The sequence below is a fragment of the Garra rufa genome, chromosome 9 (assembly GCF_049309525.1).
Source record: "Garra rufa chromosome 9, GarRuf1.0, whole genome shotgun sequence".
Classification (NCBI taxonomy): domain Eukaryota; kingdom Metazoa; phylum Chordata; class Actinopteri; order Cypriniformes; family Cyprinidae; genus Garra; species Garra rufa.
This window is the reverse complement of record NC_133369.1, coordinates 18,510,378-18,580,444: the sequence shown is the minus strand read 5'-3', so window position 1 is coordinate 18,580,444 and position 70,067 is coordinate 18,510,378. Positions and strand designations below refer to the sequence as shown.

Genomic DNA, 70,067 nt, shown 5'->3' with positions numbered 1-70,067 from the left:
AAGTTGTCCAAATTAAGTTCTTAACAATGCATATTACTAATCAAAAATTACATTTTGATAGGTTTACAGTAGGAATTTTACAAAAAATCTTAATGTAACATGATCTTTACTTAATTTCCTAATGATTTTTGACATAAAAGAAAAATCAATAATTTTGACCCATACAATGTATTTTTGGCTATTGCTACAAATATACCCCAGCGACTTAAGACTGGTTTTGTGGTCCAGGGTCACATATATGTAATATACAGAATTTGATTGTAATGGAACTATTGCTAGGATACTTCTTGCATTTAAAGACTGATATTATTCAAAGATCATACAATCCTCATTAATAGTGACATTAAAACACATTTTAGGCGTAATATTACTCCAAAGCAGGACTCCAAATAAAGGTATATAAAGTTATTGTAATTTTTGCAACAGTATGTCTCAAATGATATGTCAGTAAATATGTTAATAGATTTGAACTATACATATACTTTGTATATAAATAAATGTATTTTAAATATATTACTTTTTTGCTTGGGAGAGCATTTTAGTAATAGCCAAAAAGGACCCAGAAGTGCCGTAAAAGTAGATAATATGATTCACAGACTATATTTCTAGTCTGAAGTTATATGATAGCTTTAATTTAATTTGTTGTTCACAAAATATTAAAATATAAAATATTGTTAACAGTTTCCGACTGGATCATTTGTGAACATTTAGCTCAGTTTTGTGAATTGGATCAGCTGATTCATTGAAAGAATCTGATTCAAAGAATGCATTTTTTCAAAAATAATGACTTGAATTTTGTCTTTTCCTCACACAAAGCTATCATATGGCTTCAGAAGTGTTGTAATCTAGCAGACAAGTCATATGGAACCCATTTTTTATCATACTTTTATAGTGCTTTTTTGTTGTTTTGATGTTTAACAGCTTCAGTTCTCATTCACATTCATTGTACTGAAAAGAGTGGCCAGGATATTCTTTCAAATTTCTCATATTGTGTTCCGGAGAGGAAAGTTAGAGGGGTTTGAGACATTCATTTTTGCCAAACTTTTTTTCTTAAATTATAATGATATATAAAGTGTTTATGTATGTATATATATATATATATATATATATATACATACATATATATACATATACATATATATATATTTCAGCATTTTTGATGAATAGAAAGTTCAAAAGTAAAACATTTCTTTGAAATACAGTAAATGTCTTTACTGTCACTTCTGATCCATTTATATATAGAATTATTATCCATTAGTATGTGTGAGTATATGGCAGGTTAGACTTGGATATTTCAGTGAGAATTAAGTTTCCATCTTTTAAAGAATTCACATAAAAATCCATCTTTTTTATATTTTAAAGTGTGCCTTAAGCATTTTTATCATCCGAACTCGGCACTGAACTGTTCTCTCGTTTTTACTTCCGTCCTTCTGTCTGATTCCCCTGCGCGTGTCTGTCAGATGACACCGGGTGATCGAGTCAATGTCTGCTGAGGCATGTCAGAAATTAGCGCTGCTCGCCAGAAACGCCTGTAGTGCTGTCAGGTGAAATTAGAAAAAATGGAAGCACTCATCCTAGCGACAACTTTACAGTGCGCAGGGAGGGGAGGGCACAGGCACAGGGGTGTTCATTTGAGTCAGTTGGCAGGGGTTTAGTGCCTTTCATCGGAGTGGCGGAAAGGCTGTGTGAAGATAAGATGAGCCGCGCGCCACGTCTTTGACACCGATGGATTAGCAGTGATAATGTGATGATAGTAATTGAGCTCGTAATAATTGCTCAATCACAAAGCTCATCCCAAGGGCCTAGTGGCAATATTACAATTCATGTCCCCACACAAGCATTTATGAAACCAATTACATCATTCAGGGGATTCCGTGTAGTTTTTTTTTTTTTTTTTTTTCCTTTTCTGTGTTAATAGGGGTGATCTATGTGATTGGATGTTATCTGGAGATAAAGACTCTTTCTTTAATCAAAATATTCTCTCTTTTTGAGGGAATGTTTTTGACAAAACTGAATTTCCACATAACTGTTTATCCCAAATTTTCTCATTTGATTTTAATTTGACTGTATTTCGTTGTAGCTCAACTTGTATTCATGCGCTGTTTGAACTGTCTAAAGCATTTTCATCAATAGATAATTAACTAAATTGTTTCAAACATAAATTCTTAACAATTCCTCTTAATTGTGCCAACAGCAAGATGCAGGACTTCCTTGTTCATCTGTCTGATGTGAGAAAAAAGAGAGAGTGCAAGAGTTGACAAGGCGACCTTCTTACTGTCAGAATTTTCTGAGAATCCAACACAAAACCCCAAGTTGCTGAAAAAAGAAAGCGAGGGAGAGAAAGAAAGGAAGAAAAAAAACAGCTGAGGGTGTAAATAATTCATGCAGACAATATGACTTTTTTATGTAAATTTGGTGCATTAACCCTCTATTAGAATGATGGACGACAGATATGGGTGATGTTTCCTTGGTAAGAGCTAATGGATGACCATCATAAATTCACTGCACATTTTATTGTGTTGCCAGGGAAATTGTGCCTGCAGGCAATGTTGTTTACTTTTATGTAGAAAAAAAATCCCGCCTGTCTTCAAAAGGGAGAGAGGAAAGGGAGGGAATAATGGGCTGACGGCCAGTGCCTTGTTATGCACCTTTAGCCACATTTGGACTGAACGTTCTTACACTCTTCCTCATCCTCTTCTACCTCTACTATGATGTCACTACCAAATTGGCTATGAGCATTCATTCATACATGCATGCTGTCTTTCTTTCTCTTTTCTTTTCTTTCTGTTCCCCTTCCTTGTTTTTGCTTTAGAATAGTTCACCCATGAAACAAAATTATTTCTTGTTGTACTTGACTTAAACCTGTATAGCTTTCTACTTCAATGAAACAACTAGGACATAAAGTAGCTGTTTTCTGTATCAAGCTTTAAAGGGGTCATTGGATGCAAAACTCACTTTTACATGTTGTTTGAACATTAATGTGTGCTGGCAGTTTGTGTACACAACCACCCTACAATGATAAAAAAAAAAAATCCACCCATTTTAATATCCCCTTTTTAAAATCAGCTCATTCTCAGTTTCTTGTCGGTGAGCACCTTACCTTAGACCCGCCCTCACCGAGCTGAAACAGTCCGACTCCGATCGCATTGTGTTTACTCAGATGCAGGGGAAGACAAGAATGTCTCAGATTGAGTTATTGAGGTGTTCTGTTGTTGGATGTAATAATGAACATAGCAGTCGTCATTTACTCCCGACATCTGAGCCGCTAAAGACGCAGAGGAGAGCGTTACTTTCATTTTTAAAAAGGAAAGTGCCGATCCCGATCTATATATGCGTCTAGTTTGTTTGAATCGTCCCTGATGCAGCTTCACCCACAGCAGAAGTGAGTATAAGGGTTTTTTATGCATCTTTGCAAACGGCCTTTCTTAATAATGTGCTTGTTGGCAAGTTTCGCCACTAAACTTGGCTAAATGCAGCTAAAGTAAACATTACGGCTCATAATCCCACATCAGAGAGGGGCGGGTTGAGCAGAACTCATTTGTATTTAAAGGGACCGTGCAATAAAATGAGCAGTTGTTTTGCAGAGCTGTTTTGGACAAGGTAAAAGGGTATTTTATTACACTACTATTGAGAATTTTTAACCAAAGTATATTACAGACTTTTTATTAAGACCCTAAAAAATCATATGAACTTGTGGAAAATGGGCATCCGATGACCCCTTTAAAATGACCAAAAAAGCTTTAAAAAGAAGTAGCTTTAAAAGAGCAGCTTTAAATTTTAGAGTTGTAAAAAATACTTTTTTGGTACTTTTCTAAAGCTTTTTGGTCATTTTGAAATGATCAAGAATGATCCAGACTTACTAAATTTGATAATTATCAGTAAATAAAGACTTAAATTTCAATCTTTTTTTTACATAAAGTTATCATATGGCTTCAGAAGATTTGGAATATAGTGCATGAGTCATATTTTATTATATTTAATGCTTTTTTTACTCACTTCTGTTATATAGAAAAGAACCCTTTTGTGTTACATAGAAGATAGACAGATATACAAGCCATATAATAACTAAATGTGAAGAAAGTCATTATTTACTGATAATTATCCATTATCATTCAGAATGAACAATTATTCATTTTGACTGATTATAAAATGAATCATCTGATTCAGTAAAAAGAACTGATTCGAAAGTTTTGTTCACTATTTATAAAAAACAAACAAACAAACAAAAAAGGTTTAATTCAATCAATTAACTTGCCGTTTCTTTGACTATCTAATAATTATCAGTAATTTATGATATTTCATGCTTTTTGCCTTCTGTAATTTTTAAGCTTGTCCTTACTAATTTATAATAAATTGAAATAAAAGGCTTTTGTGTTGCATGGAAGATAGACAGGTGAGTAAATGATATTCATTTTTGGGTAAACTATCCCTTTAAGACCATCTTTGTCTTTTCCTGAGTGTGTTCTGTGAAGGACCACTTGCTTAACTTTCCCTAATGAGCTCTGAGTTTTGTCAGGAAGCCTCTGTGCAGTCTGTGATAGGCAGTCTGTGCATTTCTCTGAGAAAAAGAATGGCAGAAAGCGAGTGAGCACAGAGGTGAAGCAGATGGTTGGGTGCAGCTGTTCGACAATAGACAGACTGGTGAAGCACCTCTGGATGCAACCGAGCATCAGTGCCACATCTGGGCTTTAGTCACACCGTAGTCTTTAATGGAGAACCGAGACGAACGTACCCATTTATATCTAAAGCTCCCAAATACACATCTGTGGAACACAGCAGGAGACAACAACATTGTGACTAGTGTGCTTCAAAGAACTGTTATCCATTGTTTACTGCGAGATTTATTTACTTGCACACAGAGGTCAGATACAAGATGGTTGTGGGTCCTGTCTCTCTCCTCTTCACCCCCGCGGGGCTGCAAATAGGTTGGCTAAATGGTGGAGGCAAAAGCCATGCACACTGCCCTCGATGAGGGCGTCTGCTAAACATATAGATGATAATTACCAGCACAGCTGTCTGGTGCCATGTGTTGTAATAGGTCTCGGCTCACTGCTTGGTCCTCAGAGAGTCGTCACCGTGCGTTCCTAATTTCTCAATTTGTCCACGGCTTTCTGCTCTGTTTTACTCCAGTCAACCTTGCTCTTTCTGTAGATGTCTTTACCCTTATATATTTGTTGTAATCTAGACCAGGGGTTTTGAAGCTGGGGACTGTAAGAAAGTTTTTAAACAGGGGTTTGGGGGAAAAAAGTGTTTTAGGACAATGTTAACTGCTTTGGAACAGTATTTATTATGGAAACCGCTATACAAATCTCCTCAAGTTTATAGACATAGTCAGTATTTTTCAGATAAAGCCTACACTACCAGTCAAAAGTTTTTGAACAGTAAGATTTTTTTATGTTTTTTAAAGAAGTCTCTTCTGCTCACCAAGCCTGCATTTATTTAATTCGAGGTACAGCAAAAAACAGTAAAATGTTAAAATATTTGTACCATTTAAAATAACTGTTTTCTTTTTGAATATATTTCAGAATATAATTTATTCCTGTGATCAAAGTTAAATTTTTTGCATCATAACCCCAGTCTTCAGTGTCACATGATCTTTCAGAAATCCTATAATATGCTGACACTTTTTTTATTATTATCTATATTCAAAACAGTTGAGTACATTTTTTTTTTCAGAATTCTTTGATGAATAGAAAGATTCAAAGATCAGCATTTATCTGAAATAAAAAGCTCTTGTAAAATTATACAATATATCATTCAAAAGTTTGTAGTCAGTATATTTTTGAGAAAAAATATAGAAATTAATACTTTTATTTAGAAAGGATGCTTTAAATTGATCAAAGGTGATGATAAAGACATGTATAATGTTATAACATATATCTGATTTGCTGCTCAACTGTTTTAAAGCAGCAAATCAGAATATGATTTCTGAAGGATCATGTGACCCAAGTAATGATGCTAAAAATTCAGCTCTGAAATCACAGGAATAAATTACATTTTAAAATATATTCAAATAAAAAACAGTTATTTTAAATAGTAAAAGTATTTCAAAATTGTACTGTTTTTGCTGTACTTTGGATCAAATAAGAGACTTCTTTAAAAATGTTACAATTCTTACTGTTCAAAAACGTTTGACTGGTAGTGTATAGGATTCTGAACATTAACCATGTAAAATATTATTGTTTTATTTTTGCATAATATCATGCATTTTCTTACACAGTGTAAACAGGTCTTTATACATATGCTATACTATATGTATTTAGTAATATTTACACTACCTTTCGAACATTTGGGGGGGGTTTCAAAGAAATGAATACTTTTACTTAGCAAAGATCAAAAGTGAAAGACTTTTCCATTGTTAAAAAAAAATCAAATAGATGCTATTTCTTTGAACTTTCTATTCATAAAAAAAATCCCTACAAAAAAAACGGTTTGCACAAAATGTATTGCTATGAATTGCTGCACATCATAGAAATAAATTACATTTTTAAATATATTTCAAAATAGAAACCAGCTACTGTATTTTTGATCAAGTAAAAGCCTTTGTGAGCATAAGAGATTTCATTAAAAGACATTAAAAATGATACTGAACACATATTTTTTAATGAAATACAGTGCATTTATATTTAATAAGTAGTTCCCATGCAAGGGAATCATCATATTGGGAGGTCCTTGGCATTAAAACATTTAAAAAACCCTGATCTAGATGGCTGCTCCTCTTAGCCTTGCCGTGTATTTAATTTATTTCACAGAACATAAAGGGAAGTTAGGTTGTCCATGAAAATCAGTAGGAGTTGTTTATCTGATAACTTGAACACACTCCCACCAGTTATTTTATATTACCGGTATACAGTGTACATACAAAATTCTCTATTGAATAAGTAATATGTTTTGTTTAAAGCTAAGGCAGTTGTCTCCCGGTGTTTGAAACTGTGTGTTTGTCGGCTTGTGGTGGTTCTGGTGGTCTCAGAGGGACCAGGCCCAGGGGCCTCTCTCCATCTGGGGAACTGTTTCCTGGGAAAAACACTAGTCTGGCGAGGTGCCATTCTGCTGTTTCTTGACCACTTTAGGCATGTTTATATACTCTGGCAAACTTATGCTGGTGAGAGAGTTCAGGTGTGCCCAAGAGAGAGCTGGATCTAGAGAGCAGTAGTGGAATCTCTACATCCTCTATTTACTTGCCCTGAAGCATCCACACACAGCGCATGCACAGAACTGTGCCTGTAGTTATCATGAGTATTTCATTTGGACTAATTATCGGGTCCAATTAGAGACTGATGTGCTGTGGTGAAATGTTATCTTTCTGTCAAGAGAGACTGGAGGGGTTGAAGCTTCACGTGGTTAACAGTCAATGTAGGAATACTTCATTAATGGCATAGAAAGCAGCTGATAAACGCTTCCTGGTATAGCCTCCTCAGAATCACTGGAATACCTGTAGACAAATTTTAAAAGTAGCAGCTCCAACGATTCTCATACATGCTTTCTTTTATTGAGCCATTTCTTTGTAGTGAATCGTAAACACAGAACAACCAGTGTAGTCCGATTAATGATCAAATGACTCTTATGAACAAGATGTTTTAGCGAATACATTGCAGTCAGCGTAGTCCAATTCCCAGACGATTGACTCTAATGCCTTGGTTCCTTATTGTATGTATTAGAGTGTGGCGATTAATCGATGCATCGTGATTCGTGAATCGATTCTGAGACTTTCCGAATGCATCACTATTCTCTCTAGAATCGATTCTGAGTTTAGTTTTTAACCACACACTCAAATGCTCACGAAGAAGAACGCTGTGAAGCGTAATGTAATTCAAATAATTGTACCTCAGCTCCGAATGCTTTTATGTAAACACAGCCCACTGTCAATACCCTTGTAAGTCACTTCAACCTTTATGAATGATTATTTTATGTTCAAGTGTGTGTAAAGAATTGGAAGCAAGTAGAGTAGGTTTTTTTTTTTCCATTATAGACGTTTTTCCTGAACACGGAAGTAAGTCCGACTCTTAACTGAAAGAATGCTTTGCATTTCCGGTCTGCATTGTTTCTAGTCAAATTAGGGTATATTCCGAGCTAATAAACTAATGTTAAACCTATTAAAATGTTTTTAAACTTGGCAATGTCGCAATGACCGTCATTTGTCAGTGCCTCACTTTAATGAGTGTGTAGATGACACGAAGCAGCGGATATTAGCTACATTAAAAACAGATGGACGCTATTTGAATGGGTTCCTATGGAAACCGGAACAGAAAAGCATTCGATCTGACGTTAGAATTCGTAATGGCGGCGCTCATCGTTTACTCAGGAAAAAGGTCTATATTGGCGGCACTAAACGTAAACAAAAACGTAAACAATGCCACTGCTGATTATTGCCCTGGTGAAAAAAACAGCTAAAACCAGCCTAGGCTGGTTGGCTGGTTTTAGCTGGTCAACCAGCCTGGTTTTAGCTGGCCATAGCTGGAAGGCAGGCTGGTTTTAGAGGGGTTTTGTCCACTTTTCCAGCCTGGCAAGGCTGGTCAGGCTGGTCTTAGCTGGTCAGGCTGGGAAACCACCAGCTAAAGCCAGCCTGACCAGCCTGACCAGCCTGGGAGACCAGCTAAAACCAGCCACTTCCATCTTAAACCAGCTAAGACCATCCAACCAGCCTAGGCTGGTATTAGCTGGTTTTTTTCAGCAGGGTGCTGCTGAAAATGATCAATTATTGTCGAGTTTTGGGCTCTACTAACCGGTCAGACTGAAGAACCAGCATAAAACAGCAAAGGACCGGCATAAACCAGCTAAGGACCAGCAAGTAATTCAATAATTAAATGAGCAAAAGCCACGGAGCATTATGAGGGGATTCTGGATGGAAGAATGATCTCGCTCTGCTCGCTTTCTTTCCATTATACAGTATGTTATGCCCACATGTGTTTTCTGCTTACTCATGGATATGGCTCAAACACAGATCCAGGACCAGCTGGTTTATGCTGGTCCTTTGCTGGTTTATGCTGGTCCTTGACCAGCAACATGACCAGCATAAACCAGCAAAGGACCAGCATAAACCAGCTAAGGACCAGCATTAACCAGCAAAGGACCAGCATAAACCAGCATAAAAACCTACCTAACCAGCATGTGCTGTTTTTTTTTTTTTTTTTTCAACAGGGAAGGTGTTTGTTGTTGGCCAAACTGAACCAGGATTTTCAGGGCAAGAATCTTGACAACGTTTGTGTTTGTTCTTATAATTTCCGGTCAGGTAGGAGTAATATTAGGCTAAAAATTCCCAGACGATTGACTCTAATGCATTTGTTGTTTATTAATCGATGCATCGCGATTCATGGATCGATTCTGAGACTTTCCGAATGCATCACGGTTCTCTCTAGAATCGATTCTGAGTTTAGTTTTTAACAGCAGATGGCGCTCTAATCTAGTTTTCAACCGCACACTCAAATGCTCACGAAGAAGAGCATAATGTAATTCAAGTAATTGTACCTCAGCTCAGAATGCTTTAATTTAAACACAGCCCACTGTCAACACCCTTGTAAGTCGCTTCAACCTTTATGAATGATTATTTTATGTTCAAGTCTGTGTAAAGTATTGGAAGCATGTAGACTATGGCTGTTTCTAAAGCATGCAGTGTCATTTGCTGTTAAAAACTAAGCTCAGAATCGATTTCAGACAATCCCGATGCATTCGGAAAATCTTAAAATCAATGCCAAATCATTTCTCGATTTGCAATACATTTATTTATCGTCGCGACCCTAGTCTGTATACAAGGTAGCAAAGCACAAGACTAAAGTACTACTACTACTACTAAAGTAACTGTATTTTAATAATACTGATATTATAGTCTATGTAAAACTAATAACTAAATATTTCCGGGTTATGTAAATGCATAAAAACGAATATTCTACCAATGCTTATTGATCCTGTAAGTATTCCAGGCTTATATGTCTTGATATAGGCTAGAGTGTTTTCACAACGCGTCATCAATCAGCCATATTGGCGGCACTAAACGTAAACAATGCCACTGAACTGAATGAAACTAACATATTTTGCTGATTATTGCTGCTGAAAATGATCAATTATTGTCGAGTACTATAGTCTGCCAAAAGTTATAACAAATCAAAGAGAAGAGTGCAAAAAACTGTCTGAGGAACAAAAGGTGTTTGTGGTTGATCAAATTGAACCAGGATTTTCAGGTCAAGAATCTTGACAACATTCGTGTTTGTTCTTATAATTTCTGGTCAGGTAGGAGTAATATTAGGCTAATATCTTAATTAATACTGCTCGTACATATATTTATCACCTATATACTTTAGTTTGTCAAAATATTGCGCCCTTTCCTGCTTACTAAGTCCTTCTCTATATGATTTAGCAGCTTCCACACATTTTGTTCTGTGGTTTAGACAACATAAATTAGCAGTGTATTCAGTAGTACATTAACCATGCAACCCATGCTGTTGTTTACATCCAAGTATTGCCAGTATGGCCGCGCATCCGGGTAATCTGCACATCCTTGTATTTAGTCAGTCGTTTGCCATAATCATGCAAAATAACATAACATTTTTGTTAAAATTTGCTTTGTAATTCAGAAAAGTATAAAAAGTCAATTGGAAATAGTGTAAACTTTATATAGCCGACTGTCTTTAAAGCAGTTCTTCAAATAAATGTTGAAATCATGTTGTATTACTGTATTTACATTACCACTAAATTCAGTCCTGAGTCCTCAGTAATGAGAGTACTTCATCTAAAAAATGCTGCTCCCGCCAGCACACTTGCCAGCCGTTGTCAAACACTGCTCAGCGTGAGCGGTGTTTAATGCCCAGTAATTCTAATATTAATCATCTTACTATTAATTAAACCGGTTAAGTGCTAGTTGTGGTTTTATTAGTAGTGCCATTTGGACGTTGAAGTGACACTCCTAATGGGGCCGCACTTAAAAAAAAAAAAAAGAGGCATAATTGGGTTTGGCAATTCCATTTACTCAGACGGCCACTTGCCCATCCCTCTTCCATCTATAATTCATCTAATTACTGATATTGTGGTGCGAGTCACTCTCAATTTAGGAGACAAACATGATTATTTAATATTAATAATGTCCAAAACATATGCATTTTCTCTCTTCCAGCATTCTCCCTTTCAATTTTTAATGATTTCTTAACACAACGGGTGAGAGCAATTCCAAATAGAACAACAAAAGAGGCCTCTTGTACGTGACCTTTCCGGCCTGTATTAGCAACACGTCAACTAACAATCAAGACAAAAGCCCAGCACAAGCAGATGGCATTGCCTGTGTTATTTATGAACGTTCAAAGTTAAAAGCATCCTAGCCTTTAGCGAAAAGCGGGTGGAATTGCGGGGTCTGGACGTTCAGTGGAATTCACCCCACCGCTCATAATGAGCTCAACGCTCGTTGTGGAGTTAAAGTAGAGGAGATGCTGCGATGCCGTAGATTATGTGGGGCAGTAAAACACAGACAAACTCCCTCGAACATGCGGGAGGTAAATGAAGTCCCAGGGGCGTTATATTCTCCAGCTCCAACTGATACATTTGTTTAATTCTCATCCGACAGACAGCCCGTGCTGGCCCTCACATGTGTGGGGAGTGTGCGAGAGCGATAAAGGAAGGGGGAAGAAAAGAAATGAGAGCGAGGTATGCGAGTATTATTATGAGTATGTGCCGCAGGGTGGATGTCATTGTTTTTTCTCAAGGATACATTTCCGTGGCTGTTGTAAACCCTCGTGGATTAACTTTGTGTGTAGACGCTGCACAAGGCATTACATACTGTATATTGGCTATATGTGCAGTGAGTAATTCAATAACTAAATAAACAAAAGCCACTGAGCGTTATGAGGGGCTTCTGGATGGAAGAAGGATCTCTCTCTGCTCGGTTTCTTTCCATTATACAGTATGTTATGCCCACATGTGTTTTCTGCTTACTCATGGATCTGGCTCAAACACAGATAAAGTAAACCGAGTAGAAAGCAGCTACATGACTCAGTAAACACAGAAAAGCTGCTAAGATTAAGAGTGCCTGACTGTACTGTAAAAACATTTTTTACATGAATATTACCTAATATTTAAAATATTTATTTCATAATTTATTTTAAGTCTAAAATATGTTTTAATGTCACTATCGATGAGGATTGCATGATTTTTTGAATAGTATCGGCCTTTCATTGCAATATATTTAAAGTATACCTAATGTATTCTTGAAATAGTGCATTAATCATAATAATTATAGTATACCAAAAATACTATATATACAATAATTGTTGGGTATTTTCTATTAAGTACGTAAATATGTAAATATATTTGTAGTATACTTACCATGAAATAAATGTATTTCAAATACATTGTAGTATATTTATTTGTCACTTCTTTTGAATTTTCTATTCATCAGAGAGTCTGAAAACAATGTTTCGCATATCCCACGAAAATATTACAAAGCACATCTGTTTTCAACAGCATTTTGCAAATCAGCATATTAGGATGATTTTTGAAGAATCATGTGACACCAAAGACTGGATAGCTGCTGAAAATTCCCCTTTGCCATCACAGAAATAAATTACATTTTAAAATATGTTAAAATAGCAAATTGTTGTTTTAAATTGTCATAATATTTAACAATATGTGACCCTGGACCACAAAACCAGTCTTAAGTCGCTGGGGTATATCTGTAGCAATATCCAAAAATACATTGTATGGGTCAAAATTATTGATTTTTTTTATGCCAAAAATCATTAGTATATTAAGTAAAGATCACGTTCCATTATTATTATTTTTTTTTGTAAAATTCCTACTATAAATATGTTAAAATGTAATTTTTGATTAGTAATATGCATTGTTAAGAACATAATTTGGACAACTTTAAAGGTGATTTTCTTAATATTCAGATTTTTTTGCACCCTCAGATTCCAGATTTTCAAATAGATGTATCTCGACCAAATATTGTCCTATACTAACAAACCATATACCAATAGAAAGCTTATTTATTGAGCTTTCGTATGATGTATACATCTCAGTTTTGTCAAATTTTACCTTATGACTGGTTTTGTGGTCCAGGGTCACATATTACTGTTTTTACTGAATGCATAAATTAGTTGTCATTGCAAAAGCTTTGGCTAGCCTTACGAACATTAACCATGGATTTACTATAGTAAATGTGTAGTAATCAAGCTTTTTAGCGGATTGATTACCATTCCTAATGGTAATTGAGCCTTCCTATGGAGATTGATTGACAGGTGATCCAACCAATCACAACGCCGAATCTGCCATTTTGTCCGGTAAACAAACCAGACAGGAGGAGAGTAGTAGATTACATCGGTGGATTTGAACTTGAAAATGGTATGTGCTGATATCCAAGGTTAAAACAAGATACTTCTTTATATTCATTCATGTTATTTTTTGCTAGTAAAGAAGAAGAAAGGATGGGTTCACGTGATGCTTGAAATGAGGCTCAACCATCAGTGAGTTCGACGCGGTCTGTCACGACACATTAAAGAGACACAAAACGGTATTTATTGTTTGAATGTCTTACAAAATGAAAAAATTTGAAGCCGAGACATTATATTGAGCAGAAGTTTGCTTCTCTGTTGAATTTTCTATTCATTAAATAATCCTGAAAAACAATGCATTGTGGTTCCCACAAAAATATTAAGAAGCACATGTTTTCAACTGTGATAATGACAGGAATGAGCATCAAATCAGCATATTAGAATGATTTATGAAGAATCATGTAACACTGAAGACTGGATGGCTGCTGAAATTTCACAGAAATAAATGACATTTTAAAACGTTTTATTTGAATGCATAAGTGGGTTGTCATTGCAGATGTTTTGGCTACCTTTATTATAGTAAAAGTGTATTAACCATGTTTTTTGGCAGATTGTTCACCATTTAAATAACCTCAGTTTTACAAATACAGTTGAGAAACTGTTGTCAAAACCATGGTTAATTGGTGTTTAACTAAATTTACCATAGGTCTTTTTTCTCCCTTTGAAGGAAGTTTGATTGACAGGCGATCTGATCAATCACAACGGTGAATGTGCCATTGTGTCTGACAAACAAATCAGATGGGAGAAGATCGGTGGACTTGAACTTAAAAAATGGTATGTACAGATGTTTTTTTAGCTGTTGAAACCAGTTACCTTTTGATATTCATTCATATTTACTGCGTGCTGTGACTAGTAAAGAGGAAAAGACGACCGGTTCACATGATGCTTGAACTGAGGCACTACAGCGATCTGTCACAACACATTAAAGAGCACCAAAATGATATTTATTGATTTAATTTCTTACAAAATGACAAAATTTGAGACCTGAGACCAAAAGTAACCTGCTTGAGAGACCCATGGCTTGTCGGACATAGTACATTAACGAAGAGGGGTGGGTCTTTAGCTATAATAAGTCTATATATTACATCAAACTGCATAAGAGCAAACATGTTAAAGAATTTCTCTCAGTTGGAGAAAATTTACACATACAGTTTTTCATGACTCCTTTCTGTTTAGCTCCATTTACGACGGCACACGACTGATTTTGTTTGTGTATGTGTAATGGATGAGAAATATCCATCTTTAAAAACATTTCCTCACTCAGGGCTGTGTGCTGTGGATTGAGGAGGTAGTGAAAGAATCCACTGAGCTGTTTGGTTCAGTAGCTCATAAGACCCTTACTCTCTGCTCTTTTCTTTTCTCATGCCAAGGCTGGGCCGGTGCTCCCAGCAGAACACTTTAAGCCGGTACGGTGTGGTTCAACAGGTGCAGAGCTCTCTCGCCTGATCCGTTGCTGCAGGGCAGAGACAAAACATGTAGCACCTAAAATTAGTCTCTCCGGGAAGATGAGTTAAGGTTCTCCTCTCCATACCTTTACCTGGTAGGTGGATCCGTCCTGGTTTGAAGACTACAGGAGCTGTCATGGCAAATACGCATGTCATTGAGGAAAGACATTAATTGCCTATGTGGGGTGGCGCGACGCATGCTCAGGTGTGTGTAGTCTGGCCGCAGCTGCGCAAATGAGATTTGGATATTCGCCGACGGTGTCTCCTTGCTAGAGATAATTGACCTGCGGGGTCTGCCTCTGAGCTGCCCGCCCCCCTCTCCTCTACAGTCCTTGACAGTCTGGGACCCTCTGATTGGTCGGTAGTCAGCATTAAATGGCAGCCCTCTGACCCAAGCCCCCCATTCCCCCACCCTTTCTCTTTCTCAGCTCCTTCACAAGGACATACAGGAGCTGAGGTGGCCAAACCAGCCATGTTCTTTCACTCTTCTGCATCACCCCCCACACCTATAACACACACACATACACATATGCTTGTACACCTACTGCTTAGTCATTTGTTTATGTTGTCACCCATCCAGGTCTTAATTAGCTGAGAACAACTTGTTCGGACCTGTGTCCGTGTACAAGCTACAGCAGACACCGCTGTTCACACTTTGTGTTGATGTTCGATGAATGAAAATTGAGCTCAATATAGACACTTCCTATGTGAACGTATGATTACTGTGGCACTTGTCACCTTACGGAATTGTAAAAATGCAGATTTCCCAAACATTCTAGCAGTCTGTATTGGTTGGACAAGCAAGTAGGCCCTCCCTAAACTCATGCTATTGGTTTAGCTACTCAATACACACAAAATCTTTTCTTTAACTATGGGCACTTTTAGACTTTTTAAAGACACTTTTTTCATTCTGTCTTTAATTTGTAATGTTTAAAGCCCAGTTCGGACTACACGATTTTAGTAGGGTTGCATCGATTCAATACTCTGGATCGGTATCGACGCCGATCCAAGCTTTTTGAATGGATCGGATATTGGTGATGCGTGACCGATCCAAATTCGATACGTTACCAGAGTTTGATTAAATAAATAGCAGGAAATAATAGTCTACTGTAAAAACTATAATAATTCATACAAGAACACAATTATTTTAAAACATTGCATTAAAAATAAAATACGTTGCGCTGCTTACACAACCACATGTGACGTGAGTGTGAGGTGAGTTCAGAGGGAACTTTTACATGCAAAGTCTACTGTACCTCAGCGCGGTAAACATGTCCCTGATTTGGAAATATTTTACTCTTGATACAGCATCTAGTAGCACTGCAAATTGTAATATTTGCAAAGCCAAAGTTTCAAGAGGTGGAAGTAGTGTTTCAAATTACAACACCACACATTTAATCAAGCATATTCAAAAGCATCACGCAAAAGAACACAAGGACTTCGCGAACCGAGCGACAGCTTTTAATACTTTATTTGTAAATACTTTGTAAATGAGATATTGTTTAATACAGCAGTTAAATAAATAAGAAATTATTAAATGACTTGCATTGTCTGTCTATAACACTATTGCCTGATTTTGCTCATTTCGTCGTCAAAAGTAATCTGAAACAAGTCACAACTGAGCCGCTGCGCATCTCCATTCAAACACAGCAGTGTTTCGTTTATGAATGAACTTGCGTTTTTAAACGAATCTAGTGAAATGATTCAATTTCCCATTCAAACAGAGTCACTTGCTTTATTCCTGAATGAACCATCTGTTTGAATGAATGAAATGATTCAGTAATTAAATCAGTGTCTTGCCGCCATCTGCTGGCAGATCTTTTCAGTTATTTATATCTGTAATATTTCTGTTTTCAAAATGTTATTTTTAAAACATTAATCCTAATATGAATTTATGAACTTCAGCACGCTAACAAGGTAAAATACCCCCACTGATATCGGCCTGGTATCGGTATCGGCCGATACTCAGAATTTTTGGTATCGGATCGGTTTTGAAAAAATTGTATCGTTGCATCCCTAGATTTTAGCACAATCTGCTTGACGTAGGACAGTGGTCGACAACAGGCACCCACAGCCAGATTAATTTGATAGTGGCTAGTTCTGAAATAGATCTGTCGTGACAGCAACAGTTACCCACAATCACTTCGTCTTTAGTGATTTTGCATTCAAAATAAAAGTATGAGAACATTTTTTGCAGAAGTGTTTCATTTTGAGATTAATTGGGGGCTTTTAATTTTAAAAGTTCTGAAAGACATTCAAAAGAGTGGATAACTAGACACACCTCTAAAATTGCCGTCATGAAATGTGTGATATTATATTTTTTGCAAACAGCAACAATTTTGTTGTAGATAAGACACAACGGCTTGGCATTCACAAAACTAGGTAGGATGGACGTATAGTTGTCTTCTTATTCTTCTTTGTATGCCCTATTTTCGCTGTCAACTTTGCTCTTTAGACTCTTTGATAGTGCCATTTTCTCTCACCAGCTCTCTGTTAACATTACACAGGACGTAATAGCATACCTTCAGCACGCTAACAATTTTTTGAAAAAATGCAGTTTAGTATGTGAGGATGCCAAGGAATAATTCTGAGTGTAAAGTAGGCTAAATCAAATAACTATTACAATAAGTTAGGCTTCATTGTGTAACAAGTTAAATCAAAATTATACACATTTATTATTCACAATATGGAAAGTGGAAATAAAACATAGATCGTTAAGAGCATGACTCAAACGTGCCATTAATGGGCTTATTCAAGGCCTCTTTTATATTTTAAGTTATTTTTATCCATTCCGTATCTCCCACATATGTGTGTTTTAGCAAGACTGTGTTGCAAGTTGGTGAATGAAGATGCTTGCCAGGTTACGTTTCACTACTCTGCTTTATTAATTTATCCAGTGTAAAACCCAGACCACGCCACACAAAAGTGGCTTTTTGTTAATGACTGTCCTACTACAGGATTTAACAGAGTAACAGCTCACTGCCAGTTACAAAAGACACTGTAACAGTCTGTCACAGGCAATTCTAGTTGCATTTTTCATCAATTCATTACTTAAATTATCCTTTGACTTTGTTTCTGGCAAAAAAATTGTTTTGGCCTGATGCCGAACTAACTTGCTGACCCCTGAAGTAGGGTGTCGCGGGGATTCATAAACAACAATGGCTATCGGGACACAAGATTAAGCCACGTCATCTCATGTAGTGTGTATAGTGGTACGACAATCAATGCCAAGTCTGTGACGCTTCATGACGTCACCACAGAAGGACTAGCGTATTTTTTCGGTTGTCCACAACCATATTTGTGACACTGGCCAATAGGAGCACAGTGCTTACAAACATGCCGAAATGAAAGCGAAACAATAATATCAGTCCTGCTAGGTGCAATTTTACAGTGGAGGAAATGTTCATGGAGCTGTGGCAATAATACTCCTGCATTTGATGTTTCCTTGAGGGACTACTGCGACCGTGTGAAAAAAAGGTCAAATAAACACTATTTGACCTCAGTTCTTTTTGATAGTCAATACGGTCCCGATCATGCAATCTAGATTTGTGTCTATTGTCAGGTTTTCTTTATTTTATGGACTTTTATGAGACAAGACAGAGCAAAACACACTGTTTGCTTTTTTGTTTTTTAGAAATGAATACAAATTCCCACCACAGTGTGTTTTCCATGATGTGTAGTGTTTACTATCATTCAGTTATGGAAATGACAATAATAAAAACTATTATTATTATTTATTTATTTTTCATCATTGGTAGCCTTTTATTTATCCTAAAATAATTTTGATAAATGAAATGAAATAATAGTTGCAAAATGTATTATTGCACAGATTTACATCTTGGTGCATTGACAATAATATCTTATATTTTATTTCAATCTCTTCACTGACACTTTTGTCTCCTTTGGTAAACAAGTGTATACTTTTGAATTTTTTTGATTAGTTAACTTTACTGGGGGAAAATTGTTTGGTCTGGTGGAAATCTGTTTTATTTTAGATTAATCATTTATTAATCATACATTTAATATTGCAATGGTCTATATTTATTTCATAATTTGTTTAGACTATTATTTTTTTTATTTAATAATTCATTACAAGGGTACAATATAATTAAATCAATAATTAAAATTTTGAAACCAAGATGCAATAGTTTTAATTTAATCATATAACAAAAAATGTTGAAATCAATTAAAATCAACCCCTGGAACATAAAACTGCCTTAAGTTGAAAAAATGGCCAATTTTAGCTTAATTTAGCTTTGATGTTAACAAAACAGAGATACAATATAAACTCGCAATATGCTTGTTATAAAGTCACCAAGTCTGTGTTTGATCCAAAGTAAAGCAAAATCAGTAAAATTCTTAAATATTTTTGCAATTTAATGATAGGGATGATAGAAATTCATATTTTTATTTAGCAAGGATGCTTTAAATTGATCAAAAGTGATGATAAAGACCTTTATAATGTTACAAAAGATTTCTATTTCTATTCATCTAAAAAAACCTGAAAAAAAAATATACTCCGCTCTCTTTAACAGAAATAATAATAAATGTTTTTGAGCAGCAAATCAGAATATTAAAATAATTTTTGAAAGGTCATGTGACTGGAGTAATGATAAAAAATCCGCTTTGAAATCACTGGAATAAATTGCATTTTAAAACCATAATGAAATAGAAAACGGTTATTTTAAATAGTACAAATATTTCAAAATTTTTACAGTTTTTGCTCTACTTTGGATCAAATAAATACAGGGTTGTAGAGCTAAGAAGACTTCTTTAAAAACATTTTAAAACTTTAAACTTTAAAGGTCCCATATTGTCAAAATCGAAATTTCCTGGCTTTTTTCATGATAACTAAGGTCTAGGGGCTATGTAACTACCATATGAGTTTCAAAACAGTCAATCCTCAGTAAACTGCACACAGCCTGCTTAAAGTAGCTGTTCATTTTCACGAGCCGCTGTGACTTCCGTAACGATGTGATGTCCGATCGACTCAAGTCACCGCCCCGAGCGCCAACCACCGTCCCACCCTCCTTTTGTCAAACCCAGACAACAACGCATCCATTCCATTATTGAGCAACAACACGAAAACAAGCGGAGAAAACCCTGTTCAGTCGATAGATGTCAAGCTACGATCATTACACAGGCTTCAGAACAATGTGAATATAAGAGACCACTGGCACGTCAACTTCAGCCTCTTTCACACAGCGATTCCAGCAAATACACGGATAATGTGTCCCATGATTTGTTCCGGAATTGTTTAATTTGGTTCATTCACAGTTGTTTTCCGGAATCTGTGCGTGCTTTACACACAACCCATAAAGACATGTGACGTTTGGATGTGAGATGTAATGCGACGCGTACGATTCACTAAACTGAAACTAACCTGAACAAACTGTGCTTCAGCGCTGATAGTGAGGAGCTGGCTCTGCCTGATCGCCGCTTCATTCCACTTTGCACTTATTTTTTTTTGTCGTGAAGAGTCGCAGGGTAACGTGCATCATCACTATAACACTGCCTTTATGGCTCTGGCTTTTGTTCACACAGCACTCGTTCCGTAATTTTCCAGAAATCAGCGCGCATTGTGAAAGGGGCTTTACTAAAGCAACAGTTATGTAGCTTACTGCATTCGGTGTTTGAAAAAGAAAAAACATTAATGATCATTCTGAAATATCCTGTTGAGTATCAGCAGGCTAGGCTCTCTCTATTGCTCTGAGCTCGCTTACAGCATACGTGACCGTAGTTACCTGTGATTGGCCTGGCTGTGCGTCACTCAGAAAACAACAGGCCAATCAGAAGAGAGGCTCATGAATATTAATTAGATGGGCCAAAATCGACCTGTTTTTGACAGAGCTCCGAAAAAAGGAGCTGTAAAAATATATTGAGATGGATTTTGGCACTTATACCGCAAATATATATTCTTAAGGACATCAACAACTAAAATAAACCTCCAGAAATGTGTACAATATGGGACCTTTAAAAATCCTACTGTTCAAAACTTTTGACTGGTAGTGTATAAACTCAATCTTTTCAAACATATGTTTCATAATCCTAAAAGTGTTTTTGTTAACTTAACAGAAACTGAATTCTGTTATTCCACCGGGATTTTTTTTGACCTAGACGGGACTCTGAGGATGCGACAACACAACTGAATACCTCCTGGTATTGTGGTAGGTGGAACCCTGGAGAAAAGCACAACAGTAGGAGGTTAGAGTCGTGCGGTTAAGTCTGCATCCTTAAAGTACAAATTGATTACATATATGTATATGCCTGTTGGGCACTGCAAGCACGGCATTCATGTGTGCTGTTTGTGTGGGTGTGGTGTAACCAGATCAGTCTCTGTCGTAGAGCCCCTCTGCTTTGCGGAGAGCTGCGCTTGTAGAGGAGGGGGAGCGCTTAGTGTGTTTCATGGTTAATTCTGTGTCAGTTAGTTGACTGCTACCTTCCCTCCAGCTAAAAGTGCACAGTGAAACACAAGCCCAAAGAAATCCTCTGGCTTTGACAGCCGAGCTGTTCAATCATTTATCTGTAGGCCCGGGGCCATGAATCAGTGTCAACAAACATTCCATTGAAATCATATCAAGCCTGCTCTGTTCTGCTGTTTCTTTCTTTTACACTCTCGCACTTCTTTCTTTCCCTCTCCTGCTGTCTCCCTATCCCTTTTTCCTCTTTTCATCCCCACAAGGCCCCTGTGTGATGGAACTATATGTTTTCTTTTGTTCGACATGGCCCGACTCATTACCAGCTCCGCTGAGAGCTTATGCTGTGTTGATTTTTTTTTTTCCATCTCTTTTGGGTTTTGGTAGCATTTTGACCTGTTGACAAGCCTGGACCTCACTTTAACACTCACAGCACATCATCATGAAGTGAATCCGCAATTCTAGATGTACTGTAGTGTTCATATATCAAACGTTTGATTCTGTTATTGTACAAACCCTTTGACACTGAGGCAACAGCCTTTAGTTTGTTACCTTTTGTATATGCCTAAACAATGAAGTGTCATGATTGAATAGTACAGTGATATTGTGAAATATTATTACAATTTCAAGGAATTTGTTTAAATTTTAACAGATTAGTTCACGTACAGAACAAAAATGTCCTGATAATTTACTCAAAATGTTTATGCCTCTTCAGTTGAAAAAAAATGTAGGTTTTTGAGAAAACATTCCAGGATTTTTCTCCAAATAATTGACTTCAATGGGACAAGCATTTGTGGGTAAAAAGTATATATATATATATATATATATATATATATATATATATATATATATATATATTGGCTGGGATGATTTAGAGCTCTTTGAAGCTGCATTGAAACTGCATTTATTTAATAAAATATACAGAAAAAAAAACAATTATACTGCAAAATGTTATTACAATATATAATCATGGTTTCTATTTTAATATACATTAAAATATTTTTTTCCCTTCTAAAGCAAATCTTCAGTGTCACATGATCCTTCAGAAATTATTCTAATATACTGATTTGTTATTAGTATTATCTATGTTAGCTACAGTTGTGCTACCAAATATTTTTTGTAACCTGTGATACTTTTTTCAGGATTCTTTGATGAATAAAATGTTAAAAAGAACAGCATTTATTCAAAATATAAATCTTGTCTAACAATATAAGTCTTTTGCTATCACATTTTATCAATTTAACACATTCTTGCTGAATAAAAATATTTTCTTTCAAAAAAAGAAAGAATAAAAATGTACTGACCCCAAACTTTTGAACAGTACTGTATTTTGTTAGAAAATATTTCTGTTTTAAATAAATGCTGTTCTTTTAACTTTTTATTCATCAAAGAATCCTGAAAAAAGTATCACAGGTTACAAAAAAATATTAAGCAACACTGTTAATAAATCAGCATATTACAATGATTTCTGAAGGATCATGTGGATACTAGAGTAAGGATGCTGAAAAAGTCAGCTTTGATCACAGAAATAAATTTGATTTTTAATTTATATTAAAATAGAAGAATTTGTTTTATTTTTTCTGTATTTTTGATCAAATAAATACAGCCTTAATGAGCATAAGAAACATAAAATACATTAATAATCTTACTGATCCCAAACTTTTGACCAGCAGTGTACATGAAATGTAATTTAGCCCTGAATTTTCAGCACCCATTACTTCAGTGTAACATGATCCTTCAGAAATCATTCTAATAGTCTGATATAGAGCTCAAGAAACATTTACAGTAATATTAGAATTAAATTTTAAGTAAATTTTAACACTGCAAAAGTCTTTCAGTTTTGATCATATTAATGCATCCTTGCTGACCCCAAACTTTTGAACAGGTGTGTCTATAAATTATTATTTTAACTAATTAATACAATACATTTCAACTACATTTTAATTTTGTTTAACAAAAATATATCATTTTAGTCATAGTAGAACTGAGTAAAATGAATTCATGACTTTCAATCAATGACTTTAAAAAATGCAAAACACTCTCTACATTCCACTGTTCTTCCCTTCTTTGTTGATTTCTACCAGCTTTGTCTGATGCTGATTTGGAGGGTTCTGAGCAGGTGAAGTGGACAGAGGGCAATGTGCTTTTTTGGCACTTCCTGCGCTTGGGGCAACGAATACTAAATCCAAATCAGAGGATTCCACTCTTTCTGTAAACCTCCTTCACTGTATGTATCCTCAGAACCGCCGTGGACCCCCAGGGACTGACAGACCACAGCAGTGGTGATGTGAGGGGGGGAAAATAAACGAATACAGCAAGCTTAATTATTAAAAACACCCTAAACTGATCCCTCCCATTTTTCTCTTGAAGAAGGGAGCGTATCCTCCCTGGACCTTTGGTTCAGGGGCTCAGCTCTCTTTTGCTCTGTTTATGTTTACATCCCCTCAGGTAAAGAAGGCAATTCGGTGCCTCGTGCATCCAACATATCAATTTGTCTCTGCGTGGTTGGGCCTACCTCTGCTGGGATTGCTACGCAGCTCAGAGCCAATAACTTTGATCATGCAAAGTCAGATTGGTGATGGGCAGCGTCTCCTACAATGCTCAAATCTCAGTCCTTGTGTATCCGCTGCTCTCGGAGTGAAGGCATCAAAACAAACTTGGCATCACAAAATGAGAGATGAAACGGATACTAAGTGCATTGGGCTTTTAGTTCTTTTACTTCGCCTGAAGAAGGAGCCGTAAAGTGCTTGCCAGATTGAGGGATGCTTGAATCCAAAGGCCTAGTTCTTACTCTCCCTCCCTGTCTCCGTTTCCCTCAATCTTTTTCTCAGTTTCCCATCCCGCCCACTCAGTCTTTTAGCGTCTGTGATATGGCCCCCAACGCCTGGTACAAATGAAATCTATTGTCCGGTAGCTTTCAGGTAAAGGCGAAGCTTCAAAGAGATGTCTGAATTATCGTCGTCCTCCTCCAGCATTGAGCCGCCTCTCTCAGACAGTCACTCGTACCGCTTCTCCCGCTTGCCACAGAGCCGCACTTTCCACTTATCTTGATGCTCTGAGAAAAGAACAGCATGTCCTGAAGGCTTCATAAGGACAGGCCTTCGAAGAATATCTGTTAACTGACAGTTCTGTAAACTGCTGCAGGGCATATTAATATTAGTGGCATGTTCTGCATTTCTGATATTTTTTCAACTCATTTGCTGGATTATTAGTGATGTAATCAATTATGGCCAGTACAGGTTATTTTTTTTTTATATTTTCTGTAAGTGGTCCAATAACCAGTATCCAGAACTGATTATTTATTTACTAATTATTGTTTAATTTCTGCTTTTTGACCCAGTAAATTATATAAATACTTAGAATGCCACAATTAAAAAAACAGTTTGCATTTTGAAAATCAGGCAATCACTATAATTATTTTTGTATGTGATTGTTCATCTTGTAAACTTACGGAAGTCCGTTTCCGCCACTGAATAAAACATTTGAAAAGGTTATTTGACTTTTTATCTCACAATTCAATTTTCTCAGAATTGTGAGATGTAAACTTGCAATTGCAAGTTTAAAAAGTCAAAATTGAGAGACTTTTTTTCTCAGAATTGCATGATATAAACTCAGTCAGAATTGTGATATAAACTTGCAATTGCGAGAAAACAGTCAGAATTGTGCGTTTATATCTCACAATTCTGAGAAAAAGTCTGAATTGTGATATAAACTCGCAATTGTGAGAAAAGAGTCAGAATTGCAAGTTTATATCTCACAGTTCTGAGAAAAAGACAGAATAGTGGGATATAAACTTGCAATTTACGGAAAAAAATCAGAACTATGAGATACAAACTTGCAGTTGCGAGTTAAAAAGTCAGAATTGCGAGTTTGCATCTTACTATTCTTCTGTTTAGTTTTTTTATTGCAGTTGTGAGTTTGCAATAAAATAGTCACATAATTCTGACTTTATAGCATACAATTGCGAGTTAAGTTAGAACTGTAAGTTTATCTCACAATTTGGAGAAAAAAGTAAAAACTGTGAGATATAAACACAACTGCAAGAAAAAAGTCAGAATTGTGAGATACAAACAATTGCGAGTTCTAAAGTCAGAATTGTGAGTTTGTATCTTACAATTCTAAAAAAAAGTTTGAATTGCAATTTCTGAAGTCAGAATTGTGAGTTTGTATCTTACAATTAAAAAAAAAAGTTTGAATTGCGAGTTCTAAAGTCAGAATTGCGAGTTTGTATCTTACAATTCTAAAAAAAAAAGTTTGAATTGCAATTTCTAAAGTCAGAATTGTGAGTTTGTATCTTACAATTAAAAAAAAGTTTGAATTGCGAGTTCTAAAGTCAGCATTGTTAGTTTGTATCTTACAATTAAAAAAAAGTTTGAATTGCAATTTCTAAAGTCAGAATTGTAAGTTTGTATCAGTTGCGAGATTCTGTTTATAGTTCTGTTTATAGTTTTTTCTCACAGTTGTGAGTTTGTCACATAATTCTGACTTTATAACACACAATTGTGAGTTAAGTCAGAATTGTAAGATAAACTTGCAATTTCGAGTTTAGATCTCACAATTCTGGGAAAAAGTAAGAATGACGAGATATAAACTCGCAATTGTGAGAAAAAATCTGAATTGTGAGATAGAAACTCGCAATTGCAAGTTACAAAGTCAAAATTGTGTGATGGAAGTCATAATTGCAAGTTTATATCTTACAGTTCTGAGAAAAAAGTCAGAATTGTGAAATATAAACTTGCAATTGACGTTATAAAGACAGAATTGCTCGCAGAAAAACTGCTTGAGAAAAAAGTTTTATTCAGTGGTAGAAATGGCTTCCATTTTTTTATACTACATGTTTAAGTCTTGCATTTGAGTACATTTGAGATCTGCCAGTTGTTCTCTGTGACTTTTGTGGCTGACCTGTGTGGCATTAGTCCTTAAAGGAAACCCATTCTCTGTGTACACTTAACAAACCTTAAAAAAGTTGCCAGGGACCATTAAACAATGATTTTTGGAAGGTTTGAGGTGGGTCATGAATTAACAGTGAGCTCTGTGTCTGTGCCAATTGGCAAAGAAACCCTAACAAGTTTCTGACCCAACCTGGAATAATGCCCACACAATCCAGCAGAAAAGCAAAGCCCACCTCTCGATCATGCATTTAAAGTTTATTTTTTAATATTTCAGTATTTGAATTAATCAAAGCACTGCTCCACACTTATGGCAAGAGTGCCATTTATTCATTGTGCATTGATGCAGACTGGAAAGTTAGAATTGCTTTGATGTATTGCAGCTACATGTGGTTTGATGTACTGAGCTACTGAAAAGTGCAAAAAAGTACTACTTAAAATGTTAAACACTTTGCTATCTGTTTGCAAAACAAAATCTCTGAGTGATTTGGGTCAAATAAAAAGTAAAATAGCAAAATAGATTTTGCATGTCATTTGTCAGTATGTGTAAATCAAAGGATTTTTGACTTTAAAAGCTAACGAAACCACATGTATTATATTTCCTTGATGAAAAATCCCATATACATGTCTGTATTAAGTGTTTGTGAACATGGTAACAGAGGACTGCTCACACAGATGGCTCCCAAGACAGCCTTTCAATTACTGCAACAGTTTAAATGTCCGTGTCTGATTGGAATGTGTTGGGAATAGGCACAAAAGGCCCTGTGTGGAACGGCTCCAAGTCATTGCCACTCACTCTGTCAGTCTGGACGCCCTCCAAGGTTATTTCATCGATGGCTGCTGCGTCTTCCAATTCCCTCGACCCCTGATAGTACACAATACACTTTCTCCCTCTCTTTCTCCCTCAAACACACACACACAATCATTTATAAAGTAAACCACCCTCCTAATCCTGTATTACTTTGATTTATGTGTTGTTTGTTTTCTCCAAGCAATTAGATCACTTATCAAATTACTGGTGTGGAGTTAATACAATTAATTTTGTCGTGCCACTTTGAGATTTCAGCTCTGCTGTATGTTTGTTTCAGTTTATACTGTAAACATGAAACACATAGATTGCATGTAGGTTTAGATGTAGAAAAAACTATTGTTGACACTTGGGAACCATGGGTACGTTGGTATCACTTTTAAAGCATCAGGTAAAAAAAATTTACAACAAAGGATGGTGGAATAAACTTATGTTGACATTTCGGCAAATGATATCTTTCTCAGAATTTTCTCAGAAATAGATAAGACAACATTTTATGATGGTTGTTGTACGTATTGCGGCACTTTGTTTGTCGTTAGAAGTTTAATGCTGTTTCACGTGTGAAAATAACATACCACTTACAATAAACCTTACCCTAAACTAATCTGACAGTGTTAACGAAAGCAAACATGAAATGAAAACGCATTTGCAGAAAAAAAACATGCCATTTTAGTTTCTAGAATTGTGTTTCACAGGAGTCATATCTGAGTGCTTTGCATCGCAAGTTAAATACTTTACCAGGTGAGCTACCGAGCAAGTTTACTGTGTTAGAAAGCCATACAAATGTACCTGGGTTTGTAATGTAAACCTGAAAATGTTTCATTTAGAAATTATGTGCTATCTTGAAGGTGTTTTGAGATCATAAAATAATATTGTGTAAGGCACCGTGTGGAAACTATGGAAGCCTGTTTCTGCCACTTAATCAAAAATAAAAAAGGTAATTGCAAATTTTTCTCTAACAATTCTGACTTTTTTTTACCGCAGTTGCGAGTTTACGTCTTGCAGCTCTGACTCGCAATTCTGAGAAATGAAGTCAGAACTGTGAGATATAAACTCTGAAATCTGAGAACATATGATTCTTTTTTCTCCTCAAAAATTTACTTTATAATGACTTTATATCACAATTGTGAGTTTATATCTCACAATTCTGAGAAAAAAAGTCAGAATTGCAAGATACAAACTCACATTTGCAAGAAAAGTCAGAATTGCAAGTTTTTATCTTGTGATTCTCAATTTATTTCTCATAATTGTGAGTTTATATCATGCAATTCAGATAAAAAAAGTCAGAATTATGAGTTTGTATCACTCAATTCTGAGAAGAACAGCCAGAATTGTGAGATAAAAAGTCACAATTGTTCTTTTATTCAATGGCTTTCATAGGAAACAAATCTTTATTTAATTAGTGTGAAAGGAAATAAAAGTTGTTGGTGTTTTACTGGCACTAGTGTTAATTTCTCATTTCAGATATAAACTTGCAATATATATAAACTCGAGATTATAAAGTCAGAAGTGTGAGACATAAACTCGCAATTCCAAAAAAAAATAAAGTCGCAATTCTGAGAAATATAGTCAGAACTGTGAGATGTAAACTCACAATTCTGAGAACATAGTCTTTTCCCCCCTCAAAATTAGACAAATTTGGACTCACAATTGCAAGTTTATATCTCACAAGTCTGAAAAAAGTCAGAATTGCAAGATACAAACTCGCATTTGCAAGACAAGTCAGAATTGCAATTCTGAATTTATTTCTTGTAATTGTGAGTCACAATAACCTTTTTTTTTTTATTCAGTGGCAGAAACAAGCTTCCAAATGATACAAATATCTTTGTTATATCTACAGTCGTGGCCAAAAGTTTTGAGAATGACACAAATATTAGTTTTCACAAAGTTTGCTGCTCAACTGCTTTTAGATCTTTGTTTCAGTTGTTTCTGTGATGTACTGAAATATAATTACAAGCACTTCATACGTTTCAAAGACTTTTATCGACAATTACATGACATTTATGCAAAGAGTCAGTATTTGCAGTGTTGGCCCTTCTTTTTCAGGACCTCTGCAATTCGACTGGGCATGCTCTCAATCAACTTCTGGGCCAAATCCTGACTGATAGCAACCCATTCTTTCATAATCACTTCTTGGAGTTTGTCAGAATTAGTGGGTTTTTGTTTGTCCACCAGCCTCTTGAGGATTGACCACAAGTTTTAAGATCTGGGGAGTTTCCAGGCCATGGACCCAAAATGTCAACGTTTTGGTCCCCGAGCCACTTAGTTATCACTTTTGCCTTATGGCACGGTGCTCCATTGTGCTGGAAAATGCATTGTTCTTCACCAAACTGTTGTTGGATTGTTGGAAGAAGTTGCTGTTGGAGGGTGTTTTGCTACCATTCTTTATTCATGGCTGTGTTTTTGGGCAAAATTGTGAGTGAGCCCACTCCCTTGGATGAGAAGCAACCCCACACATGAATGGTTTCAGGATGCTTTACTGTTGGCATGACACAGGACTGATGGTAGCGCTCACCTTTTCTTCTCCGGACAAGCCTTTTTCCAGATGCCCCAAACAATCGGAAAGAGGCTTCATCGGAGAATATGACTTTGCCCCAGTCACACCTGCCTGCTGCCATTCCTGAGCAAGCTCTGCACTGGTGGCACTCTGATCCCGCAGCTGAATCCTCTTTAGGAGACCAATCCTGGTGCTTGCTGGACTTTCTTGGATGCCCTAAAGCCTTCTTAACAATGCAGTGGAAAGTTTTTTTCGGGATTAAGTTAATTTTCATGGCAAAGAAGGACTATGCAATTCATCTGATCACTTTTCATAACATTCTGGAGTATATGCAAATTGCTATTATAAAAACTTAAGCAGCAACTTTTCCAATTTCCAATATTTATGTAATTCTCAAAACTTTTGGCCACGACTGTATATTAATTAATAGATAATCTGCCCTGTAATCACAATTAGTGTGGAAATTGTTGTTGGTGTTTTACTGGCACTTGTGTTCATTGCGGCTGAAAAACTGTAGTAAATTGTATATATCAGTATATCTTTGGATGTTAGCAAAAATGTAGTTAGAGGCACATTTTTTTCAATGAGCCAGTGTTGAAATTTTTAGTAGTTCTGAGGATTTGTTGTCTTTCCAAAATGTGCTCCTTTTTATAAAACATTGCCATCTTGGTGGCAATATTGGCCTCTAACGGAACATTGAGACTCTTTCAACCGCCTTCAGACAAAGACCCAAAAGATTATAAATTGGTACAAGTGGGGGATGAGAGTAGGATTAAGGATGCTGCATAATCTAAAACAAAGGATGCTTTTTTTCCAAATGGGGTGACAGAGCAGATTAGGACTGTGTCGGTTAGTGCTTATGGGACTTTTCCCTAAGAAAGACGCACACTTGTTCTCTTTACCCACCTCCTCGGGTACACCATCACTGCCGTAATGAGGTAGCATGGGAAATCGACATAATACTAGCTAATAAGGTCGAGGAAGGCAGATTTTATTAGGTTAGAGGAAGACGCACAGGCGTTGTGCATCTCTTCGGGTGTCTATCAGAACAACGACTTAGACTTCAACAATCGGGCCTGACGACGATTGAGTCCAATAATATTACGCCAATAGTGATGTAAGACAATGCTGGCGAACCAAGGGCGAGGGTGCTGAGATATGCGCTGTAATTGAGCAGCTGGAGCAATCGGAGGCCATGGGACGCACTTTTAATTTCATCACTCCGTCAGCTTTTATTAAAACTCATTCGTCATGAAGAGGAGAGCGAGAGGTTGGGCTGCGTGTCTGCGTGTCGGAGGCTGTATTGCCATTGCCTGGGGATTAGGGCTTCAGAAGAGTAGAAGGACTCATGATATTGGGGAGATTGATGGCGAAGCTTGGTTTTTAGGCATAAGCGTCGAGAGAATCCCTTCCATGTTATATACGCAAACATCAGACCAGCCATCAAGCCCATTTGTTACTGTCTGGGGAGGTCAGTGAAGTTGGGGAGCATGCGTTGTGGGATAGGCTGCATGAGAACGTAAAACCCAAGTCGGATAATTATCAGTCACATTGATCCAAAGTCCAAGTGCAGTGAATTGGCCCAGTGTATTGAATTGCCGTTAATAGCTGTTTTTCCTCACAGGCTAATGAGATTACTTACAGCCTGCCATCGTTCTTGTTTTGTTGGTTGAAGAAATAGAAGGCCTTGTTTGTTGCCGGCATTGTTTGTTGTTGCGTTGTGTTTTGTTTTCACAGGGGACTGTAAAAGAGGGCACACATATGCTAGTTAGTTCTCAGATAGGGTTGATAGCTTAGTCTTGGCACACAGTTTTTGAAGTGTCATCAAAGTGTAAACCCCCGTCTCCCCTCCTTCTTTCTTTTCCTCTGAACTCTCTCTGTCCTCTACACTGTCATCCCACCGAACCTCGGAAGCTCCATCACGCCTCCTTCAATCAAAGCAAATTAAATGATTCATTATTTCTTCCCGCCCACTAAAAGATGTAGAAGCATGAAAAATAAAAGAAAGGCACGAGTTATACGGCTTTTACATCTTCGCCCATTCACGTTTTCACACAGTGCATGTGTACAACTAAAGAACGAACCCCCAAAAAAAGAAGCGGAGAGTAAAATGAAGTGTGACAACATATGAATTTCAAATTTGCGGAGAGACATCAAAGTGCGCCATCCTGGGCGCCTTCGACAAGGACGCACACTGATTTTTAATCCGGTCCCCCCGATTGTATCGCCACCCTAACGAAGAGTTGAGCGGGGCCCTGCCAGAGAGAGTGGTACCGGGCAGAGGGAGATAGAGAGAGGGAAAGATCAGAGACGAGAGAAGAGGAGATGGAGGAGGAGGAAGGCGAGAAGAAAGGGGAAGCTTTTCCAAACACAGGCGGCCGAGCCCTTTGTTGTCGTCTCGATCAGAGGGGCCCTTTCATCAGAGCGGGAACCGTTTCCACTCCTCTCAGTTTTGGTAAGGGGGAGTGAGAGAGAGTGTGTGTGTGTGTGTGTGTGTGTGTGCACGTGCAAGTGTTTGGTGTTGGTGCGTACCTCTTGAATATCAGCATCCGAGGGCTTTCCGAGAAGCCTCTGTTCAAACTTCAGTTATAGTTTAAATATGACACTGTCTGTATGATGGGATTTTTTTTTTCTTAAGAATCTCTGAAAAATGAGTGGTTAATTGTAAGCAAGCAAAACTGGCAAATAAAAAGATTAGTTTATTTAAAAATGAAAATTCTGTCTTTAATTACTCACCCTCATGTCGTTTCAAACCCGTAGGACCTTCGTTCATTTTTGGAACACAAATTAGGATATTTTGGATTGAATCCATGAGCATTCTGACCCTGCATAGACAGCAATGCAACTGACACGTTCAAGGCCCAGAAAGTTAGTAAGGACATTGATAGTCCATGTGACATCAGTGGTTCAATCATAATTTTATGAAATTACGAGAAAAACTTTATTCAACAATTTATTCTGTGTCAGTCTGCTTCATAAAATTACGGTTGAACCACTGATGTTACATAGACTGTTTTATCAATGTCCTTACTAACTTTCTGGGCCTTGAACATGTCGGTTGCATTGCTGTCTATGCAAGGTCATAAAACTGTCAGATTACTTAAAAAAATATCTTTATTTTTTTTTTCCGAAGATGAACAAAGATCTTTGGGAACAACATTAGAGTGAGTAATTATTGACAGAGTTTTCATTTTTGGGTAAACTATCCTTTTAACTTAAAAAAATATATATTTAAAATATATATATATATATAATAAAAAATGGGCCATATTTTTTTCTTAGAGGTCATGAAAGTTTAGTTAGTTTTTTATTTTCAAAAATGTATATTCTCTGAAATTGCACTTGTTACTAAAACATTAAATCAATATCTTAAAGGGACAGTCCTTTGTCAGTCATTTATTCACCCTCATGTCATTCCAAACCTATATGACTTACTTTATTCTGTGGAACATAAAAAAAGATATTTTGAGGAATGTTGGTTTTGGTACCCTTTGAATTTAATTATTTGTCCCTACAATGATAGTCAATGGAAACCAGCAGTGGACATTAGTGAAGTATTTTTACTCTTCTATAAAAGTACTTTTCAAGTGTTTTCAAGAGAGTTTTTCTTTAGAAATCTTTACTTCAAAACATTCCAAAGCATAATATTGTACTCTTTACTTCACTACGTTGCATAATAAATATCATTTAATACGTAATTACATTAGAAAACTATTACTTTCGTACTTTTACTCAATTAAAAGTAATTCAAAGATTGACTTGAGTACAAGAAAGTACTAAATGTTTTTATGTTCTTAAGTATTAAAGGTAAAACAAACAACAACTTTTATTTATAAAATATAGTGCAGTAAAAAGTAATGTGGCCAAAATGATTGGATTGAGATTTTTTTTAATTTATTTTATTAATTCTTTGGATTTATCCAGGGATATTGAATATGCAGTATGTGTTACCTCAAAAAAAAAAAAAAACTCTTAGACAAGATGTCTGTCAATCATACAACTGGCCAATATTTACTTTCCAAAGCCATTTTTATTTATATTTGTTGCTCAGTGAGTGTTAATTTTGGACCCCGCTTGTAAGCATAACCAAATGAAAAGGTTTTGTGCAGTTACACTTTTGGAATAACTGATGCAACAGCTCTTTGAGCATACAGTGACAGTGCAGAGAGACAGAACAGACGTAATACAGTACCAGCACTGCTATGGTGCCAGTCATTGTGGCTTTGCAATAGAGGAAAGAGAGCCAAACTTAAGTGAAAGCATGAGAGAGAGTGTGTTCACAGCCAAGTACACTGCAAGGAAAGCTGCCTCCAAGCAGTGTCAGGGGGTCAAATCCTAAATGGCTTTTACACGTTTTACACACAAACATTTGCTCGCTCTCTCTATCAAACGAGAAGCTTTAGTACCAACACAAATACAGGGTTAAAGATCTCAGTTGACAGTACAAATACCCTTGAGTACAGCACCCTAGATTGCTGCAGGGGAACTGTCTCTGCAGGTAGTGACTGTAATTTCCACTAAATACTAGGGAAAAAATAATATATAAACACACTTTTTACAAAATACAACTGTTTTACTTTTTATTGTTTTAATTTGCAAAATTACATCACACATCAAATCATCAAACACTTGATTAATAATGATTATTATTGTGCTTGTTATGATTATTGTTATTATTTAAATAATACTGCATCAGTTCAATATTTGTGTATGTGATCGAGAGAGAGAAAGAGAGACTAGATTGATGGGATGTGACACTTTTGGTAACATCATGCCCCATGGCCTTACCTGAGTGCATATGGTACGAAAAAGACCTACGGGCACCACACCTGATCCAGTCTATATCCTGCACATGCCACCCTGCAAGATACAAAGAAGTGTGAATGTGAGACTGTGTGAGGTGTCACCTCACTTAAAATGAACGAACACATTTGCACACCCTCATTCCTTAGAGCGCACGTTTGCCAGGAAACAATATCCTAATTTATACTCGTGTTAATCACAGGTAATGTGCATAAATCTTCACATGACCTCAAACAAATTGCCCTGTTATTTTTCGCTTCCTGGCACAGTCCTCAAACATCTTCAAATTCAGGAGCTCAGGTTTGTGCCTCAGTAAACATTTGCTACTTGTTTCTGATCCTCCTGCAACAGCAAAGTGTCCTGATGGGCTAACATTGTAGGGACTGTTGAGGGACTCTGTATTGCATCCACAGCTGAACGTTTTTTGGGTTGTGAGGGAGAGAGCTGAACTGAGATCTCTCATAGGCCCATAGCTTGAGAAAGGAGCTGTGACTCAAAATCTACCCATGGGAATGAGTTTGAGGGTTTACATGCTTCCTTTCTTTTTTCAAGTCCTCCTCATCCACTTTCATGCTGGAAAATATTACAATAATGTAATGTGTTGTGTGCAAAATGTAAAAATGTTTATTGTGCACATTGTGAAAAACAAAGCATTTAATAAAGGAAATGTCTCAAATGAATAGTTTCAATGATACACTGTTGTTCAAAAGTTTGGGATTTTTTCTTTGATTCTTTGATGAATAAAAAGTTCAAAAGAACAGCATTTATTCAAAATAGAAATCTTTTCTATAATATAATTATTATTCTAAAATTTTTATTAATTATTCTATTATATAATTATATTATAAAATAAGTCTTTGCTATCACTTTTTATCCATTTAACACATCCTTGCTGAATAAAAGCATTTATTTCTTTAAAAAAAGAAAGAAAAAATTTACCGACTCCAAACTTTTGAATATTAGTGTAGTATTGTAACACAGAATTTCTATTTTGAATAAACACTGTTCTTTTTAACTTTTTATTATGAAAATAAAAATCCTGAAAAAGGTATCACAGGTCCCAAAAAATATAAGCAGCACAACTGTTTCCAACATTGATTATAAATCAGCATATTAGAATGATTTCTGAAGGATCATGTGGCATTAATAACTGGAGTAATGATGCTGACAATTTGGCTTTGCTTCACAGGAATAAATTATATTTTAAAGTATATTAAAATAGAAAACTGTCATTTTAATTTGCAATAATATTTCAGAAAATTAAAAAAAAAATTCTATATGTTTGATCAAATAGATACACCCCATGATAAGCATATGAAACTTCTTTTTAAAAAAAACATTACAAATCTTACTGATCCAATACTTTTGAACAGCAGTGTATATTGGAATTTTTTTCACAAATAAATGCCGCTATTTTCTGTTTTAAACTTAACACTGATAAAAATAGTAACCAAAACCGCATATAAGTGTCAGAGTGTCACCTACACGTACCACGCCCTCTGAAGCACCACCCACTCGTTCCAACTCACCTGATTATTGACTGTGCACACCTGACGTCACTTCCCTCTGCTCTATATATACCCGGAACTTCCAGACACTCATTGTCTGGTCTACAGATCGCACCCCATGATTGCCCTGCTCCCCTGGACTACTTTGGACTCTGGTTCCCTCTATGTTTCCCGCGGACTCTCTATCTATACCCAGGACTGTTCAGATAAGAATCATTACCGTCACATTCATCTCTGCCAATGTTTACAACTTACCTGCTGTGTTAATAAACTTACCTTCATCATTTTATACTTACCTCCGTCTCTGCCTACATCCTTGTGTGTGACAGAAGACCAGACCACGCAATTATGAGCACCGAAGAAACCCCTGCACCGAATCCCATCACCGAACTCATCCATGCCTTCAAAACGGCGATTACTCCACCAACCCCGCCGCCATCTGCCTCAGGAAGTCCCATGGCCTTACCAACAACATTCGCTGGAGAAGCGGCTGAGTGCAGCGGTTTCCTGTTACAGGTTGATCTTTACATCCGGATGCAACCACAACTGTTCCCTACAGAAGACGCTAAGGTAGCATTTCTAATTTCTCTCCTTACGGGCAAAGCTTTACAATGGGCTAAGGCTGGATAATCCCATTATTCACTCTTTTGAGCAGTTTTCCCGTCATTTCTCTGAGGTATTCAGCACAACTACAAGCATTCTCTCCACTTCTGATCAACTATTTCGATTACAACAAGGATCTTCTTCGGTGCATGACTACACTCTGCATTTTCGCACGCTGGCGGCAACTAGTGGCTGGAACGAGATCGCATTGCTAGGCGCCTATAGGCAAGGTCTACATCCAGACATTCAAGCCGCCATGGCACTGTATGATGACTCCATCGGGCTGGAAGCTTTTCTACAACGAACCACTCGGATTTCTCAACGACTAGCCGCCTGCCAGCCTGCTCAAACCGCTCCTCAGCCCGCTAATGTGGCAGCTTGCTCTCCAGTACCAGAACCCATGCTCATCGATTCTACCAGACTCTCACGGACCGAACGTCATCGCCGTCTCACTTCCGGTCTCTGCCTATACTGCGGCAAACCTGGTCATCTCTTTCGTAACTGCCCCATCAGACCCCCACGTCCCGTGGTGAGTACCATTCAGTCTGAAATTGAAACCGCTCAACTTACATTAATACCTGTGATGGTTCATACTGCTGAATGTACTCTCCCCTTCTCTGCTCTCATTGACTCAGGAGCATCTGGAAACTTCATCTCGCAAGACTGTTTAGATGTCCTACATCTACCTCGTCAACGCCATCATCCTGAATATGCTGTGAGGACCATCCAGGGAAAACCATTGGGACGTGGGCGGATTCGATACTCCTCACCTGTTGTCACCCTTCAGATTGGATTGTTTCATCAAGAGAAGATTAAGTTCTTGGTACTGGAGAATTCCACTGTTGATATCATTCTCGGACGACCCTGGCTTCACCTCCACCATCCTGAACTCCGCTGGGATCCATGTGACGTCATCAGTTGGAGTAAGCATTGCTATCAGAACTGTATGTCTTCACAACTCCCCCCTGTGTCTGTTCCTGTCTCTCTCGCATCTACTAGAATTGAAAGTCCGGACACGACTACTTTGACGGAGATCCCAGCGGAGTATCTGGATTATCAGGATGTTTTTAGCAAGCAAGCTGCCACCCTCCTTCCTCCACACCGGCCATGGGACTGTGCTATCGATCTGCTACCTGGGGCTCAATTACCCAAGGGAAGGGTCTACCCACTGTCCAACCCGGAGCGCCAGGCGATGGAGGAGTACATTAAGGAGGCCCTAGCTCAAGGATTCATCCGACCATCTACTTCTCCGGCCGCTTCCAGCTTCTTCTTCGTGGGCAAGAAGGCTGGAGGTCTCCGTCCCTGTATTGATTACCGCCAGCTCAACTCTCAGATCATGCAACAGCCATATCCGCTACCACTCGTCCCTGCCACCCTCGAAGAACTCCGTGGAGCTCACATCTTCTCCAAGCTGGACCTGCGGAGTGCGTACAACCTCGTTCGTATTCGTGAGGGAGACGAGTGGAAGACGGCCTTCATTACACCAACTGGCCACTACGAATATCTTGTCATGCCCTATGGTTTGTCCATCAGTCCCTCAGTCTTCCAAACGTTTATGAACGAGGTGTTCCGGGAATTTCTATACAAATTTGTGGTGGTGTATATTGACGATATTCTCATTTATTCCTGGAACCAGGCCGAACATCGCCAGCACGTCCGTCAGGTCCTCCAGGTTCTTCGTGAACACCATCTCTTCCTGAAGCTGGAGAAGTGTGAGTTCCACTTGCAAACCGTTCAGTTCTTGGGCTATAACATCAGCCCCGAGGGTGTGCAGATGGACCAGCAGAAGGTCTAAGCCATCCAGAATTGGCCCCAGCCTGGCACCATCAAGGAACTACAGAAATTTCTGGGATTCTCGAACTTCTACCGACGATTCATCAAGAACTACAGTTCCATCACAGCACCTCTGACCTCCCTCCTTCGTGGCCAACCTAAACACCTCTGCTGGAACACCTCCGCCCACGAAGCATTCCTACACCTAAAGAAGATTTTCAGCACTGCTCCCCTCCTACGACATCCTGACCCTGAACATCCATTCGTAGTCGAGGTTGATGCATCTACCATCAGCGTCGGAGCAGTGCTGTCACAAGCGGCCGGGGAATCATCACTTCTCCATCCCTGTGCATACTTCTCCAAGAAACTATCCCCGGCGGAGCAGAACTACGATGTGGGCAACCGCGAGCTACTTGCCATCAAGCTCGCCTTGGAAGAGTGGCGTCACTGGCTAGAAGGGGCTAAACACCCATTCCTGATTATTACTGACCACAAGAACCTCCAATACATCCGAGAAGCCAAACGGCTTAACCCCAGACAGGCCAGATGGGCTCTATTCTTCACCCGGTTCCAGTTCCAGATCACCTATCGTCCCGGCTCCAAGAACATCCCCGCTGACGCATTATCCAGACAATTCTCCAACGATGCATCCACGGAACCTGAACATGTCATACCCCCAGCACTGATTGTTAGCCCCATCCAATGGGACGTAGACTCCTGGATCCGAGACGCCACTCTCCAAGAGCCCGCTCTGCCGGAGTGTCCAGAAGGTAAGACCTACGTTCCCAGCTCCCAACGTCAACGCCTTCTGGACACGGTACATCAGTCTCCGGGCTCTGGACACCCAGGTAGCAGAAGGACCATCTCGCTCCTCCAATCTCGTTACTGGTGGTCCAGTATGACCCGGGATGTCAACAGGTACGTCCAGAGCTGCTCAGTCTGTGCCACTACTAACACTCCTCGTCATCTGAGAAAGATCCAAGAGCTAGGACGTTACCTCCGGGCATACTGTTCTGAAGATCAGCACAGCTGGAGCAGGTTCCTCCCGTGGGCCGAGTACGCACAAAACTCCCTGCGTCAGGACACCACTGGACTTACACCTTTTCAGTGCGTACTCGGTTTTCAGCCTCCGCTGTTCCCCTGGACGGAGGAACCCACACACGTTCCGGCTGTGGACTACTGGTTTCGAGAGAGTGTGGGACTCAGCCCATCAACACCTTCAAAGAGCCATCCGCTGACACAAGGACTTCGCCGATGTCCGTAGGAGAGCAACCCCCCAATACCAACCGGGAGATAAGGTCTGGCTCTCCACGAAGGACATCCGGCTCAGGTTACCTAGTCGCAAGCTGAGTCCCCGCTACATTGGTCCGTTCGAGATCCTGAGGCAGATTAATGAAGTGACCTACCAGCTTCAGCTCCCACCCAGGTACAGAATTCATCCCACCTTTCACGTCTCACTTCTAAAACCGTTCTTTCCCTCTGCCACAGAACCCGATGGAGCTGAAGCTGGGCCCCCTCCTCCAGAAATCCTGGATCAACCTTCAATCTACACGGTGCAGGAGATCCTGGATTCTCGACGCCGAGGGAGACGTTTAGAATACCTCATCGACTGGGAGGGGTATGGACCCGAAGAAAGATCCTGGGTGGCCAGAGAGGACATCCTGGACCCTCAACTCCTGGCCGACTTCCACCACAACCACCCTGAGTGCCCTGCCCCTCGCGGTCGTGGTCGCCCTCGGCGTCGGATTAGGGCGTCGGGAGCCGCCCCTGGAGGAGGGGGTAATGTCAGAGTGTCACCTACACGTACCACGCCCTCTGAAGCACCACCCACTCGTTCCAACTCACCTGATTATTGACTGTGCACACCTGACGTCACTTCCCTCTGCTCTATATATACCCGGAACTTCCAGACACTCATTGTCTGGTCTACAGATCGCACCCCATGATTGCCCTGCTCCCCTGGACTACTTTGGACTCTGGTTCCCTCTATGTTTCCCGCGGACTCTCTATCTATACCCAGGACTGTTCAGATAAGAATCATTACGTCACATTCATCTCTGCCAATGTTTACAACTTACCTGCTGTGTTAATAAACTTACCTTCATCATTTTATACTTACCTCCGTCTCTGCCTACATCCTTGTGTGTGACAATAAGACTTTTTTTCTGAAGGATTGAGTCAGATTTTTATATATATTAAAAGAGAAAAGAGAAAATAGAAAATAGTTATTTTAAATTGTAGTATTATTTCCCAATTTAAGTTATGTTGTTATTGTATTTCTAATCAAATTAATTTCGCCATAATGAGCATAAGAGACGCCTTTTAGAAACTATAAAAACTCACCCCAGCTGTTGAACGGTAGTGTAAATCAAACAATTTTTTTATTTATCATTTTAAATGTAATATTTTTGTAAATTATTAAAATGTTATTTTTTTCTAATGATAACTAATACTAGCTATATTTCTAAACGTAACCAATAGGGCTGGGTAAAAAATATCAATTCTCCGATTTTAATCGATCTTCAGTTTAACGCAACAATATCGATTCGGGGATTTCCCGAATCGATTCTTAATGCGGGTGCTTCACGTAAGAGGATATGAATATTCACCTCTCCTCCTGAAGGTGTCACCATCAGCTGCTTTTTTTTGCAGAAAAATCTGGTGATCAAAAATGATTAGGCTGTAGTTAAGAACTGTTAGTTTTATGGACAGTTAGAATGTTTTGTATACGCAGACTTTATGATGGGCCTGTTTTGAACGTTTTGAATTTAGAAAAATGTTTTATTTCTTAAACATGTTTGAAGTTCTTAATAGATTTCACTGTTGCACATTTACAGTCTTTTTATTTTTTTTTACAGTAATGTGCATTTTGCAGTTTGTTTACATGGTGTACAATGGATGCACATATTTATGACTTCTTGTTACAGTGTTCATTTAAAATAAAAGTTGTTTAAAATGAACAACTGTGTGCACCCTATTATTAATGTAGATGTGTATTTCAGTAATAAACTTAAGTGCAGAGTTTCAGTTACCAGCATTTATATCAAAATATGGATCCCATGCCTGCAAAACTAACATTTTAAATGAAATATTGATAGCTAATCGATATTGAATCAAATCGAATCGAAATCGAATCGAATCGAAACCATAAAAATAAGAATCGAATCGAATCGCCGAATTGGTCACAATACCCAGCCCTAGTAACCAATTTTATTACGAGTGAATAAGACACTCTTCTGAGTCAATTTTGCAGTATTCAGAGAAGATACATTGCCTTGTAGACCTAAAAACTTTGTCACGCAAGTCTCATCTCAATTCCCTGTGAATCTACATCAAATCTCAAGCCACTTTCTCAGCATAAGTGTGGCTCAAGTCCGAGTCTCTTCTGTCAGAAAGCTTTTAAGGTACGAGAGAGAAGAGTGTATGTATGTGTGTAAGGACAGTAAAGCGATAGAGATGTGCTCGGTTCGAGAGTGTAAGAGAGAGAGATAGAGAGATGCACCGTGCACTGCCTGCGGCTACCATTATGTCTTCCATTTGTCTGTAGAAGTATGGGTCAGTGTGTGTGTGAGAGCGAGTTTGTGTCTGTTTGCTGTGGTTAGTCGTATATGTGTGTGTTGGAGGACAGGGGTTGTTCTCATTATCATGTGGTGTGTGTGATTAGCAGGCTAGCTGCTGCAGTAGGCAGGCTGCATCGTTTACCATGCTGTCAACACTACAGCCTTCCACCGAGCCCTGCTATTACTCACCATACAACACACACACACACACACACACACACACAGCGACATGCTCGCTACGTGTGGGTGTGCATGACCAAGACAAAATGCAGCAGAACTGCACGAGAGCATTCATATACATAATTTGCATAGTATCGAACTCAAATCAAATCAGCGCATAGATAATTGAGAGTGATGGCAAAAGAAAAAAGTTTTTTTTTGCACATATCCTCATACGCTACTGAGATGAATCAACAGCATAAGGCAGATTAACTGACACTGTACAGTGTGAATACAGAGAGCGATTTTTGCGAACCACACACAAGGACTCTGAAAAGCAAATCAACAAAGCCTGACATAAAAGCATGGGCGGCTGGTGGCAACCAGAAATGATTCTAGTGTTTTAAGAAATCAAAATCTTTTAATTGCCTAAAAAAGGTTGATGATTCCTAAGGTAAAAGAAGTTTTCAAGGAAGCAATCAGAGATGCCTCCTCTTGAAATGCTTTCCCGCCCCAAAGATGGAAAAGAAAAGAGCATGAGAGAGAGAGGAAAAAGCGCATCTAAAAGAAACGGAGGGATTAGGGCTTTGCAAGAGTTTACTACGCTCATTTTGCGCGGGGACCTGCAGGATTATAGATAACGAATGTTAGCAGAGCTCTGACCTGCTTGCCGAAAGAAAAGTGCGTCTGTTCGTGCTAAAACAGCAGAGTCTGCTTTTGCGATGCTGCTTAAAGAAGGAAAAGAAAAGGAGTGCAGAAGAAAAAGATAAAGAGGAGTATCGAAGCGGGTGGGAGGAGTGAAAGAAGATAGCGTAAGAAGCAAAAGAAGGCTTTCCAAGACACAGTCGGGGTGGTGTATCGCGCAGCGATTGTTAATTAATGAAGCGATTAATTGTGTCGACCGGGCGATTGAGGAGATTTTCAGCGAGGTGCAAACCTTAAGCCGATTTACGCTGAGTCTACAGGCTCTGAGTGTGTGTGTTACACTTTCCACTCAAGCAAACAAGCCAAATCTCATCTAAGCCTTCCTATAAACTCTTATTGCTAATCATCAGCCATGCATTCCCAGCATGCTCCGGCCTTCTCTCCCTCCCAGTCCATTCCGGGGCCTGCAGGGCTGAAATTGCAGCTGGGGCCTGGGGGATTCAGGCTTTGCTATCTTGACTGACCCAAGCGTCAGCTGCTCTCAGACAGGTCAATCCTCAATTAAAAGCAGTCTAATTTAATTCAGCCAGCGCTTGACCATAGACGACATCGAGACAGGAGCACTTGGCGTCTGGTCGTGACCCCTTTTGGGCTGAAGCTGCTCTGGTCACTCTTACTGTCTCCTGCGGTATGGAGATGCCCTCGAAAACACACACGCAAGGTACATAACCCCACGGCTAGAAGTTCAGCACAAGCGTATCGTGGTGATCTCAAAGCATCTGTTGCTAAAGCAGCCTTCTTGATATCATACGGTCGAATTTTTACACAAATGCTCCTTGATCCCGTTATTGGCTCTTTCAATGGACTTCTCAGATGTCTCTAAAGCAAGTCGCTTGGACTTTCAGGCCCCTTTGAGCCTAATAAAACACAAAAGCGGGAAAAACAGACAGAATGAGTAAACACAGTGGAACTCCGCGGAATGACCGAAGGGAACGATTTGGGTTCATTAGGCATGCATTAACATGAATTACTATCTAATTAAAAGGAAGCAACTCATTAATAAGTTTGGTGAGGGCTCTCTTGAGTGTGCAGTGACATGTGGAACTCTGCAGCTTTGCGCTGGCTTAGCCTCGCGGTTGCTGCCACCAGGGGAGAGAGACGGCTCTTAAAATACTCCAGTGCAACAGACGGTTTACATGTGGAAATCCACAAAGGTTCGCCAAATCAATCATTAAATATGGAATAATGACTAATACTTTTAGACAAGGTGCTTTGAAATTCTACTGTTCCCAAGTTTTCATGAGAAAGAAAAAGAACAACTGTGGGGTTTCTGATAATAACACTCTGTAAGCAGTAAACAGGTGTTGATGGGAAACTACTAATCTATAATTTATAGTTGTAGCGATAGATTGTATGGATCAAAATTGTTTCATGTTCCATGAAGATATTTTGTAAATTTCCTACCGTAAATATATCAAAACCTAATTGTTGGTTAGTAATATGCATTGCTATGACCTTTATTTGGACAACTTTTAAAGGTGATTTTCTCACTATTTGGATTTTTTTGCATCCTCACATTCCAGATTTTCAAATAGTTGTATCTCGACCAAATATTGTCCTATACTAACAAACCATACATCAGTGGAAATCTTATTTATATAATGTATAAATCTCAATTTCAATGACTGATTTCTTATGACTGGTTTTGAAAAATATATTTTTGTGCATGATAGCAAACTCAATTAATTTATTTAATATATAAATGCATCGTATAAACTTAGAAATTAAATTAGAAATTGTTATTTTCTTTGCTTTTACTGCTTACCATTCACAATAAAAAAAGTAAAAAATTGAAAATTAGTAATTCTAAAAAAAATAACTGGTAACCCTTTACAATAAGGTTTCATTAGTTAACATGAACTAAAAATGAACAGTACTTCTACAATTTATTAATCTTAGTTAATATTAATTTCAACATTTACTAATGCATTATTAAAATAAAAAAATTGTTTGTTAACATTATTTAATGCACTGTGAAGTAACATGAATTAACAGTGAACAACTTTTTTTATCAACTAATGTTAACAAAGACTATTAAATACTAATAAATGTATTGTTTTAGTAAAATAAGCTACCAAATAACTTACCCTTTAATACATGAATACACTTAATTCTATTATAGATTATCTAACAAAAAACTGGGTTACATTTTTTAAGGTGTCCTTTTTACAGTGTAATTATACATTTAATTACTGAGTAATATTAATTGACTACATGCACTTACTATATGGTTAGGGTTACTTGCATGTCATTATGCATAATTAATTGTTATTATAAAAGTACATGTAATATGTGTAACAATGACACCTTAAAATAAAGCGTTAATTATTAAACTAAAAAGTTATGATGTTAAATAGTGTGATGTGTATCACCTTTCTTTTTCTCTGCATCTGCTTTCACAGAAGGCAAATTATGTTTGCATGATATTTTCTCTATCATCATCATCATCAGCTTTCAGCTCCATTAGTCCTGTCAGGAGAGATGATGAAACTCGATCAGCATCAAGCTGTGTATTATTATAAACATAAATCTATAAAAAGAACATCATGGTTAGACTTTACAGACGTTGTCATGAATAAGTCATCATTAAACATTTTAGAATGTTTACTAGATGGTAGATAATATACATTCTGAAAGATGGGAACTGAAGTTATATTTTCATATGTGATTGTGAATTACTGATCAGCATTATGTGATATTAGATAATGACTTCTTAATGATTTAAAGTTATTAATGACTAAAAAAAAAAGGCCATTTTATGTAAAGGAACTTGATTCGAACAAGACATGCAACAGAAGTGTCTGATTCAGAGGTCAAGTCCCGGAATCCAAAGAACAATTTCATATCAAGCGAAAGTGAACAGAAAATATTTGCCATTGCAATCATCCACCAAGCCTGAACATTAATGTCAGTGGTTGATAAGTGAGTGGATGGGTGTAGTGGCAGCTTGTCCAACATTACAAACCCACTGCATCACAGGGATTGAGGGGAAAGTGACGTTGATTTGATTGACCATTGTGCAGGCAGACAGTGGAAGAGAGGCCCAATGTATTCAGGAGCATGCTTCTAACCCCTTCAGCCCACAAGCTGTTTACCACTCTATCAGCTGCTTACCAAGGGTCTGGCTGCCATCCATATTCAGACGGCACAAATTCCACTGCTTATCTCACAAGGCCCCCTCCAAAAGCTCCCCGTTCCCCTCCGCACATACATACATACATAAACGCATCTTTATGGAAGCAAGTGGCAAGTGCACGCCCGGAAAGGGGCAGGATAAAGATCACCTTGAATTCAAAGCAAGGGATTGAGGCCTTGGCGGACAGAACGGACAGCGACACAGGTTGCAGTGCCCAACTTTGTGTTTAAATGCGTGTGAGAGAAAAAGAAAGAGATTACAGAAAAGAGGATCTGCATTTTTAAATTGTAGTATTAGTAATTATAGATATAAATGACTTTTTTTTTTATCTGAAAACAGCTGGGAGTGTATTATGGGAAAATAAGAAATATTTGAGATTGAAAACTGCACTACAAAAGTAGGTACCTGAAAATGTGCATTTTGTTTCATATTTATTTTAGTTAAACCACACACTATCTGGTTTCCAATGCATCCTAATTTTGTTTAAAAACTCAGTTTTTTAACCAGGGGACCCCTGGGGGTCTGTAAAGGTACTGCAAAGGTCTGAGGAGATCATATATGAAACTGGATTTTCTACTAACTGAGCAATATGTAATTTAATAATGGTAATGTTTTAATTAAGAAATTACACACTGTTTATTGTGAAAATAAAGCTTTCCATATTGTGGGGTCCCTGAGTCTGTGCATTGGGGTCCCTGGATCTATAACTACTATCTAGGATACTGTAAGAATTTGGTGATTTAAAAGCATCGTTTAGTCTATAAAATACTGGATTGACTAAATGCACTTCTGAACCTTTATATATTCCAAATCCTATGAAATGGTGGTAATGGAAAAATTGAATGTGGGTAGCCTGTAATTTATAAATAGGGTTGGCATCCATTAAAAAGTACCGACTGCGCATAGAATTAACTGTGTAAAAAAAGAAGTCAGGTTAGTCTCTTAGCTGTTTCTCATACACTTATGTTTTAAAAAGGCTTGTTCTCTGGCTGTGAGGGAAGAGTACCCTTCTCTCTTTGCACTGGCCAGTGATTGAAGTTAGGAACTCTCTCCATGGCTAATTGCACGCCGGTGCTTTCACATGAATATTCATGCCTGCGTCTTCAGGGCCCCGCCTAATTAGCCCAAAGATAAGTCGAGAGTTGGAGAGAGATAGCCCACACCTTTTACGGAAAGGAAAACATTCCCGTTCCATTCCCTCGGGATGCTTGCGGAATCGCCTGAGTTCATTAACCAAAAAAGAGAGAAAGAGGTACCTGAAAAAGCGCAGGATGTGTCTGTAAATTCGCGTCTAGTCAGGAAGCGCGGGTACCCATTACACATGTCTGTCAAAGCGAACCGGTGAAAACAAACGGGGAAAATGGAATGAGAGGTGAATCTTTAGTGGAGCGAATCTTTAATTAAAACACTCATTTCAGTCGATATGTATGGCACTGATGGAGCTTTCTAAAGTTGGCTAAGAATTATTTATAAGCGGTTTCTATTTAAAAAGTGTTTAAAAGTGTCAAAACGGACTTCTCTTGGAAAATGTTCACAACGGTGGCCTACCCCTTATTAAAGACACTAAATCAGATTATTCATCATAATTAATTTCTCTTGTTTACGTATTGTTTTGGAACACTATTTTCATTATTGATAAACCCACATGACACTGAAATATCACAGTGCATTACGTACTATTAAGCATGCAGTTGATGCTACAGACACTGAAGAATTGTTTTTAACCCGATTGTTATGTTTAAGCTGAAGCCTTTTAGCTTTATTTTCGAACTGTTTTATCCGAGTGGTGACGCAATAAAATTAATTCTAAAAAGGCGAATCCTGATACAGCCATGTGAAATAAAGAAAATGAAAGGTCAAAACAATGAAACTTTTTAATCTCTAATATGATAATAAAAGGTTTGCACGTGAATTGTTTCAGCATTTGGCACCCACAGATAACGCCGTGTATATTTGCTGTTTTCTGAACTTATTCTCCTGTGCACTTTTACGGCCTATGGTTAATGGAGGGTTTGACCGACCAGACTCTAATTATATTCAAGTGGAGGGGGTCCCTCGTGCAGATTAAAGCACGTGACTACAGACGCGTGAATCGTGAGAAAAAAAAATAGACCAGTAGAAACCATCTTATATTTTTGTAAAGGAAAGGATATGTTGTATGAAAATTAAACTAAACGTTTCTCATGCAAAGCTACTTAAATATCAAATTAATGAGATAATAAAAGTACATTTTCCGGCAAATAAGCAATTTGAAACCGAGATAAGTAAAACTTTTTCTTAAACTTGGAGCTGTAAAATTTTGTAACCAGATTTAGTACATCCTGGCTACTCAAAGGCCACAATTGTTCCCTACTGTCTTTCATTGCCATCTTACAAAACAAGGGCTATTATTTGTCTTTTCCTGTATGGCAAATCATTCATCTGCAGGATCAGTGTGATCCTTTCAAACCGCTCTCCATAGCAACCTCGTGCATCCCAGGAAAAATTCACCTCGCTCCACACAAGGCCATATTCTTTGCGAAGGGGAAAAAAAGAAGCATCTGGGCGCTTTTTGAATCACTTTCTTTCGCTGGCAAACTAAGCGAAGAGTTTGACTGAGCTGCTACTGTGACGCAGCTCTCTGGACACAAATGACCGCTCTTTTTATAGACTTCCAAATGAGAGCAACTGTACAGTGAAGCATCCTCATTAACTGCGGCTCTCTGGGGCAGAACCGGCCATCTCATTGCAATCGGCTATACAGTACGATTTAGATAAAAAATCTTGCGTCTTGTGGCTCACATATTAATTTTCGCCCTAGGTCACGCACAATTTGTAACATTATCGTGGACGCAAAACCACCGCGTTTATCATTATAAAGAAACGGTTAAAAATTGTTTATAAAACAAATTCAGACAATATATGCAAAAAGGAAAGAAGGAAATGGAGTCTTATATAGCCTACACGTTTTAAAGCTTTAGATGTAAAGTCATTCTTATAATAAACATGTTAGTTTAGATGCTTAACTAAAGTTGTAAATTAAAAAAAAAAAACAATGCATAAACGTTGTTCGTCAGAAGACAGATACATGCCAATTTCTTTATATTACAGTAGGCTACGTGTTGTTTATCTGTTATAAATAACGCGTTATAATTAGCTGTTCCTTAACACAAATTCTTCTACAAGTGTTATTGCATATGTGATAAATAAATAACTGCTGGCTTTACATAACCACGCCTTTGACAGAGTGGTGACGAGCACTTGTGACCCCAAGAACATCATTTAGGTTACACTTCCATGAACGCGCGAAGCTCGTGCAGATGGACAGATAGGAAAAGCAGTGTGCAAACTTACCACAGAGAAGCGTTTTGGTTTGACGCCTGAATTCTCCGCGTGTAACGGCACATTTCCTCGCAAAAGCCTGTGGAAACACCCCATAAGAGCAAGACAAACACACAAACACGAACGTGAACTAAAAAAATACAGTGAGGTAAATAATTTAAATAGAAGTGATACCAAAAAAGTCTTCTAAAAAAGCTGTGGTTTTAGATGGAGTCGAACGTGTGCCTGATTGCGGAGTTTTAGACGACTGGAACAGGAGAGATGTAAGATTTGTTTAAAGCCCCACATTTCCATTTAAGAACGTGATTGTGTTTGCAAAGATCCCTTTCAATCTTCGCATCTCCCCCTCTCTACCCCTCAGCGTCTCCGAGGCTGCTTTGCAATTCATAGAATTGGTAATTTGCTATTGGGACAAAACGTGAAGGGAAAAATAATCAGATCAGCCGGGAAAGGAATACGGAGGAGGCCAGAAGGGAGAAACACTGGATTTCTCTCAAAGTTACTGTTTAGAAAAATGCTTCGAGTGAAGATATTGTCAACACACCGCAGCTTTGTGTGGACTTTGTATGTTTGTTCAAATTTGTTGGCTTAAATATGAGTTTATTAAGCCAGCACCTGACATGTAGTGATTTGTAAATGAAGTGAATTTAACAGAAATTTACTTGCTATGCTAAAATGCGTACACACTGACTGAATATGTTTAAATAAAACTAGATAGCATAGCCTTTTTTTTACAGGGTCGGCGGTGGATTGTTTATGCATTTATGCATAATGATGGAGATTGTCTGGTATTTTACAGAGTGGGCGGTCTGTATTTCTGTATGATGTTTTATTAATTCGATGCATGCTTCCTTGATTGTGCATTCGTGTGCTACTTTAATAAGGCGATAATCATAAATAATTGTGTATGTGGGTAACACTTAAATGATATTGCCGTATAAACATCTTTTAATGTACATGCTGATCTTCATCTTTCTCGTGGGTGGCTCCTGAGATACTTTAGAATACTAATCTACTTGCGAAGAGGAGCGGTACAGTTACTAAAAGAGGCAATGCAAGACGGGTCTTTCTTCCACCCCACCAAAAAGAGTACCACACTCCCCCACGTGGTTATTTGCAAAACAACCCTCAAAGCCCAGTAATTTCCTACGGTTTTGCTGCTCACGCTCTCTTGGCTAGCGGGAGGAGGAGAAGAAAGGGAAAAAAGGAAAGCGTCTAGTGAGAGCGACCAATTGCAAGTAACTGGGATCACGGCGCCCGGCAGCCAACCAAGCGGCCCGCGAGAGGTAATAAGGAAACCTGGTGGGCTGTAGTCGGCGAGGAACCAATGCACGCGCAGGGGAGGCGTGTCTTAGCTCTTCCCTAAGACCTCCCAGAGCAGGTTGTTGCGTTTTGGGCTCTAAAGCTCAAAGATCTCCGAAGTGCTTGTCAGTTTTCTAAGTCGGAGCCATGGCGACAACAGCTCAGTATATTCCGCGGAATAACTCATTGCCTTCGAACCCGCTAATGCATCCGGATTCGGACAGGATGCACCAGGGGACGACCTACAGAGAGGTGCAGAAAATGATGCACCACGAGTACTTACAAGGGCTAGCGACCAACACGGGACATCCGATGAGCCTAACGCACCACCAGTGGCTGCCAACCTCCAACACCGACTGGACCAGCGGCACCCACATCGGACAAGCGGAGCACAACAAAGGCAGCGTGCAGAGCAGGGAAGACCTGGGGAACGGCTATCACAGATCGCATCTGGTCCACCAGCCGACGCAAAACAGCCACCACGGATCATGGGCGCCGACCACAACGCACCACTTGTCCCCGCTCTCTCCCGCCTCCAACGGTCACCAGTCGCTGGTCTACTCTCAGACGGGCTACACGATGCTGAGCCCCCAGCCGTCGCTGCACCACGGCTTGCGGGACCCGCTCCACGACGACGCGGGTAGCCATGACAACCAGATGGAGTCACCTCAGCAGCCGTTCAGCCACCACCAGGACCACTCGGACGAAGACGCGCCGAGCTCCGACGACCTGGAGCAGTTCGCCAAACAGTTCAAGCAGAGGCGCATCAAACTTGGTTTTACGCAGGCGGACGTGGGCTTAGCGCTGGGCACGCTCTACGGGAACGTCTTTTCCCAGACCACCATCTGTAGATTTGAGGCTCTGCAACTGAGTTTCAAGAACATGTGCAAACTTAAGCCTCTGCTTAACAAATGGCTCGAGGAGACAGATTCAAACACTGGCAGCCCCACGAATTTGGACAAGATTGCAGCACAGGGCCGGAAACGAAAGAAGAGGACCTCCATCGAAGTCGGAGTGAAAGGGGCACTGGAGAACCATTTCTTAAAGTGCCCCAAGCCCTCGGCCCACGAAATCACCACTTTAGCTGGCACTCTGCAGTTGGAAAAAGAGGTTGTGCGTGTGTGGTTTTGCAACAGAAGACAGAAAGAGAAAAGAATGACACCGATTGGGGTCCCTCATCCAACCATGGAGGACGTATACTCACAAGCGGAGACACCCCCTCTCCATCACACGCTACAGAGTCCTGTCCAGTGACTGCTATCATAAACAGTGTCCTTGTTTGATAAGAAACTACAATGGATTTTGTTTATCCCCTTTGTTTAGGCCTATCCCAAGACATCAGAGACAGAAAGTTTGGGAAGAGTTCGCTGACAGTGATTGGACAGCTTAACGGGACGCCAATAATTCCGAATAATAACGTGAAAATGCATTAAATACCGCGTCAGCTTTGCGTGCATTTATCAAATCAGTACCAGTGTTTACGAAAATCCTGTCGTTTGTGCCACTCTGGAAAAAAAATTCGATTCTTTCACCGCCGATCAAAGGGAGATACGAGCCACAAAAAGGGCAATGTCTCCTTGGACAAAGGAGAGTGGACAGTGATTTTTTTTTAAAGCGATTGAAAAGATTAATTATCACAATGATTTATCCGATATTATTTGTGTTGTTTATTTGGAATGTTTTAACGTTAAGATCATTTTTTTCTGTCTAGCGAGTATTTTACTTTCATTTCAACTAAGACAGATGGAATTCGTGATGTAAAGAACAGGCACTTGGTCAAAACCTCTAAAACAAGCAAGTGCACCAGAAACTGTTTACAATGATCATTTCTTAGCACCTGATATCGTCTAAAGATGAAAAGACGTTAAAATGGCAACATGAATACACTGTCTGAAACAATATTTAGTCATTTTGAGTTCTACTGCTTTCATTCGTTTCCCTCTTTGCATGAGGCACTTATAATGTTATTTTAATTTCTTTCTTTTTTACAATGTATTTGTTCGAGGTATACGACATTTTAATGCTTTGCTTGTTTACAGTTTTCTTTTCCACTTTCGTGTTATTTTGAACCGGCACTATTCCAGCAAGTCTGCTCCAGCTAAACACATTGAGAGTGATGAGTCAAAATGAAAAAGAAAGAAATATCTCAGGTAATTTTCAGTGCCCAAAAATCGTGCTGTACTCTTAGTTCTTCTTGAATATTGGCCAACTCTTGACACTCTCTATGTCTGCTGTGCCCGTTTAGTTTGTGTTAATTACAATTTTGCATCCTACTCATGAGCCTGGACGCGGAGAAAAGTAGTTGTTGTAGTGAATAAGGGATGTGTTTTCGGGACTTCTTTTCAGGATTGGGGAAAAAATAGGAGGCTGGTAACGTTTCGTGTTGTTTCTCAAGGTCTGGCATTTTTCATTGGACAGCAGGTGTTCATTTCTGCAATGTTATTTGAAACAGTGTGAATATACAACCTTTTTCCAAAAAAGTAATAAAAATAAAAATAAATTACAAGAGAAAAGATTTTAAATAAATAGTTGTCAGGATTATTTCCAATATGTAAATATGTCGAATATGTAAACATATGTATTTGTTCTGGGTTCGTTTTGTTTTTTGTTTTGTTTTCCGGGCAGTTTTGTACACTTACTAATTCCAAGAAGATATTTTAATATTTCATTTATGACCATTTATATATCTATATATTTATTTCCTAAGTGTGTTTGGAGCTTTTTTGTTCGGCTCTGTTGATTATGTTGCAGTGGATTACAAATGTTTTGTTTACTACATTGGTTGTATGTTAATTGCGAAATGTAGACTGCAAAGTCACGTTTATATTTATGTTATAGTAATATTTTATTACTTACATAAAACATATATACAAGAACACGACTTCTGTCTTTTTTGAAACACATTTTCACGCAAAACATGGTGATGGGGAACGAAATAAGGGTTAATGAAATGACTCAGGATTCTGTGTTTGTTGCGATTCCAACCTTAAAAGCCTTGGTCGATGTGTGTAAATCAATGCACGGACTCACGAAATTAATGAAATTTCTGAAATAATAATATACACAAAAAACAGCATTTTAACGTGGGCAATTCATATAGTTTAAAATCATTTTAAATGTTTTAAACTATATTTTACGAGCTATAAATGTTGAAAAATCGCTTTACCCTATTAAAACCATTAAACCTTCGATTCATAAAAAAGTACAGTGTGTGTAAAAAACACTACAATATAGCGGCACCATTAAGTCTACAAAAAAGCTTTTATCTATTGAGCTACGTCAAACTAAGTCTAAAACCAGCACCATTCATTTAATAAATGTTCAGTTTCTTATTTTATAAACGAGTGGTCTATACATTTAAAAATGTATTATTTGTAAATTGTTCTAAAACCCAGTGGATTGTAAAAAATACTTACTTTAGATCACCAAGGTCCTGATAATGCAAATATATCTCAAAAACAATTATCAAAAGCAGTCTAGACTATTCTCTAAGAAAAATGTTAAATAGCTTACATAAAAGGACAGCTAAACTCGTTTGATTTCATATGAGCGTGGAATTGGGAATTTGCTGTGATGGTTTGTTTTTATCCGTAAATCGCAAATCAAAATTCGAAGTGTTTAGAAAGATTCTTATTTCTCTTATAAACATCTTCTTTTGATGCTGATCTCCCGTATAGACAACACTCTCAGTACATAAATGTAGCTGTTGGCTCTCATTAATCATTATCGTTTGCTGTTTAATAAGTTCTAAGAAAGGCTTGAGACAGATCAAAACATGTATGTTCAAGATGCTAATAAATGCTGCTTATAAATAAACGCAGTCATATGAAATCAATCAAAATGGGATGTTATTTGTTAGTGAGTAATGTAGGCTCAGAACATATTCTCGCAAAATTGCAACGCCATTTTTGCCAAAGTATAGATATGGCATAATTAAAAATCTGTTATTATTTTAAATCTATCGTTGGATATGTAGATATTTTTTCCCATTTGGAAAGTTCTGATTATTTATTTTGTCTATTCGTTTTTCCCCGGCACTTCTCCGTTCGCATTGGGTTTGAAATGCTTTTGTGTAGCAAAGAACGTAGGCTATAGCCTATACAAAATTAGAACTTTTATTACGCCTAATGAAAAATAAGGTAGTTCTTGAATTACAAATAATTTATAAGTAATTATTTTAGTATGGATAAGTTCATCTCAGCATCCTAAGCTTTGCATGTAATCAAAACTAAGATACCAACCGAGAAAATGTTTGTTAGCCTATAAAATAAACATAGTGACAAAGTTTAAAATTCTTATACCTTGGCTTCTTTTCTTTTCTCAATTTATCTTAGACAACTCACATTTCTGGTTGGTGATACACGAGCTGTGTGTCCAATTATTCAGGGATCGCATTGGAAGAGAAGTTATGAGAAAACAATGATTCCTAAGCGCCCCCTAACGTCGTAAAAAGTGAATGCACGGTGCAATGGGTTCGTGGTTCAATTTTCTAATCCACCTAAAAAGTCATACTAATAATCTATTGGTTCTCAAAAGATGTGCTTCCTTTAATCCCATGCCAATATTTATCTCTAAAAATAGTTTATATTTCAAATAATAACTGAAAATTATGTTTGAAGTGAGAATATTTTTATAGGCTGACTTTTGGCACACTTTTTCTTCTAACAAATCATCTTCCTAAAACGGAGACGTGCTCCCAAAGCATTACAGTCTATAGGCCAAATCTAACAGAATCTGTAATACCTCATTATTTCCTTGTAAGAGACATAATGTTCTTATTTTAAATCTATTACTTGTTGGGAAATGGGACGAAATTGACAGGAGTGTTTTCAACCTTATGTTGTAAAAACGGGGAAAAGATTACGAAAGAGATAAGTATCTTAGAATATGCAGTTACCTTTCAGAGTTTAGCCCATCCAGATACAGAAAGAAGGTGGTACAGTGTCTATAGTGAAGAAGAGCTAGTGGGAGTCGATTCAATCATTTAGGTTAAAAGGATGGACGGAACTAAAAAGTGAAGATAAGTCTGTTTTATTATTATAACCACTCAAGTAAACTGCAGATTTCTAAATGTGACACCATACTGACTAATCGCAACCAAAAATGACTTACTGTGGTTATAAATAGGCACAGTAAACCATGAATGAATGTGTGTGGAATGAATCTCTGGGGCCAGAGTTTGTCCAGATGTCACTATGAACGACAGCTCTGTAAGAAAGCAGATCGCATGTCCACAGCAGGCTGTATTCCCAAAGAGTTAGGCTTTTGTTCAAATGGGATGTGCCCAGATTGACAGTGACTTATGAATCATTAAATACTGGACCATACATTTCCACTGACCACCAGTTAAACTCTCAGGACAAAAGATGTGCATTAACTTATTCTTCTGTGAGACGGAAAGTCATATTTTTGGCGGTTGGTTGCATTTTATAAACATATCCTAATAATTTAGCTTTCTGTCATAATCATTTGTATCCACCTTATTTTTTCCTGTAAGAGTGAGCGTAAACTTAATGGGTTTGGCTTCCGGTCTCATCACAGGTCGTTTTGCTGCTTGATATTGTAAATTGGTATGCCTTGTGACATTATTTTAATGTATTATCGTAATTGTAAATGGTTTGTAGTGCAAACAGTTTTACCGTTTACTAAACGTTGTTATTCTTCTTGTTAATGAACCGGAAGTCGCGCCTATAGGCTTACTTCCGCGTTGAAGAAGAGTGAGGTGGATATGTAAGACATTATTGAGCTTACAAAAACTGAATTACAAAACTGGCTTCTAAAAGTTCTCAAACTTCACTGAGACAGACTAAGGGTTTAGTGTATGAAGACACTAAATGCTTGAAGGTTGACTAAGAAACACCCATTAAAGACAATCTATAAGAGAAGAGCACTTAAATGTGCAAGTCTGATGAGTACAGCTTTGCTACTTATGCATTAATACACCAAACAACAGGAAGATGCACTCTGGGATGGCCAATATGCCAACCCAGTGGCTGCATTCTCTCTGCACTGTACAAATCACATCTAGGCTCATGCCCAAGTCTGGCGAACCACAGACCCGGGCTGAGCCTGGGCATTTGAGACACAACGCCACCTCCTTCATCAGTAGAGTATCATCAAACACAGGAGATGTGTATTAGCAATGATTAGCAGGGATTATAGCTGGTTAATGGTGGGAAAATACATTAGGAGCCACAGGCTCAGGGAGGGATTTCGCTCACGCTAGCGGATTTGCATTGATCCAGAGCAAATGAATGAGGATTAGCCGCATCTATCTACAGATAAATAACATTAAGCGTATTATTTGGGCACGAGCTGTTATTAATGACATTACATACACCACAACAATGCCGGTAATTATAACAAATGGGCCGAATAATGCATTTAATGGTATTTTTAAATTTGTGTCTTGTTCTGAGAGGGTGTGAAGATTTTCAGGAACTGGAAATATACCACTGGAATGTAATTGGAGATTTCTGCTAAAAAAAAAAAACTTGCTCTTAAAGGGACAGTACACTCAAAAATTAAAATTCTGTCATGAATTACTATCAGTCATGTTGTTCCAAACTTGACTCATTCAACACAAAATATATTTTGAATAACAATAAGAGGACACTTTTTTACTTTCGATGTATGGGGAAAGAAAATTCTAAATATTTATTTTGGGTCCTGCAGAAGAAAGGAAGTCATGCATGGATATCAGGATGAGTAAATGATGACAGCACTTTTATTCACAAGATAATAGCATTTAACACATGTATCAAATGTAATGTTTTTTTATTACCATTTTTCAACCCCAAAAAACTAGCTGCTGTGCCTTTAAGCCTCCTACAGCATGTAAACACCTTCACATATGAAATGAGTAGCACGCTTTAGATTTTACACATAGTTTATTGTTTGTGTTTTTATTTGGATCTAATCTGAATCTAGTTTTTAACTCCACCATTATTCAATAACAATTTCCAAAATGATGTAAACATGCCACTTAAACAGTAAAAGTCAAATTGACATTTTAATGTAATGTAATACAATTAAATAAACATGCTTCTCAAACACTGAAGATCAAACTGAAATGATCAGGGTCTTGAAATAAAATAAAATAAACATGCCACTCAAACATTGAAGATAAATCGAAATGATCAGGATCCTGAATAAAATAGAAATAAATAAATAAAATATAAAATAAAATAAACATTCCACTCAAACTGTGAAGATCAAACTGAAATGATCAGGATCCTGAATAAAATAAAATAAAACAACTCAAACACTGAAAATCAAACTGAAATGATTAGGGTCCTAAAATAAAATAAAAAACAAAATAAACATCGGACGGAAACCGTGAAGATCAAATTGAAATGATCAGGATCCTGAATAAAATAAAATAAAATAAAACAACTCAAACACTGAAAATCAAACTGAAATTATTAGGGTCTTAAATAAAATAAAATAAAATAATAAAACTCAAACACTGAACATCAAACTGAAATGATTAGGTTTTAAAATAAAATAAAACAAAATGAAAAGAAAAGAAAATTATAAATATAAGTTAAGTTGAGTTAAGTTATAAGTTAAATTAAATTAAATTAAATAAACATTCCACTTAAACACTGAAGATCAAACTAAAATGATCGGGGTCTTAAATGATCAAACTGAAATGATCAGGATCCTAAATAAAATAAAAATATAAAATAAATAAAACTCAAACCCTGAAGATCAAACTGAAATGATTAGGGTCCTAAAATAAAATAAAATAAAATAAATAAATAAATAAACATATGACTGAAACTGTAAAGATCAAACTAAAATGATCAGGATCCTGAATAAAATAAAATAAAACAAAATAAAAAAAAATATATAAATATATTATAAAATTAAAATAAATCAACATTCCTCTCAAACACTGAAGATCGAACTGAAATCATCAGGGTCTTTAAAAAAAGAAAAAGAATAGAAAAGAAAAAATAAAAGAAGGCACTTGTTTGCAACACTGGGACCTTCTGGAAGGATAAAGTGCAAAATAAACAGTGAGAAGAAAACACTATATTTCTTTTGTTATTAGTTATTCTGGTGCTTAATAAGATTAATAATGAGATTTATCTCATTTATACCATTACAAAATGGGGCTGTTGTGTTCATCTCTGGCACAAAGCTTCATGTGAGAATGAGACATTTCTGAAGCTTAGTTTCAATAAATGCTCTTATTTTAACTGTAGAGGATGTTTTGAGTTCTGAAAGTTACAGTATGTTTTCATAGCACAATGAACTCTTTTATCTCAAGAGACCAAGGAAAATTTGATTCTTCATGATATGACCCCTTTAAGCAGAATTTCTTCAGCGACGGCCACACATTGTGCTGCGTGATAGCGCACGCTGCTACACAAGGCTGCATTTGTCCCCTTCAAAGCAACTGATGGGAAGACATTGAGGAACAGAAGCACGGAGGGACTTGTGCGGTCGCGCTTGCATCACCAAAGTTACCCAGCAAGAGATCTGATAATCTTTACCATTGTTCTGTCTACCCTCGTCTCCCGCACTCACGGCCTACACTCCACTCTCTGCTCGCTATCATTTATGTAATAAACACCTGACCCCAACAGTGAAGGGCAGAGTGGTTGAGAATCAGAGGAGGAAGGAAGGGAAAATGTATTTTTTCATCAAAAATTCTCTCTCTTCCATACCTCAAGGTTTCACCTCAGAGCTGCATGAAAGATGGGCAACAATGTGGCCACACGACGATCGGCTATTTACCATATGAAAAGCTTCGGCTGAGCACAGGTGGAGTCAGATGCTGCGTTATTTATGATGCCGGGGCCTTGTATCTATATGGACCCTCCTTCAATTTGATTCTCAAATACAGACCCATATATTGAGGATACAAGTGAAGTCATGGAGAGTTCTCCAACCTTTTCACCGCTTGTCTCCTTTGCTTCAAGTGGGCCGCAACACCTGTCTGTGCCTCAGAACTGTAAAGGAATATTTGGGGTTAAATATAACTTGTGCTCTTAAGGTCTTAAAGGATTACTTCACTTCCAGAATAAAGATTTCCTGATAATTTACTCACCCCAATGTCTTTCTTTCTTCAGTCGCAAAGAAATTACGTTTTTTGAGGGAAACATTACAGGATTTTTCTCCATATAGTCGACTTAAATGGTGCTCAGTGGACTGAAGGTTAAACACGCAGTTTCAATGTAGGAATAAGTGTCTTATCAAGCAAAATGTTTGGTCAATTCCTTAAAAAAATGTAGATTTACACGCTTTCTAACCATAAAAGCTTGTCTTGTCTAACTCTGCAATGCACTCCAATTCAAAACAGTTAGGGTATGTCAAAAAATTGTAGGACAATTTAGAAGTTGGAGGAGAAAATGAAATGGGAGTTTTTCAACATACCCTAACTGTATTGAACCGGAGTGCACAGAGTACACATGCGCATCACAGAGCTAGACAAGCATTTGAGGTTAAAAAGTATATAAACTGTAATTTTATTTTTTATTTATTTTTTATTTTTTTTTAGAAAATAACCAATTGTTTCGCTAAATACGACCCTCATTCCTCGGCTGGGATCATGTAGAGTCTTTTGAAGCAGCACTGAAACTGCATTTTAAACCTTCAATCCGTTAAGCACCTTTGAAGACCACTATATGGAGAAAAATCCTGGAATGTTTTCCTTAAAAAAACGTAATTTCTTCACGACTGAAGAAAGAAAGACATGAACATCTTGGATGACATGGGGGTGAGTAAATGAACAGGAAAAGTGTTTTGAGTTGAATCTCAAGTTTGTAAGAAATAAAAATCATGGTTATGTTTTAGTAATGCAGTTGGAAGTTCAAAGGCCAGCAAGAGAGTTTTTATCTCCAAAAGGTGAAGTTTATATTTTTGTTAAAGCACATGAATTATTCAACAAAGATGTTTATTATTCCATCTGTAAAGTCTAAATCAACCTTTTTAGATGAGACTATATACAAGGCAAGGGAGGCAGTGTCTCAAAAATTTGATGAAAAAAAAAATCAAAAAGTACAAAAATAAATCAATGCAAATATTACAAAATATGACATAAGAAGAGTATAAATCACTTTCTAGTATATAAAAGTATACTTTGAAGTATACTTTAAGTATACAGTTAGTGAACTTTGAGTACACAACTAGTTTACATCTATGTTTTCAGTTTGTACTGCAAGTATATATACTAAAAGGAAACTGATAGGTTTACTAATTAAATATGTTTTTATGCATTTTAGTACACTTTGAAGTATAGTCTAAAGCTAGCTGCACGCTAGACGATTTTCAAAATCTTAACCGATTTTAAAACCATGGGAGACCACAGACATGAAGACACTTTCTACAGAATTTTAGCCTAAATACCTCTGAACGCACACACTAGACGATTCGACCAGACCATGAGACCACACACTTGTTGACTAGTAAAGATTTCACAGTGACACAAGATCTCACGGAGAATCACGAGATCAAACATGACTAGAGATGGACAACAAATGGAAGATAATGTACATTGTCAGCTGGCTCTCCCAGTACGCGTTCTGTTTCACTGTGAAAAATAAAGTATGAAAAAGAATATGGGGGATGTATTCTGCTTTCCTGGCATTTTTGTGGCTGTCACATTTCAGCTATAGAAGCATGCAACATCTGGTAAGTGATGCTTGCTCGCTCTCATTGACTATCGCGGGTATCACGTCAGAGGCAGCCCAATCAAAAATCCTAAATATCAAACAAGTTTGATATTTATGATTTGTGTTCGGGGATGCTCCGTCTTGATCGGGAGCAGTTAAATAATCGTAATGACACCACAGAACAGAGGATTTTTGGACAAAAAAAAAAAGTTTGCGACAAGCCTTGAATCGGGTCACATCCCCCGATTGTTCAGGGGTGCAAATCGGTCTTAAAATCGGCCTTAAAATCGTCTAGTGTGCAGCCAGCTTAAGTAAACTACTAGTTTAGTAGTTTTATACTGCAAGTATACTCCTAAGTTTTCTTTAAGTGAACGTCACATCATACTTTAAGTATATTACTATGTTCCTATTTAGGTATTAATTTGTATATATTTTGTTATATGAATATCTGAACATACAAAACATCAAAAGAAAGAACAGAGTATCTGCTTTTAAACAAAAACATATTATTCTAGTTTCATGGATTCGTTTTTTATAAACACTTGAATGTGGGTAAGTTTCATAAATAAAAAATAAATAAATAAACAACATTTTCAACAAAAGCTAAAAAAAAATACTGTTCATGGTAATCAAAACATAGATGGAGTTGATCAACACCCTAAAGCTTGACAGTCATTACCTCTTCATGGGTTGACATTTTATTCCATAACTTTACAGTTTTACATATTTATGGTTTTGATGCTGTTTTATGTCTGACAATTGTATTAGATTACATATGGAAGAATCTGTTGTTTCGTTTTTTTCTTTACTTGTGTTTTGAAATGAAAACTCGAATTCTCAGAGCACAAGTATAGCTCAAATATACTTAGACTTTTTTAAGTATAAGTCAAGTATACTTAAAGCGATGGTTCAGAGTAGATTTGACTACATTGCTAAGCCCATCTAAATACCCCATCCAAAGTTTTGTTTACCTTAGTCGAACATTGACGGAGATAGCCGAGCTTGTCGAATGGCTTGCTACAGCCGTCAATGGTACATGTGATGTATCTCGTAAATTGCACCACTAAACGTGCAAGTAATCTTACCAAACTTCTACAGTAGTGTAAATAGGGTATGTACTCACAAAACGCTGCATCGGAAAATTTGTAAGTCCACCATGAGTGTATTAAAAACAACTGTTACCCGATCCCTACTAGTCTCAAAAATCCAAAATGGCGACACGTCGACGTCACTTCCCTGGTTTGGTTAGGGTATTTAGATGGGCTTCAGAGTGCATAGCAATGTAGTCAAATCTACTCTGAACCATCGCTTTAAATGTCATTTTACAGGTGCCATAGAATGGAAAACTGTATTTACCTTGGCATAGTTAAATAATAACAGTTCAGTACATGGACATGACATACCATGAGTCTCAAGCACCACCATTTCCTCCAGCCAATCAGAGCAGAGCTCCACATTAATATTCACGGACCTTCCAAATAAGGCAATAACAGAGCATTTCATTCTAGGGACAAATCCTAGGATTGTAAATGGACTTGTAAAACAGTAAATACCTTCTATGTAGATATCAGAGAACAATTTAAAATATTGTTTCAATGCATTCTATGGCACCTTTAAGTATATTTCTGAGTAGTATATAAAGCCGTTTCTGAGAAGTACATAAAAAGTAGACTGAAAGTATACTTTCCTATTTTTTATTTTAAAGGAAGTATACTAATAGCACACTTGAATAAACTTATTTTCCGTAAGGGTTGACAAGCAACACATCATAAAATATCATACATTGTGGTACTCTCATAAGCGCATGTTGACTTTGACTTTGACTTTGAATGTGTCAGTTGTGTTGCAGTCTATGCAAGGTCAGAAAGGTCTCGGATTTCATAGAACATATCTTAATATGTGTTCCAAAGTAGGCTTGCCGCGATAGACGGTGTTGACGGTGTTACCGGTTTTAAGACGCAACACCGGTGACATCACTTTTCCACCGTGACACCGTCTCCACTTTTTTTTTTTTTTAAGTATTCGTTTTTTATTAAATATTTATTTGAATTGAATGGAAAATATCATTCTAAATAATTTACTTAAGAGGAGAGCATGCAATATAATTGAAAAAAAAACTGAACATAGCTACAATGCGTCATATTTCATTTATCACGTGAGGAGTTCGCGCTTACATATAATAAACAGCGTAAAAGTTAAGCATGTTTGGCCGAGCCCAGGGCACTCCCCCTGCCCAGGGAGAGGGATGCTGAAAACAAGAAATGATGAAGGTAAGACTGCTTGGCTATTTAAAGGGATTCTCTTGTAGTGCTTGGATACGGAGTGTGATTGCTGATGGTGAATTGGCCGTGTTAATTATCTGTGCGAGGAGTCGAATTTACAGAAAGGCAGACGATTTAGTGTCCAAAAGCACCTGTTTGGCAATATTTTGGGTTCAAAGTTTTTTTTTTTTTTTTTTTTTTGTAGTTTCGTTGTCGTCCATTAAAACAATTGACGCCGAATTGCCAATTCCCGCAAAACTGAAAGTGAAAGTATAATACGCACGCATTTATAAGCTATTTAAAAGCAGAAAAAAGAGCAAACCCCCACCCCACGGTGATACCGGTATTACCGGTGTTGTCACGTGCCGATTAACCGGTGGGGAAATTTCCTCATCGTCACAACCCTATTCCAAAGATGACAAAGTTCTTACATGTTTGGAACGACATGAGGGTGACATGACAGAATTTTCATTTTGAGTGAACTCTCTCTTTAAGAATGAGCCTTTTTTCCACTATTAATATGGCAAACACTAGAGAAACTGAACATCCCTGATGCATTCATTCACTTGTGCACTTATATATTATTTCTTACAATAGAATCAAGTTTTGAATGCCGACATCAGAACAGTCCTGAATTCCTCTGGTCTCTGATATGCTACTTGGCAAGTACAGATGTCCAGCTCTCTGTCCTCTGCAATTTTTTCTAAAGCTAAAATCTTCTTAGGAAGGTCACAAGTTAATAACTCACCCTGAAGGCCGTCTTCTCAAAGGTGTAAGTCAAGCTATGGGTTCTCCAATACTTCACATTCAAAACCTAGCCTTTGTGTGGTGCCATCCTAGGGGAGCGCTCTTTCAAGACTTAAATCACAAGGCTGACTGTGGATCTAGAAAATAAATAAATAAATAAATAAATAAATAAAATGCCATAGAGTCTGAAAGAAGGCTATGCTAAACAATAGGAAGGTCACAAGGGCTGGGAGATCTTCAGGGTTATCAGACAATGGCTGTAGCGTATTGTATTTAGCACTTTTAAAAACTGAAACCAGATAAATAAACACTTGTTGTGTTGTGCAATTGTTTGTGTTTCCATAATTCTGCAAATGGTCTTGGTTTAACAACAATAACTTGCACATGAAGGTTTTTCTTTTTTATAAGCAAAGAAGAAAACTAATCAGATGTCTGTTTTTGCTACGAAACATGTAATATGACATTCGTCCACAAACTCAACTTGGTGATGACCAGCTTGTTTGAAATCTCTTTCATTTCTCGGTATGTTCTGGTTCAGGCCCACCCTCCTTGCCCTGCAAAGCACTGCCACAAGAGAGAAGAGCAATGTGCAAACGAGCCCTTCGGCTCACAACTGCCAAAATAACAACAACAACAACAAAAAGAAATAAATGAGAAAGATGAAACGAGGGGAGACAAGGAGGGAGCGCGAGACGGAGCGAGATGAAATAGAGACCTGCCGCTGAGCTCAAGGACGCAGCGCGCGACTGCGTAATTAGAAATGTACACAGACGATTTAGATGCAGGGATGTGATTAGGGAAAGCAGCCCGGTCTTCATCTTAATCAGCTCACTTCTGAGAGCTCCTTATGGACGGGAGGGGGACACACTCTCAGAGAACAAGACTGAAACCATCCACTCAGTCAGACAGACTGAAGAACTGAGGGAGATACTGGGAAAGAGAAAGAGAGACATGAAAAACAGAGGTGGAGAGTAGGAAAAGATTGACTGGTGACAAAAAGAGGATGAAGACAGAAAGAGACAGAAAAATGAAAATGGAAACAACAATGACAACAGTGAACCATTCTCCGTAAACTACTTAAAATAATATTACAGAAACAATTAAGGGTGCAATGATGCAAAATGATTAAAAATGCATTTTTAAAAACAAGAGTATTTGTAAAAATAAAATTATAAAACTTTTGAAAGTATTTTAAAAATATCACATTTTAAAAAATATTAAAATTTGTATTTTTTAAATAATTGTCCAAAAACTATTTAATTAAAAAATAAAAATAATAAATGTGTTTAAATTTAATAAATACATAAAATTATATATTTATTTATTTGTTTGTTTAGGAAGTCTCTTCTGCCCACCAAGCCTGCATTTATTTGATCCAAAGTACAGCAAAAAAAAAAAAAAAAAAAACAGTAAAATGCTGAAATATTTTTACTATTTAAAATAACTGTTTCCTATTTGAAAATAATTTAAAATGTAATTTATTTTTGTGATCAAAGCTAAAATTTAAAAGATTCATACTTTTATTTATTTTATTTTTTTCATTATTTTATTTTATTTTATAAGGATGTTTAAAAATGATAGAAATTATAGATTTTTTTTATTTACAAAGGATGCTTAGAAATTATAAAAAATAATAATTTTATATAACAAGGCCGCTTTAAATTGATCAAAAGTGGTAATGTTACAAAAGATTTCTACTTCAGATAAATGCTGTTCTTCTGAACTTTCTATTCATCAAAGAAATCTGAAAAAAATTCTGCTTAGCTATTTTCAACATAATAATAATATATGTTTGAGCAGCAAACCAGAATATTACAATGATTTCTGAAAGATCAGGTAACTGTAGTAATGATGCTAAAAATTTAGCTTTGAAATCACAGGATTAAATTACATTTTAAAATATATTCAAATAGAAAACAGTTATTTAAAATAGTAACATTATTTCAAAATTGCACTGTTTTTGCTGTACTTTGGATCAAATAAATGCAGGCTTTGTGAAGACATTTAAAAAAAAACATTAAAAATCATACTGATCAAAAACGTTTGACTGGTAGAGTATATATCACTTAAAAATTAATAAAATGTAAATAATTTAAATAAAATAAATTCTAAATAATAGTCATGTTAAAAATATTTAAAGTTAGTGTTTTTTAATTATTACTCAAAAAAAAAGTATTTTAAATAATTTAAAAAATACATTCTGAATGTTTCCTTAAAAAAAAAAAAAGAGTAATTTCAGAAATAAAATGGAAAATGAAATGTGAAATGTCTAAAATTAGTTTCCTGGACAAACTTGGACAAAAACAAACCATTTTGTATGAGCCACAACATAAAGAGTTTTGTCAGGTAACCTAGAAAATGTGCTTATGCGGTGGATTAACTAATATTTTTTTAAAGTAAAAAAATAATTAATGTGACTGAATCAACCTGACTACATCAGGTTACACCAACGAAAGTAATAATGGGTCAGATCAGCTAGAAATAGCTAATTGCCCATCCCTTTTTGCAGTGTATGCAAGGCCATTTTAATGTATACTGGGGAAGTGACTAAGAGACATTATACAATGACTAAATAGTGGACAATAGAGGTAATCACAGACAGCAGAGGCACAGAGAACAAACAGAAAGCAGACAGATGCTAATGTCCACTTTCCGTCACTGAAATGTGCCCACTCATCCACCTCTCTTAGTCCGAGACAGAACAGTTCTGCTCATGAAACACAAAAAAGAAAGACGGACACGAGTCAAATAATGAGTGCGGGCATTTAAAAAAAAAAAAAAATCACTCAGCCTCCATCCCTCTCTTTCTCTCTCCTCCTCACCAGCCATGTTATTGATCACCTTTAACCTCTGCTTTCAGCACTGTCAAAACTACCATTTAGGGCCTCCCCAGGGCCGAGCAGCCATCAATGACACCCCTGCCCCATAAATCATTACCAAGCCTGTGAGGGTCTGCTGCCCAGGGGCCTGACATTCAGGGGCAAAACCCAGCCGATCTTTCCTCAACACGCCCCCAGGGGTCAGAGGTCATCCCGTCAACGCTGTGCCAGGCGCTCCCTCGGCCCACTGCTGGCACTCGTTTGATTTTTTAAATCAAAACAAAGGTCAGGAAGATCGTCCTCTTGCTCTTTGCGCCACGCAAGTGACACGTTCACACCGTTAACACTCCTAATCGGGCTCACAGCCAACAGGACGCAGGCGTTCGACAGGGGAGGCAGGTGGTGTCAGAGGTGACGGCTCCAAATACTTCTAGAATAATCTATAAGTTTGGGTCAAAATAAGGTCTGGACCAGGTTGGTTTCAAGGAAATAAGATAATTCACAAAAAGATAGCAGCAAATTTAGGAAACTATGAGGTTTATGTTCAGTCCTTTTTTATCACTTATGTGAAAGTCTGTGTGGGCTAAAAATATTGATTTTATGATTAATTGCAGTTTTTGTTTGAACAATCCTGATATCAATACTTAAAAGTCCTTAAATGCTATTTTAATATATGCCTATTATAAGTGGCTGCATGACAATGCATTTGTGCAGCATAATAAACATGCACTACCAGTCAAAAGGACACACTTCCCCATTCTCTTTGATAGGGAAGTGTGTCCAAACTTTTGACTGGTAGTGTACAATATGCATAGTCTCTTATTAGAGAATTTATATGTAAACTAAATGGATATTCTAGCTAAAACATACCTCAAAAAATCAGATTCGGAATTGTAAATTGAATTGAGAATTAGAATCAAATCAGGAAATCTATATTGATAAAAAAAAAGAATTGGATTAAAAACAGTAAAACAAGTAAAATAAACAGTAAAATAAATATTTTGTTGAAAAAACTTTTTTAATGGAATATACATTTAAAGAAAAAAAATTGTCAGGTAAACAATATGTGTAGCACTATTAAAGGATTAGTTCACTCCTGAAATAAATTTCCTGATAATTTACTCACCCCTGTGTCATCCAAGATGTTCATGTCTTTCTTCAGTCAAAATGAAATTAAGGCTTTTGAGGAAAATATTTCAGGATTTTTCTCCATATAGTGGACTTGGGTCTTATCTAGCAAAACGATCGGTCATTTTCTAACAAAAAAATTAATTGATATACTTTTTAACCACAAATTCTAATCTTGTACTAGCACTGCGTGCATAAGACTTGCATAATCACATTGGAAAGGCTCTATATGATCCAAGCCGAGGAAGAAGGGTCTAACCTAGCGAAATGACCGGTTGTTTTACCGTGACTGTCTTAAACCTGAATACAACAAGTACACACAGAGCTAGACAAGTAAAAGTATTTGAGGTTGAAAAGTACATAAATTGTCAATTTACTTTATCCAATCGTTTCACTAGACAAGACCCTTCTTCCTCGGCTGGGATCGTTTAAAGCCCTTTGAAGCTCAAGTTCAAACTTGCAGGCACCATAGAAGTCCACTATGTGTAGAGAAATCCTAAAATGTATTCCTCAAAAAACTATTTCTTTACGACTGAAGAAAGAAAGACATGAACATTTTGGATGACAAGGGGGTGAGAAAATTATTTGTACATTTCTGTTCTGTCATATTTGGCAGAAATAACTAATCACTTTTTGCAGAATATGCCAATACAATTTACTGGCCAGTATAGGTACAGTGATGCTGCGTTCCAGGCAACCCGTTACCCGTGTTTTTCTACCCATGAAAGTGTACTAGAACAGCAGTCAAACCCGTGACTTTCCACCCGTGAACTCATACAAGATCGCTGTACTCCCAGTTCTGCGCTCTGACTTCACATATAGCCCACGAAACAACAAAGGTAGCCCCTACGGATGCAGTGTTTATGCAAGTGGTACACGGTGAAAAATAGAATTTAGGACAATATAATGTTGCAATCAAATTAATTATAATATAATAATAAATGCGCTCAGGTAGTTTGGCGTGACTTGCCTGGAACGCTACAAAGTCGTGAATCGTGGTTGCCTGGAACACAGCATTAAATGAAGTTCAATTAGTATATGTGTGAACCTACATAGATCCCTATTCACAGATAATTTTGCAAGATAGAGAGTGTTACCTTAAAATGCCTTCAAGATTAGATTTTCTCAGAAAAATTTAGAAAAATCTGCAACTCACAATCCAACTCCAATCAAACACTCTCATTTGCAAGTTGCAAGGTTTTGTTTCCCAAAACATGAATGATGAGCTGATATAGGTGACAGCTGGATGTGAAGGAGCTCGGCATCCCCTCAGGAGGAAAGCCTCATCCCCCTCATCCCTCCCCACACTGGAGGTGAAACAGAGAGGATTAATTGGTTTAGCGCCTTTTTCGCTATGCTTGGTCCCAGCAATTAAATATTGGCCCTGGGCCCTCTGTGACCATTAGCGTACAATGCCGTGTTAACTGGGGCCGCTCCGGTCTCGTGTTTGTGTGCGTGCAGGGCCACGACCGCATTAGCGAAGCGTTAAAAAAGTTAGCCGGACTAAAATTCATCTCCACGTTCCGAGGGCCAGCGGTAATTGATTGTTGCGCTCCGAGTTGGCGAGGAGTTTCTCAAAGGGAAAGGAAGGAGAGTAAATAAGGGATTTCAAAAGCTTATCGGGTTTACTATTTACAGAAAAAGAAGGAAGGGACGACGCACAAGAAGTTGAACACTTGAAAGAAGAAAAAGCAAATAAAAAAAGCCAGCTCGCATTTTAAGTCTGTATATGCCAGGAGGAATAGTTTAGTGGGGTGGGTTTAGCGGCTTTCATATCTTTCTTTCCCTCTCTCTGTCTATGTCGCTTCCACTCCCTCAAGCCGTCAATTAGTGGGCCTGAGCTTCTGAGGGCCAGGCTCTTCCTCACATGTGCCTTTGTTGCAGTGACATTGACTCTCTCTCCCAGCAAGACGTTTGAAGGTTAGGATAAGACACTGTCCAGGTTATCCATGGGTGCTCTCTGGGGTGCTGGTCTATGCCTCCCAGGATGAATAGTGTGTTGAGGAAGCAGGCTAAAGGGCCTTTCAACTGCACCAGGCTGCTCGCACACAAGAGTAGCTTGGCTTGGGGCCAGTATTTGTGCACTCACAGAGTGCTTCAAGTTGTCTTCAAAGAGCTATTGAATGCTGGAGTGTCCAGCTGTGGAAACTGGACTGAAGAGTCAGTGGGGACGTGCTTGCCGTCTCCGCAATATTAATCGGAAAAATGGCTAGTTAAGCTCGGATCATGGCAGCTAAGACGAGTTGTTG

General features: G+C 37.6%; 1 protein-coding gene and 1 long non-coding RNA gene across 2 annotated transcripts; one reads left to right on the top strand and one right to left on the bottom strand.

Annotated features, from left to right (window-relative positions):
- Positions 1-29,692: 29,692 nt before the first annotated feature.
- Positions 29,693-44,947, bottom strand: LOC141343428 (uncharacterized). Its single transcript, XR_012356742.1, has 3 exons — positions 44,852-44,947; positions 34,157-34,228; positions 29,693-31,109 (listed from the first exon to the last, which is right to left on the bottom strand). It is a non-coding gene; the product is annotated as an uncharacterized lncRNA (long non-coding RNA).
- Positions 44,948-50,317: 5,370 nt separating this feature from the next.
- On the top strand, positions 50,318-53,114 carry pou3f1 (POU class 3 homeobox 1). The gene has a single exon (XM_073847271.1). It carries the CDS (start codon positions 50,386-50,388, stop codon positions 51,490-51,492), a length of 1,107 nt encoding a protein of 368 aa, XP_073703372.1. The 5' UTR covers positions 50,318-50,385; the 3' UTR covers positions 51,493-53,114.
- Positions 53,115-70,067: the final 16,953 nt, after the last annotated feature.

What these genes read in the sequence shown, in the direction of transcription:
- pou3f1 (XM_073847271.1), top strand. Translation starts at nt 50,386, where the DNA reads ATGGCGACAACAGCTCAGTATATTCCGCGGAATAACTCATTGCCTTCG.